Source organism: Pezoporus occidentalis, unplaced genomic scaffold (genome assembly GCF_034315485.1).
Source record: "Pezoporus occidentalis ecotype Australia unplaced genomic scaffold, CSIRO_AGI_Poc_V1 ctg190, whole genome shotgun sequence".
NCBI classification, from domain to species: domain Eukaryota; kingdom Metazoa; phylum Chordata; class Aves; order Psittaciformes; family Psittacidae; genus Pezoporus; species Pezoporus occidentalis.
Window position 1 is genome coordinate 144870 of NW_026913749.1, and position 61787 is coordinate 206656.

The window sequence follows — 61787 nt, forward strand, 5'->3', positions numbered from 1 at the left end:
CTTGCCGTACCTGTGCCGCACGTGCCGTACCCGCGCTGCTGCAGTGGCAGCACCCAGGCCCAAGGCGCATCCCCGCCGCCTGTTGAGCGCATTGCGATGGAGGAATTGATGCTGCCCCTTCATTTGTTAGCTGGTGTAATACCACCGAAACCACTTCCACAATATCCCAAACTAAATCATTTATTCCTGACAAAAATCCAATAAAGAGCTCAGTCCTTCTCCATAGGCAGATAAAGCCCAGATTAACGGGGCTGCCGAGATCAAAAAAGGAGGAAGAAAAAGGAGGAAATGCTGGGAAAATGAGCACGGGCTGTAGAGGAGACTCCTTCCACCTTCTTGCTTTCCCAAGGCTGCTGCGGCTCAGGGTTTTATTACAAAAAGCCACCTAAGTATTACAGGCTAATCCGTAAATCCCAGCCTAGTAAAATATGTGATGGATTTTGTAAATTGTGCCCTTTACAAATCTGATTGAACTTTTTTTTCCCTGCTGGGTTCCTTTTCTTCTCCTTCCCCCTCCTTTCCCGGGGGATTTCTTTTCTCCTTGGGGACCGTGATGTCTTTTGGTGTCCATGTCCTGCTCCTTCTCCACGCTGACCCCTAAGACCCTGTTTCCAGGCATCTGATGGTGGGACTGACATGGCAGCAGGAGCAGTGGAGACGTGGATGGGGATGGAGATAAGGATACAGAAAAGGATGGGGATAGGAATGGAGATGGGGCTTGGGATGGGGATGAGAATGGGGGGGAGGAAAGGAATAAGGGTGGGGATGGACATGGGGGTGAATATGAGAATGGGGATGGGGTTGGGAAAGGGGCTGAGATGGGAATGTGGAGCACACCTATACCCCAGGTTGGCTGCCTGCGTTATGAATTGCTCCTTTCCCCTGCTGTTTAGGGCTTTCTGCCTTCCCTGGGCTGTCTCAGGGTGTTCTGAGGCTGGCCGGGGACAGAGGGGCCCCATGGGGATGGGTGTCATCACTGTGATGGGGCCATCCTGAGCCAATGGGGCCGGGATCCAGGGTGTGTGGGAGGCTGCTGGGGGTCAGACAGGGACCGGGTTGTCTTTGCTCCTTGGAGGCTGTGGAGGGACTTGGCTGCCCGGCCGGGCTGTAAATCCAAGTGTCAGACATGGCACGGATCAGTCTGAAACCCCTCCATGGCCAACTGAGGAGCATCACCACCCTGCCCAGCGCCTGCCCGGACACCTCGGGGTGCCGGGGTCACCCCTGGGTCCAGGCCGGGCTGTGAAGCCTGGAAATGGGATTTGAACAGCAGCGCAGCCCAGGGACACATCCATCCCGTGCGCACAATGGGATCAACTCGGGCGCGTCTTTCCTTTCTCCAACATTGTTTCCTGTTCTTTATTAAAGCAAGATGTTGCTGGCGAATCTCGCCCTCCCTCTCCTGTTTTTCCATTCAGTGGCTCTGCAGAGGAACATCTGGCAGCAGCAAACGAATGGGCGATTCCTGCCTGTCGTGGAGGAGATGCTGCTCTGCCTGCAGCGGCGAGGGGCGGCTGGCAAACGCACTGTGGTGCTTGTCACCCGGTGACACGGGGTGACGTGGGCAGCAGAGAGGATGGGGACCCATTGGCAATCGCGCCCCACGCAGCAAACGGGGAGCTGGGAAGAGGAGAAGCATCTGCCACGTCTCTCATTTGACTTCATCCTTTGGTTTAAGGGTAACGCTGAGGCTGACGGAGAACTGGGATCGGATCCCAGCCTGGAGCCAGGATCCAGCCCACAGCACGAGGAGCTGAGTCCGGATCTCTGCTGGGGGCTCAGATCCTCCCGGGATAGTGGAGCAGAAGCGGGGCTTGGGGGGTGATGGGCACTGAAGCTCCAAGCCCCTGTGTCCAGCCTGGCCTTGAGCACTGCCAGGAATGGGGCAGCCACAGCTTCTCTGGGCACCCTGTGCCACAGGGAAGAGCTTCTGCCTAAGAGCTCAGCTCAGTCTCCCCTCGGGCAGGTTAAAGCCATTCCCCTTGGCCTGTCCCTGCATCCCTTTGTGCAATGAGGGGTGCCTGAGCTCCCGCCAGTGCCGACTGTGAGAACATCGGTGCAGAGCCATACTTCAGCTTCCCCAGCACTAACCAGTGCTGTGATTGAGGCCGGGAGCCATCCAGCCCTTCCTGTCCTCCTACAGCCCACCCCAGTGATTGAACACGGGCGTTAAACATGTTTGGAGCCAGCACTGGTGGATGCTAAGCGGTAACCATGGCAACTGCCAGGTTTCTGTTTCCTTGCCCTTGCCAATCACCTTGAGATGCCACCACGTCCCGGCCACCAGCCGGGCACCCCATGGCTCCTGCGGTCCCACCATCAATCCCAGCACTGCAGAGGCACGCAGCGGTGGCAGTGGCTGCAGAGCCGTGCTGGGGATCCCCTTCCCACCGGACACATCCCAGGCTGTGAAAGGGCTCCTGGGAGTCCCCTCACCCCAGGACCAGGAGCCAGCACCCCCTGACACCACATCCCTGGTGCTGGAGCATCCCTGCCCGGCACCACCGGCGGAAGGAGCACAAAGCAACATCTGCAAGTGTTTAACCATGCCGCTGGCCTGGCCCTTCCCAAAATAGCTCTCCGGGATGGGCTCCCATGCCAGCACTGATGTAATGTGCTTTTCTTTCCCTCCCGTCTGCTCCTTCCCTGCTGGAGCCACCATTCACTTGTCAGGCACGCTCCGCGCCGGGGGCTTTGCTGCCACAAGCCCGGCCTGTGCCGGCACAACCGCGGTGATGCTGAGTGATGGCTCGTGGTGCAGAGGCACTGGGTGGGTCCTGGCAATGCAATGCCATCGGTGCCTCCTCATGGAGCTGGGCTGAGCCCTTAATTCTCCATTAAATAAGTGGGGAAACTGGGGACATCGGGGCTGGTTTCTGCTGGCTGCCCTGGTGGGGTTGGTGTAAGTGGGGAGGGAGCAGCTTCCAAGTGGGATCCATTATCCCCATCCACCTCCGCTGTTCTGGTAGCCCTATGGAGAAGCGATGCCCTGGCTGTAATCCATGGCAGGGCAGGGCTTGCTGGCGCAGGTACCACCACGGGACGCCCCTCCATGTCCCCATGCATCTCGCAGGGGCTGCAGATGCCTTTGCAGCGCAGGCTGCAGCCAGCCCTGGCTCCTCTCCATGCACAGAGGGTTAACTTGGCCATGGCCGTGCAAGCAGAGACGGGCCGGCGCTGAGCCAGGCGCAGGCAGGAGCTGGGGCCAGCTGGCTGCGGCCCCTCGCCTGGCTCCCGCTCCAGCACATGCCTCCGGAGCAGCGCATCCGGCTCCATCCCTCTGCCGCCTCCCCGCCAGCACCGCAGGATCCCACTGCAGTGGTCCAGGGGTTCCCTCGGGTCCGGGACCACGGGGATGCCGGCATCAAGAAGCTCATGGAGGAAAGCAGCCTGTCCCCGCTCTGTGTGCGGGCACGGCACAGGGACCCGGCCGGGTCCATCCCAAGGACATTGCATCCATCCCATCTCAGCAACTATTCAGTGCTGTCAACCACTGCTGCTGCTCGGATATCCGTTGTCAGAGTGTGTGTGACCCTGGTGCCACCGGGGCCGTGGCACGGCAGAGCAAAGGGCAGGGGGCTGTGCTTGCCGGGTGGCTCGCAGCCTGTGTGCTGTGCTGCCAGCCCCAGCTGCTCCCGCTCCTGCCCGGCAATGAGGCTTCATTCCGAGATTTACTGCTGTCTCATGGAAAAGCGGCTGGAGTGGGAGGACGCCTCCGCGTACAGGCAGGGAGGAGCTGGGGGGGGGGGGCTCTCTCCTTCTCCCCGCTTCCCACTTCTGTGCCCCACAGCGACACAAGGGCCCCCCACATCCCCTTGGTCCCCTCAGGGATGTCTGGGCTGCGGTGATGCCCCTTGTCCCCTCCATCAGCCCACACTCCGTGCTGCTCGGAGACGTGCAAGTTGTGTCCCCTGTCCTCCTCCCCTGCAGGAACAAACAGCACCACGTGCTCCAATAATTACTTCATTATGGGCTAATTACTGCAATTAGCTGAGCAGTGCTCCTGCAAGTGCCTGCTGGCCTGGGCTCGCCTGTCACGTCCCCTCCATCCCTGCAGCCCATGGAGGTGGCACCAAGCACGGCCTGGATGGACCTGGGGATCCTCTGCTTAGCTTGGGGGGTTCAAGCTTGGCACCCTGGGGTGCTCAGTGCCTTGGGGATCCTGGGAGGAGCACAGGGCCGCACATGTGGGTTTGCTGGTCCCCCCCAGAGCTCCTTCTGTCATCCCCATCCCTATCCCAATCCTCTGAGAGAGGCAGCCAGCAGTTAGCCATGGGATGGGCATGTGCTGATGCCCTGCAGCACCACATGGCTCTTGTCCTTGTCTCTGCAGTGGGACTGGTGACATTCACCACCAAATTGGCGCTGGTCCCTGATGACCTTTTCCCATCCCCAATGACTCCCAGCACCTCGGCAGGAGCCCCTGCTGACCCATGGCTGTGCTGAGCAGGAGGTGCTGGTGTCTCCTGCCATTAACTTGTGTTTTATCTTTAATTCCTCCCCTGGGCATCACGAGAGCTGAGAAACAGACACTCCATCCCCAGGGGACCCCGGAGCCACGGTGATGGGCGCATTCACCTCCTGCCTTCGGGCTGCTCTGCTCAGAGGGGAGCCCGGTGCAGGCAGACACAGGATGTGTCCCGCGGGGCTGGCATGTTGCCGGAGGGGGGACAGGCTGAAGAGTGGCTGCTTTGGAGTCCCTTCACCTGCTGATGTGCACTGTCATGACAGAGCATGTAATGGGTCCCACTGGTTCTGCTCTGCTCACCCGGTGCGTGCTGCTGTGCTGGGATGCTGTCCCATAATGAGCTTATTGCTTTGCTTTGTCACAGGCTGCTCCGGACAGGAACATTCCCTACAGAAATGGGGCTCCCGCACCCTGCCGGCCCCTGGAGATGGGGTGCAGCGGGTACAGAGCAGACACATCCCCATCTGCCCCCCAACACAGGGAAGTGTGTGGTGAGTGGGGTGATCCTCCACTGCCACCTCGGTGCCACCCTGAGAGCCGGGAGCACTGGGGACACCCGTGTGCTGTGCTCCGCTGCCTGAGCCCTGAGCACGCCTATGGATAACTGAAGCAGGAGCAGAGCCCTGCCTCCAGGCTCCATGGCAAACGTGTCCCGAAGCCGGGGGGAAAGGCAGCGATTTGTGGGATTCAATTATTCAGCAGCAGCTTGTTCCTGCTGTGCACCGGGGAGGTGATGCCAGCGTGGGGAGGTGTGGGGTGTCCCGGGCTGCCCCGATGGGTAGGACCCCCCCCCAGGGGACAGGGATGTGCAGGGGGTGTGTGGGTGTGCGGAAGCTGGCGCATGGCTGGGAAGCGTGTTGGGATAAAGGGAAGGATTCATTCACACCTCGCTGGGCTGGCAGCGCCCTGCCAGGGAAGTGCAAATGGAATCAGCGGGAGCTCAGGCCCTGCAAAACCCCCTTGTCCTTGGCTGAACGCGGCGTGGGGCCTCATCCTGCTCCGCTGTGAGCCCTGGTGATGCTGGAGTTTAATGTCACCTGCGTCAGGAGCAGAGCTCATGGAGGTGGATGTGCATTCCAAATTGATTTCAGTCGGTCCCATGCCTCCAGCTCCCAGGGGTCTGTGTCCTCATGGCGTGGCCACAGTCACATCTGCATGGCACAGGGGACAAGGGCATCGCTGCTTGTCTTCACAGCCTCTGCTGGGTTCCTTTCTATGGGCAGCAGCACACTGGGGGTCAGAGGGGTGCGTTCCTTGCCTTGGGGGTCACAGTGGCTATGGGCACCTCCAGCTCCATCCATCCTGCACTACAAGCAGTGCTGCCTCCCCTGGGGCTGTGCCACATCCTTGTCCATGGATGCCAGGGACGAGCCCAGCACCACGGCTCAGTGCACATCACCCTGCATGGCAGTGATGGGACCCGGCAAGGGACCAGGGCGCGTCAGTGTGTGCAGGCGCTGGCAGGGCTAGGGGATGCAGCAGCCAGCTCTCGGTGCTGCTCGCAGCGCTGCCCAGGGACTGCTTGCTCTTCGCTTGCATATGCTGCGAGCCGAGAAGCTTCATCCCCTCCAGCCTCCCTTGGCTGCAGGCTGGGGAAGAGGCTTAGGGGGATGCTCGGGCCTGGCACAGCGCATGGACCATCCATCCATCCATCCATCCATCCATCCATCCATCCATCCATCCGTCCATCCATCCCTCCTTTCCTGTGCAGGAGCAGACCCCAGCTGAGCGCTGGTAGGATGTTGGCATCATCCCCTTAAACACTTCATCAGGAAAGCAACTATGAGTGTGGCACAGGCACGCTGAGCAGCGTCCACCACCACAGCTGGGTACCGCAGAGCATCCCTCCCTGGCCAGCCCCACTGTGAGAGCCACCGCCTGTCCCAGCTCGCAGAGGACCTTGCTGTGAGCTGGTTTGGGTCCCTTGTCCTAGAGCATCCTGTACCTCTCACGCAGCTCCCAGCGCCGCAGCCCTGCCAGCAGCCTGCTGCTCCCAGCAATTCCCAGCCCTCGGCCCTGATGGCAGCCAGAAGGAAGCAGCTGTTTGCCAGGGAGGCAGAGCCTGGCAGCGGGCAGCCGTGCTGCAGCCTGTGCCAAGCCGTGCTGAACAAGCTCCTGCTAATCCGCGTCACGGTGCCCGCTCTCAACAAGCACGATTAGCACCGGGGGGGGGGGAGAGGTTTTGGGGGCTCCTTTGTGGGTCCAAAGTGCCCCATGGATTAGGTGCCACCTTCCCCGGGGTCCCTGCAGAGCTGCGGCCAGGCAGCGGCTGTTTGGAGGGGAGAAGAATGACAGCATCAATCCGAGCGGGCAGCGGGAGCAGAGCGGGTGATTTAGGTGCGTGGTCACCGCTGTAACTGATGATGAGCTGCGAGCTGAGGAGGGAGAGGGAAGAAGAGGACGCAGGCTGGTGTCTGTGTGCACAAACTACCTTATCCACAGAGGGGATCCGGCACCCTGGGATGTGATAAATCCCTCTTGCCACAGCCGTGCGCTTGGATGTGATGGTTTCTGAAGGAAGGCAGTGGCTCGGATGTGAGTTACTTGTTGGGGAGCAGCATCCCCAGAGTGTGGCTTGCACAGGGCCTCAGGGATGCTGAGTCTCCAGTGTGGGACCCCAGGGATGCTGGGTTTCTCTCATGAACCATGATGGAGAGAATATCTACAGCCAAGGTCTGCAGGGGGCCTTCAGCTGCACCATGCCCTCCCCAACCCTTCCATGTTCTCTGGCTCATCTACAAACAAGGCTGCAGCCCAAGATGGGGAAGGAGGAGGAAGAGGAGGCACTGGAGCCGTGTGTTTCATCCCTGCACACCTCTTCCTGCGTGCCAGATGGGAAGAGGGAATCATCTCTAATGGTTGATCTATGATGTAATGCAGCAGTCACCTTCTCCCAATGGTCCCATCTCCATCCCCCTGCCCCAGAGCTGCAGCTATAGGTCAGCAATACTCCATCTCCACTCCCCTCTCTCCTGATGCTTCCGATGCTGCTCCTCATCCTCTTAACCGGCTCCATGGCCAAGGATGATGCACGACAACGTGATGGAGAGGCTGTGGTGCTTCAGGGACAATTAATCACCAGCACAATTAAAAGCAACACAAAGCCTGTGGGCAGGCTGGGGGCTGCGCGCTGCCTCAGGGCCAAGGCCAGGGCATCTCTTACCCCCATCGCTTGGGGTTTGCATTTCAGTGCTGTGGATTTCCCAGCGCGTTTGTTTCAGCACACAAACCACCCTCCATCCCCAGGCCCTGATGCTTACATCTCCGAGCCCAGCAAATGATTTATGTAGGGATGATGTACGACCTGCTTGCTCATCTAAGTTTGTGGCTAATCCTGTAGCTGAGATGCCTCTGCGGAACGCGATGCTGGCTGGGAAGAGGGATGCTCCTTGCATCTCACTCTTGGGTGCCGGAGGGGGGTCTCTGATTTTATCCATTTAAATGCTTTTTCCCCAAAACAGCCTCAGAAACCAGTCCCCCATCACCCACTCCTCGCTCCTTCCATGGGTGAAGGCAGGTAAATGGATCCCTGGATCCTGGGGGCTTTTCTATCTGCAACACGTGCGTCCGGAGCCCCTCTGTGCCTGCGTGCACGTGTGTCGAGCTCTGCTGTCCACGTGGCTGCGCCTCAATCTGCCTGAGCGCGTACACTCGCTCTCACTGTATATATGGGTGTGCACAGCTTTATGACAACTGAAATGGAAAAGACAATTGGATGTCAAAACCCATCCGAGGAGCCCATTTATACCCACCGGTCTTTATGGGATTCCCACTGATTGATTCAGGCCCCATAAAACTTCCTGCGGCAGCTCGCTCCCCTCCCGGCCGGCTCTGCCTCTGCTCAATAGGGATGTGATTGACTCCTCTGCCTGCAGCAGGATTGAATCCACATCCCTGCATGTGCAGCTCCTTCCCAGCTCCCTGCTGGAGCTGCTCCCGATAAGGGATGCAGCGCATGTGCTGCCGTGCCATCCATCAAGCTGTCAGGGCACCAGGCGGGCTGGGGGCTGTGGATGGATCCCGATGGAGCTTTCCCTTCCCAGTCACTTTCTTCTCTCCTTGTGGAGATGAACTTGGTGCCCCATCCCTGGCACTGTTCAAGGCCAGGTTGGACGGGGCTTGGAGCAACCTGTTCGAGTGGAAAGGAAGGGGTTGAAGCCCATTGCACCGCACAGGTCCATGTGTGTCTGTGTTTCCAAGGCGGGGTGTCTGTCCTGCAGGAAGGAGATGGGATGACCTTCCCCATCATCCCCACTGGCACTTGTTGAGCGACTCATCCAGCAGCTTCCCCCCAGCACTCTGCTCTCCATGGCTGAGCACACTGACCTTTCCCAGCGCTTCCCAGCTCGGCTCCCAGCCACTGCTCCTGATGGCTGCTTCCCCCTGCTCCAGTCCCCTCCCAGGCCTCTCCTCACCCAGCACCTATGAATATTTATACCACTGGGTGTGTGGTGAGAGCTTGGACACAATCAGGACATCGAATTCATTGCACGGGGACAGGCGGCGGGGGGCTGGAGGAGCGTTTTCAGCGCTGCGGTACCCATGACACCAGGGAGTGATGGTGGCAGATGAGGGTGACAGGCAGAGCCTGGTCCTCCCAGTCCTCCTGGTCCCTGGAGAGGATCAAGGGCACTCCCAGGACTTCCAAGATCTGGGCTGAAAAGGCATGGTGCAGCCTTCCTGCTATGCTGCTGGCTGTCAAGAGCAAGGCATGGTGGTTACCCACTACCTTGCATGGGAGCACGGTTGTGTTGCTGACGCATTGCTGTTGTGTTGCTGTTGCATTGCTGATGCATTGCTGTTGTGTTGCTGATGCATTGCTGTTGTGTTGCTGTTGCATTGCTGTTGTGTTGCTGTTGCATTGCTGTACCACCACTGGACCACTTGCATCACATTACCCCCTCACTGCCCTCCCATTGGCACTGAGCATCCCTGCATCCCGCACAGCCTCAGGAGCACCCTGCTGTGTTAGGATGTCTCCCCACCAGCCATCCTCCGAGGCTGAGGGCCGCAGACATCCCTTATCCTGGTGGCTTTTCCTTGCTGCAGCAAAGGCCGGTCAAGGAGAGGACTCAGTGCAGGGGCTTGGCTGCTCCACATCACTCTGTGAATTGAGTCAGAAAGCCAAGGACTGCCCAATATATTGCTCTGCTCCTGGTACACCGTGTCCTGGTGACGTGGGAAGGGCAGGCACACACCGGCTCCATCACAGCAGCACAGGGCAACGTGTTCCCACCCCCTTTTATAAAGGCAATGCTCCTGTAATAATGTAATAACCCGCTGTGCCTGTGTGGCTAGAAAACTCATTTGTTTAATAGGCAGCAGTTTGGCTTTGTCATGTTCATTTAGTTTTTAATGACGCACAGTTGTGCCAATATTGATTTTAGCTTATAGGGACTCAAAAAATTTACTATCTGGAATTATCTGAAATGTAGCTGCTCTATCCGGCCGGCAGGAATTCAGGCCTCTTCCTGCCTCACTCCACGCTGGTGGTGAATGGCACAACCCAGTTGCGATGAGCTGGTGCCCATCTCACCCATGGCATCACTGAGATGCTCACCCTGAGCTCCCCCAGCCTCTGGGCATGGGGAAACTGAGGCACAAGGGATGGGTCTCCCAAGTCACCCTTTGTAGCGAGGCTGGGGCCAGGTCTCTCTGCCTGTGCTCCCTGAGGGGGTTTGGTGTGGGATGAGAGGCGCTGGTGAGCAGCGCCGCAGCACAGACCTGCCCCATCGCCGCGCTCTCAATGGGCTCCGCTGATTTCTCATGACTCAGCAGCTCTCGGGCTCGGCACGGGGCGACAACTGACAGCAAATCCCATCGGCGGCCCCTGCTTCAGCGCCAGAACGCGGCAGGAACCAGCTGGAATCCATTTCCCGAGCGCCTCCGTGCTCCCTGGCTCTCGCTGGGATAGCACGGGGTGATGCTCGGGATGCAGGGCCCCCGGCGCTGTCCCCATCGCGCTGGAGCTCCGGTGGGGAATGGAGCAGATCCAGCTGGAGCAGTGAACACAGAGGGGCCTGGGCAGGGTCCCTCCCGCTGGGGTTCCCCACGATCCCATTCCTAACCTGTTTTGCCCTCAAGCACGGACTAATTCACTTTGAGGTTTTGCTGCTGTTGATGGGATTGATTGAGGAGCTGCAATCGCATCTCCCTGAAATGCCCCTGGGGCTCTGTGGGAGCACAAGCAAGGGAGTGAATGGCTGATGTCTGTGGGGGGACAAGCCCTGGCAGCCCCACCAAGCCGTGTATCCCCCTCCCTTGGTCACCATTGGCACCCACTGCCCTTTGCCAGTCCAGCAGCATCCAGCTCTGCCAGGCCATGCTCGGTGTTATTCATTATACAAGTCAGAAAATACATTATTTACTATTTCCCCTATTATTGCACATTATTTATCACCTAATCCTGCAGTGATGAAAAGCAGAGCAGCACCTGAAGCACCCTGTGATGGACAGCCCCTGCAGCGTGCCAGGATGGAGCAGAGACTGGGGCTGAGCACAGAGGGCACGGTGAGGTTGGGGTGTGTGGGGCCCATGGGGTGAGGACATGGGGGGGCTGCCTCTTGCCACCCTGCTGATGGTCCTGGGGAGCAGCCAGACATTTGGGGGGCTTCCTATTATAAGACATTGGGGCCAATGTGTGATGCAGCTCAGTGGGCACACAAGGATGGAGCCAGCAGCCCCCTGCCTCTGTTCCAGCCCCAGCATGGATCCAGGGATGGGGTTTCCCCCTTCCCTCAGTAACAATGAGGAAAACAAGGTTGCTCCCTGCATACACCTGGGGGGGGGTAACCTGCAGGTGAATTAAATCTGGTGGCTGAATGCAGAGGAGTTAAATGAGCCTGAGCAGGCAGAGCTAGGGGAAGGCAGTGGTTGGGGGTTTTGTGCCGGTGCTTTGTGATGCTGATGAGCTTGGGGGTGCGCAGCCCTGTGCTGGAGCCATCTGGGAAGTAGCAGGAGCGAGCTGGCCCTTTCCACGAGGGATGAGCCCCAGGCAGTGCCCATTGGCAACAGGTAAATGGACTTTGGGGCTTTGTTTGTGCTTCTGCTTGCTGGCGCCCTGAGTAATGGGGTGTGAGCAGTGCCTGGGGCTGCAGTGGGCACACATAGACCTGTCTGTGCTTCAGTGTGGTGATTGCAAAGGTTGGGGTGCATAAGTAGATGCCATGTGGTCTAAAAGAGTGAGCTGGTGTCTTCCAAAGTCCTTGGCTTTCTGGTCTGCAGCGCTCAGCCCTTCTCTGAGCATCGGATGCTGGGGTACGTGGGGAGCTGGGTGTCAGGAATGTGCTTGTTGCAGTTGTTCCGGCCAAGGGAAGTGGAGCTGGGGGGCTCCTGGCACCCCCAGCCTGGCCCTGGCTGCTGTGCGGGGTTCAGCAGCGAGTTCCTTTACAGCCTCAGCTCCTGGAAGCGTGTGATGAAGTGAGAGTCTTGGATCAGCCCTTAGCAAAGCTGGCTGCTCCCCAGCTGCTGCGCTGAGAAATGCTGGGGAAGGTGGCCTTTAAATGTTAAGAAATCACATTAAAGTGAGCCAGAACCTGCGCCTGAATTTTTAATCTGATTTAAAAGTCAGCCTTGAGGTCCGGGCTGGTGCTGCCGAGCTGATGCTTCCGTGCCGGTGGTCTTGGGCTGCAGAGCCAATGCTGAGCTCGCTGCCATGAAGCCCGCGGTTGCATCTTTACCCTGTCACATCACAGCAAACCCAGCCACCCCCGAGCCCCTTCCTGGGGGCTCCTGTTGGCTGCTCTCTCCGGCAGGAGAACAAGCAAGACTTGGCTTTGCAGGGAGGTGGGGGAGCTGCTGCGGGGCTCCCAGTCCTGTGCATGCAGCTTCGGGTTTGGTTTACATTTAGAGATGCTCCTGCTCTGGAATGCTGCATCCAGAAGCTGCTCTGGAAGGGGGGGTTGTGGCAACCCTGGGAAGTTTCCGACCTTTCTCGGCTTGTTCCTAAACCGCTGCTCTCCAAAAGGAGCCAGATCCCGCTCGGCAATGGGACTGCTGTGACCGTTACCGGGAGATGCCATTGCTCTGCTCTCTGCCAGCTCGGAGCCCCTCAGCTCTGCAGCCCCAGCACTGAGCATGATCTCGTTCTGGGCTTGGAGAAAGATCCTAATTGGGCAGAGAAGCCTCAAGCAGTTGATGCTGGGAGAGTGCTCGGGGCTGGGAAGAGGAGCAGGAGGAGAGGGCTCTCTCCTGTTGCTATTCCTTTTCTTGCTATTATTTTTGAAGACATCAAATATTTAAGATGCTTCTGTTCTGCGCTGGTTCGGAGGCTCCTTGTGCAGCATCCAAGGGCAGCGTGGAGCTGTTTGATGCCCTTCAAGGGGAGGCACCTTCAGTCCTGCTGGAAATGGAGCATTTGCCTGCTTGTGCCTCTGCCTGGGGCTGCAGAAGTGGCCTCGGGGCCCAGGGGTGTGCGATGGCTGCACCTGATCCCGCACCATGGCTCTGCTGGGGAGAAGGGACCTGTCCTAAGCCCAGGTTTAAAGAGAGGAGTTAACATCGCTCATGGCCTGCAGCATTACCCTGAATTAACTCTTCCAGGAGAGCAGATTCTTCTGGAGAGATTAAAAAGCCACTTCCAATCTTCATTACAAACAGAAGTCTTTGGGAGCTGGGCTGCAGCCAGTCAATTATCCTCACCATCAGACGTGTGCAGTTCATTGCAAATCTGGATAGGTCTGGCTTCAGCTTCTGCTTATGGGAGCTTGTTATACCCCTGTCTGAGGCTGCGGAGCCTCTATTATCCAGTTCCTTTTCCTTGTGCCGGTGCTGACAGCCTGTGGTTACCTCTGTCTCCCTTCCTTTTTGATAGCAGAGAAGGCCCGGGCTCCTGGAGTTTGTCTCTCACAGGCAATGCTTCCAACCTTGCTTCTCCTTGCACTTCCCAGAGCAGGGAGCTCGGAGGTGGCAGGATGCTCCCCATGGGATGCTGCTCTCGTGCTTAAAGCACAGCGATGCTAAGAGTCAGTGCCTCGTCCAAGGAAGATGAGGGATGCTGAGGCTGGATGAAGGAAGCTCTTGGCTGTTGTCCTGCAGCCTTTGGATAAGGCTGACGGTCCCTGAAGCGCCTGACATCCCAGCAGAGACTTTTCCATTTCAAACAAAGCCTTGATCTTTTTTTGGAGCTGGCCTTGGTTTCAGACAAGAGTTTTTAATTCGAGCCCAGCGCCGCGTTTTGGGTTTGACTTTGATGCGCCCTCTTCAAGCGGGAGGTAAAATCACAGCTTTCAACTCCACAAATAGCCCCGAGGCGGGTTCCTGCTGCCTGCGGGGCCTGCGGTGGCGGTGCCAGGCCAACCCCTCATTAGCTGAGGTCTCCAGCAGCAGCCCGTGGATGTGCTGCTGCTGGAATCAGGGGTTTCCAGAGAGGAGCTCAAAACCCCTATGAGCACTTGGAGACCTGCGCATCTTCACCCCCTCCAGAAGAGTCTTGGAGAGGCAAGAGTCGCACGACGTGGCTCTAAGCTGGTCCACGTGTCGTGATTCCCAGTGTAATTACAAGTGATGCTGCCCCAAATTGTGGCTTAGAAGTTGGGATTCTCAATAAGGATCAGGCCAAAACTCTTGGGCGATGGAGAGGTGCCCTGCATGGGGGTGACCCAGCAGCACAGCCTCCCACCCAGGCATTGCTGGCATGTCCTCAGTGTCACCAGAGCCCGCTGCCCTCTGTGTTCCCTGTGCCAGCTCTCTGCTTTTCCACCCACTCCTGGAAAGAGCTGGGCTGTTGCCTGCTGGAACTTGCTCCTGCTTGGATGGATTTGGGCCCATGAGCTGGTATGGAGCAGGCAGGGCTGTGCTGTTGGGGCTGGGAGGGAGGATGTGCTCTGGTGGGAGCACGGCTGCGAGATCAAAACTCAACCAGTCTGCCCGGGTGACTGTGGGGAGCCAGGTACCTGTGCAAGTGGGTAATAAATGGCTTGCACCTTGGCAAGATTAATTGCAATAACCATAAATCAGTGCAGGCACCAGGGGCAGACACGATTTATGGGCCCCGAGACAGGAATTCCTGTTCTTTATGGAACAAAGCCCTGATCCCGCAGGGGCCCTGGAGCCTGCTGAGCATTATTGTGGCTGCAGCACGTGTTGGTGCCTGGGGAGCAGGGTCGGAGCCCACCACAGTGGGGTGAAGCAGCCCCTCTCCCTGCTTGTTCCAGCCCACACTGGGGAACACCTCCTGGAGAGGCAAGGCAGGATTGCAGCCTCCCACAGCACATCGATCCCCGTCAGCTCGGTTGCGATGCCAGCCACGGAGCTGAGTAATGCTGGGGTGGGCAAGCTCTGGGTTATTGTTCGGTCTCTCTTCAAGAGGTCCATGGGAAATTTGGCAGTAGCTCTCCAAATAAGCAACGTGCACATGAGCATTGTCCCCCACCAAGGACTGCGCACGGTTTACACACGGGTGCCTCTAATGCGATGGAAATGCACACCGGGGCTGGGGCACTAACATGCACAGTGGTATCGATGCTGGTGGGGAGTGCTCCCTCCTCTCTGCCCTGATTTGACCTGGCGGTGCTGGGCCTGGCTTCAGGCTAATCTGCTCATGCTTTTATTTCACCCTGATCCTTGTAGGTGCCTTGGCTCAGCAGTATGTGTGCTCAGAGGCTGATCCAGCACTCAGGATAGCTATTTCCTTCTGTGCAGATGGTGTAGGTCCTTGGGTGTTAATGCTCAGTAGCAGCCGTGGCTGAGCCACTCTTCCCTACAGTACAGCAAGGTACTGTAATAGCATAAAACACAGACATCTTCAAAAGATGTGCATTTAAGGCCTGATCCTGTTGGGAGATTTGGGCTTGAGGAATTGCAGGATTGGGCCTGGGAGGTGGTATGTTATCTGTGAGGTGTTGCTGGCTCCTCTCTAGGGGTAGAGCTTATATTTTTCGAGACCCCGAAAATACTTGCTTTGATGATCTTGTGTCGAGTTTGCTCGTCACCTCGGGGCCAAGCTGTGTCCCCTTCGCAAGGACCCGGTGATGATGCTCTGGGTGCTGTCAGAGGGGCTGGGACGTTGGGAGAGGAGAAAGCTGCGGGGAGGGGGAGCTGCTGCTCACACTACCGGGGAGGGGGGGACGGGGGGACACGACCCGACCCTCCCGCTCCGCACGAACCGGGGGTGGGGAGACGCGCCCGCCGCTCCCGCTCCCCCCGCACCTCCGTGCGCGCCCGGCCGCTGCCGCTGGGTAGCGCTCGGAGCCGCGCCGTCTCCCCGCCTCCCCGGCTCGGGCTGCCCCCGGCTCCGCCGAGCCCCGCCGCCGTCGCTCACTCCGCCGCCGCACCGGAGCAGCAGCAGCAGCAGCCGGGGCCGGAGCGCCGAGAGGGGTCGGCGCGGCGCCGCCAGGCCGCCCTCCGAGCACCGCCGGCGGCTCCGAGCGGGTCCCCGCGCCGCTGCCCAGCGCAGCCGCACTTTCCCCGGGGGGATCCGCTGGTGCCGGGGCGCAACGAGGGGAGACCTCCCCCAGCTCCCTCATCCGTCGGCCGGAGCCGCCGAGGCGGGGATGTCCCCAGACAGGAGCTGAGCGCTGGGGAGGGGCCGCCCCCCCCGGACCCCAAACTTTTCGGCCCCTGCGGTTTGCTCGGCTCCGGGAGCAGCCGCGGTGCCCGCAGGGGCCGGGGGCTCGGAGCCCTGCGCTTCCCGGCCCCTTCCCTGACGCGGGGCGTAGCGCTCAGGGAGGAGCTCGGCCGCCGGCCCCGCTCCAGATCTGGGGGTCCCGGCTGCGCGCGTCCCCCAGGGACGTTGCACACGGTGGGGAGCTGCCTGCGGAGCCCCGCTGCGCCCCGCCTGGAGCCTTTCACCCCGCCGTGCTCCCCCCCGCCCCGGGCAGCTCTGCTGCGGGGGTCCCTGCGCCGGAGCCCGGAGGACGCCCCAGTGCCCGGCCCGCAGCGGGGCTGGAGCCGCCGCCGCCGCCGCCCCCCCGGATTATAAAGTCGGGGAAGTTCCCCCCCGCCCCGGCTCGGTGGAGCCATGGCCCGGCTCGGGAGCTGGGAGCTGCTGTGCTTCGTGGTGCTCGCCCTGCCCGGACCCCCGGGAGCCTTCGCCCAAGGTAAGGGGATACTGGGGGAAAGCGGGGGGGGGGAATCCTCCAGCCCCGGCTTTGGGCGCTGGAGATGGAACGCGGAGGATTGCGGGGGTCCCAGCGCCGCTCCCGCCCTGCCGGGTCTGGGAATCTTTGTGCCAGCCGGCGGACGTGTGCGTGGAGTGGGGCAGCCCCTGAGCTCCTGCTGTTGTGGGGGGGCAGCATCCGTGGTGTTGGAGAAGCGCCCCCGGTGCCAAGCGCAGCCCCATGTCCGGGAGGGCTCGGCGGGGATGAGCAGCGCGGTTCTGCCTCCTCATCTCCTCCCGTGCCCCAAAACTGCCCCCGGACTGGAGATGGGGGCTGAATGCTGCTCGGAGCATGGGGTAGAGACCGCCCTGGACCGCTTTCGGGAGGCTGAGCATTCCCGGGGGATGGCGAGGGGTGAAGGCACACATCTCACCCCCTCCGGGAGAACCCCCGTTACACCGCAAGACGTGGGGTGCAAGTCTGGGGAGCTCCCGAGGAGCAGCTCTTGTCCTGGTGTTGTTCCCATCGACCTTCAGCTGCCTGCTCAGACCGGGCTGGGGCTGCAGGGGTCTGAGCCCTGAGCCCCCGGGGTGCCTGGGGGTCCCTGAGCACCCAACTGCCCTTTAGTGAGGCGGTACCGCCGGGCAGGGTGAGCCCTCGCTGCTCCCCACTCCAGGGCTCTGCCGCGGTTCAGCCTGGTTTTAGCTGCTCCTCTACCCGAGGGGGATGTAGAAACACTTTGTGGCCCTTTGGGGTGTAGCCGGGGTTCCAAGGTGCTGGGAGGACCCTGGGGTCCCGTCCCCTCCCCAGCAGCGAGGCTCCCCTTGGGGCTGCAGCGCGGCTGCCTCCATCCCTGCCGCTCGGACCAGGCGGATCCAGGCTGTGAAATGTGGGGGGCAGCGCCGGGGGTCCTCACCCACGACATTTCTTGCCCTTGTTTGCGGCAGCGAGCGGAGCCAGGAGTCCCCGTGCGCTCCCGTCCTCCCGCTCCCCCTGAGCCTCCCCCAGCACTGCTATAATTTCTCAGTAATTAAGTTCAGAACATAACATCTAAAGCGGCAGTACATTATCCGGGCAGGCCCTGTGTGGGGAGCTCTGAAGGTCTCTTTGATTGATTCACTCCCTTGCTGAGTTTCTCTTCTCCCGGCTGGCGTCTCCGGCTGGCGGGTCCTCTGTGGTCCGTTTGTTCCCTGCCAGCGGGACGGGCTCCTGCTGGGGACCAATCTCCTTGCCCTTCTCTATGGGGCGGATGCCGTGGGGCTGTGCGTGCTGCAGCCCTTTGGAGAGGTGGCGATGGGGTTTTGCTCTGCTCTCCTGGCGCAGGAGCCCGGCTTTGCCGCGTGTGTCACGTCCTGGCGGGCGGTGTGACATTGCTCGGTGCCCGTCACCGTGGCGGGTGGCAGCCACGGGCACAGGGAGCGTTGCCAAAGCCTGGCACGTGCCCGCCTTCCCTGCCCGCATTCAGGGTCACCTCCCTGGCTGTGCTCCCCGTGAGGTGCTGCTGGAGCGCTGGGATGAGGCAGACGGAGCAGGCAGGATGCTCGGGTTCGGGCTCAGCCCCATTGCTGTGGGGCAGGCAGGGCAGCCCCACACGGGCATCCCTGTAGGGCTGGCGGCGAGGGGCGGACGCAGGCAGCGCTTTGTGCCGGTGGGATCGATTCAGGCAGCCAAAGAAAATGGGATCGATAGGGAAGGGGAGGAGGAGGAGATGGCGGGAGACCTCTGCGGCCTGGGCGCAGGATGAGACACTTTAATACCTGCAGTTGGTAAAACAAAGGCCTCTCGTCGCCTGGGAATGAGGGGATGGAGGTTTAATTACAGCCCGTCTGCGCTGTGTAATTATTAATTACCCCCGGCAAAAAATAACTTATTGATTAGGGGCCTCCCGCTAATTGCTCGGAGCCAAACGCGGGGCTCATCAGTGAGCGGGAGCTGTGTCGCAGTGCGACCTATGCCAGTGCCACAGACCCCACCACTGGGGTCCCAGGCCCCTTTCTCCCCACTTCTGGCAGGCTTTGTGCCCTCCGCGGATGTGGTTCTCACCCCCTCAGTGTTAGGGGCGCAGCCTGGGAGCCCCCTTTGCTGTCACAGCACCTCTAATGGGATTGAGGAGCCTGTAGCCAGTCCCAGGAGGGATTTGGGAGGCTTAAGGTTCCAGGAGGGATTTGGGGCAGGGGCCTGAGATGGGCAGCTTCCACCAAAGAGGCTTATTAGAGGCTGGAGCGGGGGAGTGCCATCATCTCCTGGTACCCACATTGTGCACGGAGGGAGCTGAGCCCCTGCCCGCTCCCGAGGATGGGATGCCGGTGTCAGGCTCATGCCAGGCTGTCATTGAAGGATGCTGCCAGTGCCCTCTGTGCCGGCGGCAGCAGGGAAGGGCAGAGCATGGGTTTCTCCTGGCCTGGCCCCCCTCTTCCCCACAAGCGCAGCCATCACGTTAGGCCTGGTGCAAAGCTCCGGCTCAGGAAGCAAAGTGGCTTTTAGGGGAGAGGAAGGGAAGATTAAAATTTGATGCTGCTTTGGAAGCCATTAGTGACCAGGCTCAGCCGTGCGATGTTGATGACTTGATAACCGCCAGGGGAGGGGGATCCAGTCCGTGTCCCCCTGCCCCATCGCTGCGCGGGTCCCCAAAGGTTTGGGGTGCCAGCGATCCAAGCCACGGCAGTGCTTGTGTATGGCACCGTGCCCATGGGCTGGGAGCTGGCTCCATGGGGCAGAGCAGACAGGATGAGGGGTGCCAGGAGGGGCTATGGGCTCCTACCCACCTCCGGTGCCCAGAGTGCTGGCCAGGGGGGCAATGTCAAATGATGCCCATCCTTTAGCGATGGGGAATGGGCTGCGGAGGCATTTCTGCTCATGGCAGCAAATGAAGGAGAGGAAAAGGAGGAGGCAGGTTTGAGAACCTGGAGAGACACTGATAATTAAAGCTGGGAGGAGGAGGGGTGCATCACGGCTTGATGAGGGGTGACCCTGCCTTTACCTTGGCAGGACATCATGGACCATGTCCTTGTTGCCAGCCGGTGCCTGGAGCTGATCCCTCGTGTGGCTGGTTCCTGCCTGGGGATGAGCTCCGGGCACAGCACACATTACTGTAGGCCCTACACAAACTGGCTGGAGGTGCATTGTTAGTGGGTTGTGTGTCGCAGGGTGACAAATGGCCAGTGCCAGGCCAGTGATAAATCTGGTGCTGTCAGAGGTGATGTGATCGTGCTAACGAAGGAAGGGCGAGCGGAGCCCCTGGGCTGTGCCGGGGCGGGTGGCTGTGGGGCTGTGCTGGTGCCATGCATCCCTTGTTCCCTTGGGTCTTGCAAAGCTCCCGCAGGGATCCAGTGCCATATGGGGCTGGGATGGCTCAGGTGTAGGTGCTGGGAGCTAAGGGGTGTCCTGGGAGCTGCCTCAAATGCAGGGAGCCTTGCATGGAGCTGCTGGAGAGGATGCAGGACCAGGGTCACTCGGAGATGTGGTGGTGACACTGGGACCTACCCCATTCTCATTGCTTCTACTGTGCTTTGGGGTTCCCCCCTCTCTGAATCCCCATGGAGGTGGGTCTGGACTCGGGGTGTGTTCCTGCCATCCTGTTCCAGCAGGCAGGAATGTGCTGGCAGCAGCTCCCTGCCTTGCTGGTCCCCCTTGGCATCCCTCACACCCCGGGCACGCTGGCAATGCTGCCGGCATGGGCACTGCCCCAAGCACCCCTCTGTGGGGCTGGGCACCGGCTGTCGAGGTTGTGTCCCCTTGGCTCTCAGGGATGCTTTAGGGGATTCCATCCCCTTGGCTCCCAGAGATGCTTTTTGGGGGATTCCATCCCCTTGGCTTCCAGGGATGCCTTAGGGGGATTCCATCCCCTTGTTCTCAGGGATGCTTTAGGGGGATTCCATCCCCTTGGCTCCCAAAGATGCTTTGAGGGGTCCATCCCCTGGTTCCCAGGGACGCTTTGGGGGTGCATCCCACACTCTGCTCCCCGTGATTCCTCATCTTCCCATCATCTCCTCTGCCTGACGCCGACCACCTGCCTGTGCTGGGGGGAGGCAGCGGCCCCCCCTTGCCCCAGCCCTGCAGGGTGCAGGAATGCCTGGCCTGGAAAGCCATACCGGGCTCGGGTTGCCTGGGAACTGGGAAACCTGATCCCTGGGAACGGGGCGGAGGGCAGGGGACATTCCTGGGCTGCAGCTGGTCCCCAGCCCCCTTTGTCTCCCCGCAGCCCTCGGCCCCCTCAGGAATGGGGTCTTGGGGTGCGGGGGGCTCTGGGCCTCATGCAAGGAGCATCCCTGGGGATGCTGTGACCGGCAGCTGCTGCCTGCTCTGTGCTGTCACCTCCCTGCATGGATCAGTGTCACCTCGTGGGCTGGAGAAGGCCTTGGGCACTGGGACCAGCTGCCACGGATGCCAGCAGCTGGGCATCCCGTCCGGCATTAGGGACCAGGGATGGCACGGTGGCAATTCCAGGAATGCTGGGTCCCCCCATGCCGAACCCACCCTCCCTCCTACCAACATCCCTTGTCCCCATCATCCACCTCAGTGGCAGCTCCTCAGCATTCCAAGAACTCTCTCTTTTATCCATAGGAAGCCAAGGGGGAAACTGAGGCACGGGCGGAGGTGGCAGTGGGTGCAGTGAGACGGGGACCATGGCACGGTGCTGCTTGCATCCTGCTGCCATAGGGCGGCTCTATCGGCTCCCATCCATCGCTGCCGGCCCCCCGGATGTGCCGAGGCCCCTGGTGAAGGGGAACCTTGATGGCTTTGACCATTAGCAGCAAGGAGCCGCGGAGCTAATTTTAGCTGCAATCATTAATTGCTTTTGCACCGCTGGGTGAGGCGACAGCCTCGAGTCCTCGCCGGTAACCTTGAGCCCTCCTGGCTGCCCGCAGCGGCAGCGTCGGGGCCAGGGTGGGTTTATCCATGGGAATGCTGGGCTCTGGAGGGCTTTACCCAGGATACCGGGGTCTGTGCGTGAGGCCGGCAGGGACTGGGGTGCCTGGAAGGGTTCTGCTACCCCTGGCTTGCAAGGAGGGGTGTCCCTTGTGCCCCCAGGGCCCGTGTCCGCAGGGCTGGGGTGCATTTGCCAGGATGCTGGAGGAGCTTGGCCCTCTGTCCCTATTCCATGGGGCCATCTCTTCCCAGCACTTCCCGGTTCACTGGCTGTGAGCCGCAGCTGGGTGAGGACATGGAGCTGAATCTAGGGCATGGACTGGGCATTAACTGGGGTTTTATTGGGTCATTTCTGCTCCTTATCGCTGCCAGGAGCCTGTGTCTCCCCATGGGGAGCAATCGAGTGCGGGGCTGTGCTGTGGCTGAACCCGGGGCTCAGCGTGGTGGGATGCTCAGTGCTTCCTCTCCTCCTCTTCCTCCTTCTGGGCTTGGAGCACAAAGTCAGGCTGAGCATGGGGGAAGTTTGCATGGATCCAGCATCCCTATTTCCAAGCATCCCACGATGGTCCGGCTGGAGATGTGCCGGGGCGGGAGCTGGATCCTGCTGCCGGATCCTGCTGCCGGATCCTGGCCCGGCGTGGTGCCGGGATAGATGGATGGATGGATGGAGGGGGCTGGGGTGCGGCGGACACAATAGCTCTGGTTTCAGCAACCCGCCTCCTGCATGCCTGAAAAACAGCTGATGGCCATGAAGGGGGATGAAATGGGATTAGCTGCTGTTTCCAATGGGAGCGTGTCCTGCTGAGCCGGACAATGTGCCCGCTATGCCCCTGCTTCATGCCTTGGCCCTGGCTCCCTGGGTCTGTCAGGTCCCCGGTGCTTCAGGTTTGGGTGCACAGGCTCCTCAGGGTGCTTGCAGGAGGCTGGAGACCATGGGGCAGGATGGGGACTTCTCACCCCACAACAGCATCGAATGTGTCCCAGGGGACCTCGCACATCCCATGCTGGGGTGGCAGCAGTCTGGAGCTGTGCTGGGTGCCCGGTTTGAAGCAACACATCTGAACCAGAGGTGTGAGGAGCTCTGTGGGGTGGGTGCCGGGGTTTGGGGCACGATGGAGCCCATCACCGTGCGTCGGGGCGGGTGCCACGTGCGGCCCCAGCTGCAGCGCTGCGGCTCCAGTGAGCTGGAGTGAGCGGATGTTGGTTTTGATAATGAGTTCTCGATGCATTCACAAACTAATAAAATCAGCTCATTAGGGTGGGCTGGTTAATTCAGAGCTGTGCCCTTGGGAGAAGCCTCCGCGCCGGGAAGCGCCCTGCCTGTGCGCATGGGGTACGTGGGGAGGAAGGTGATGGGTGCCTTCATCTCGTCGTGTCCCTTGCTTGCAGGGTGGGATGCAGGGTTGGAAGGGCAGCGGCAGGGAGCTGAGCTGTGCAGTGGAGGGTGGAAACAAGGCATGTGCTGGGAGCAGGGCAATGAGCTGGGGAGCGCTTCACCTGCGGCGCTGGCGGAGTCACGCTCGCTTGGCTTCTCCCCATCAGCTTCACATCAGGCTGGGCAGCAGCGCTGGCTTTCCCGCTGGAATCGCTGGCCCGGAGTCACGGCATCGGCTGGAAAAGCCCCTCTGGCTGGGACAGCCACAAGTGTGGAAACAAGCAGTGATGAGTTCGCTTCCTTGCCCTGGAAAATCAGTGCATGGCTTGGGGGAGGGGGGGGGGATTGGCAGGCTGTGAGTTATTCCTGTCCCCCATCTGCAAAACGGAGTGTCTGGGAAGGAAAAGCTTTGGAAAAGCCTATTTCCAAGGAAAACTCATGTTCGCCGTCATGCTGCAGCTATTTATGTTCCAAGTGAGCAATGCAATGACTAATTAATCCTTAGGAAAGAGGATGTCTGGGCTCCTCCCCAGTACATCAGTGGGTGCGCGGTGCCTACAGGCTCGGGAGGATGGGGGGAAACCAGCGCTGCCATCCCGCTGGGCACGGGGCCGGGGGGACCTGGCAAAGGGTTTTCCATCCCGCGGGGCTGGAGGCTCCGTTGCGTCAGCGCCATGGGAAAGGCTCAGTGGGGTTTGTCTGTGGTTTCTGCCTCCTGTTTTTCTTTCCCCACTGCCTTGCTGAGATTCCTGCGGTGAGGATGGAAAGCGGCTGCTTTGTGTGTGTGTGTGTGTCTGTATGTGCTGAGCACCCTGTGAGGGTGGAGGATGCAGAAGGGACGGATGCCCCTTGCAGAACTGACACCCCAGGCCCTGTTGAGGCTCCCTTAGAGCAGGTCTGGTGCTGGCTTTGCTTTCCCACCCCTCCTCAGCCTCAGTGGCCGCAGTAGTCCAGGGCTGTGATTTCCTTCCAGGAACACCTGGAGGATACACTCAATGTGCTCCATGGGGCTAAATCCAGCCCAGAACCGTGTTGTGCCGCACTGGGCTCATGTGGCATCCATCCCACCCACCACTGTGGTGACACTGGGTGGGGGTCCCGGGCTGTGGGGGACCCTCACTTTGCTTGGCTGCTGGCATGGAGCCTGTTGCTGCCAAATCCTCATGTAGAAGCTCCATTCCTGGCTGCAAAGCCTTTGGGAATGGGACTGGGAAAGGCCCTTCCACCCCTCCAAGGCTCTGGGGAAGGGGATGTGTGTTCCTCCTCTCTCCTGCCTGGAATGCTGGTGGCTGTGGTGGGTCTGGAGACGGTGTCTGCGCCTCCATCCCCTCCTCACTGTTTTGGAGTCTCCTGGGGAAGCCAGCAGCAGGATCTGGCCCCTCTAATGGTGTTGTGTCACTCGCTGGGTGCCCATGACTCACAGCACTGACCCAGATAACGGCAGAGCTGTGGAATCGAGGGGTCAGGAGGATTTGTGGCATCATCACAAGGAGTTTGCTGGGGAAGGAGTTTTGCCTGGAGCCTGTTAAACATTCCCAGCTTGAGATAGGGCTGTGCCCTGCATGGGGACGTGCTCAGCATCACGGGGCTGGACTGGGAGGGCTCCTGTCCCCCCCCAGGGAGCATCCCTGCATGGCTCCTTTGCTGTGGGTCCCTTGCAGCTCCGTGCTGGGGTCTGTGCCTTCAGGACCAGCTTTGGGGATGCTTATGGGCCGCATGGTCCTTCAGAGCACAAAGCTCTGCCTGTGGCCCATGGGCTGGGAGCACAGAACGCTGCTCTGTGTGTGTGTGTGTGTGTCTGCGCCCGTGCCGGGCTTCCCGGGATGGGAATGTTGTTCTTTCCAGGCAGGATGTGCGCGGTGCTGGGTGTGCAGGGCAGGCAGGGACGCGCAGGCACACAGCCCCGCTCTGTTCACAGCCGCCCGGCTCAATGAGACGCTGTTCCCTGGCCAGGGCTGGGGCCTCTCCCTTGGCTCCGGGACCATCTCAAGCTGTACCTGGCCCATGGCAGCACCGTGGTGCACCCAGGATAGGTCCCCAGTGCTGCAGGGGCTGAGGGCTGAGGTCCTTGAGGTGTGGGTGATGCTGGCACTGCTCTGGCTCTGGTGCACTGGGGCATTCCCCAGGTTCGGGATGCTCTGACGGCTGGGGACATGAGTGATGTTTAGTGAAGGGATTCAGGATGTGACCATGATGGGAAGTGGGATCATCTCTGCTGGGAAAAGGGAGGTCCTGAGCATGCACCATGGTGCTGAGCTCCATATCCCTATTGCACCCCCCTTGTCCTGGGGGAGCCGTGCTCATCCCTACATGTGCCCCATCCCTGGGGGGGTTCAGCCGGGCCTGGCGAGGCCCCCGGCTCAGCCAACAGCCCACTGAGCCCTGGGAGAGCCCCCGCTGCTGAAGAGGAGCTTGTTATGGAGCCATCCTGCTTTTAATTAACAAATTAAAATCCTAGTTAACAATCCAGCCCCAGGGCTGTTGGAGGCTGGGAGAAGCCAGAGAGGAGCGTTTGTTATGGAAACAGCAGTTAATTAACAAATAAATAACTGGGGGCCTGGAGACAGATGTGGGAGGAGGAAGGGGAGATGGCAGCGCGGTCCCACTGGCGGGAAGCAGTGCTGGAGAAAGGTGTCCATCCATCCCTCCATCCATCCCTCCCTCCCTCCATCCATCCATCCATCCCTCCATCCCTCCATCCATCCATCCATCCATCCATCCATCCATCCATCCATCCATCCCTCCATCCATCCATCCATCCATCCCTCCATCCATCACTCCCTCCCTCCATCCATCCATTGATCCATCCATCCCTCCCTCCATCTGCCCGTCCTGCGGGATGCCATGGCCCTGGTGGGGTAGTGATAATCCTGATGGGTGCAAGGGGCTGTGCCATAGATCTGGCCATGTGTTGTGCTAGATGCACCTTGGTTTTGGGGCTCCTGGGCTCTGCCTATCACTGTTGGCTCCGGAAATCACACCCACTGCCTGTTCCTAGACCCCGAGGCTGGGAAGCACCGAGATGGATGAAGTGTGACACTGACAAAGCTGCTGTGCAGTCTGCAGGTGACACCAATGCTGCACTGGGGACCGTGTGGGGAAGGTGGGGGCATCAACTGCTGGATCCCCTGCGTCCTGTGATTGCTGCTGTCCCCATTGGAGTCTCTTTTACCCTGGGCTGGGTCTGTGCAGGGGATTTAGGTGCTGTGACCATGGCTGTGGTCAGTTTGTATTAACCACAGGGCTGTCACAGAGAGCCCCGAGCTGGTGCTGCTGCGGTGGGGGTTGCCTATGGTGGGGCCGTGCAGGGGTTTGGGGTCACCGTGCTGCTCCCCAGTGCAGTGTCCCCCCGTCACTGCCAGCACTGAGGGCAGGGGTGGCTGCAGGGACAAACACAGGGACATGACCCCTGCAGGGGTCTGGAGGGGTGAGGAGGTGGCAGAGCCCCCGTCCCTCCCACAGCTTCCCCTTCCCAAAGGCTCCCCTTGAGAAGCCAGAGCTGCCGGCATCACAGGGCAGGAGCCGGGCTCTGCTGAGCAGCTCCTCCAGCGCCGCATCCCGCTCAGCCTCCCCCCTAATCCGGTGAACGCACCCCTGCAACCCGATTAGGGCAAGTAGGGAACCCCACATCGCCTACGAGGGAGGCCGCTCCTCCTCCAGAGCCGTGCCGGGTCCAGCCTGGCTCCGGCTCCCCTCCTGTGCCAGATCCCTCCATCGCCCGCATTAGGATGTCCCCTCCAGGCACCCTAATGTGGGTGATGTGCTCCCTTGCTGGGAGCTGGCCCCATGTCCCAAGGGCTCCCCACCCACCACAATGACCTTTTTCCTGCGCAAGGGAATCGCTAAAGCAATGGCGCAGAGATGCTGATGGAGATAAGGTGCCCGGTTCCACCTTGTGTCTGTGGCTGGGCAGGAGCTGTTGCCTGAGCTGAAGGACCGGGGTGCCCTTGTCTGGCTGCTCATGCCCCTTCTCCGTGGCAGAGCTGCAGCTCCTCATGCTGTGAGCAGTCTGTGGGCTCAGCGTGAGGCATCGGAGCAGACAAGAATGCGTCTCAGCAGCAAGGTCGTGCAGGGTATGTGCTGGTGGCAGATGCTGGAGGGAGCCTCTCGCTGCTCCATCCTGATCCTGCTTTCCCTCTCCAAGGGCTGCACTGGTGCCCAGTTCAAGAATGGACGGAGGGATGCAGCCTCTGTGAGATGCTCCTGCACCCTCCGAGCGCAGCAGCGCAGCCCTGCTCCAACCTGCTGATGGCTCGGGGTTGCGGCCCCTCTTCAGTGCAACAAAGCTGGTTTTATTCCTGTGATCTCAGTGGGAGTGGGGCCGAGCGAGGGAGGCTCTTCAGGCTGCTCTGCCTCCCTTAAAACCCCTCTTAGCTCTGCTCTGCGATTGCTTTACGAGAAGCAGCTGCTTTTGGGCATCGCTTCTTGCTGCAGCTCCCATCATCTCCCCACTGCTCAGGGCTTGGGCTGTGGTGCTGCTGGAGGGATGGAGCTGAAGCCCCTCGTGCCTTTCTTGGACTATTTTGGAAGGCAAGAAAATCAAAGCTAACACAGGGCTTTTCCAAGCAGCAAAGGAGAGGGCTTCAATTATCAGCCCCAGTGTGGAGAAGCAGCACCTCTGGGGCACTGTTTTTGGGCCCCCCTCTGTCCCAGCTCACGTTTGCTGCCTGGGAACACCATGGGAATGGGGAACTGCTGCAGTTAGGGCTGGAGGGGATGTTTTGGGTTCAGGTCTGCTGCAGCCCAGTCAGGCTCTTGGGGATTAAGCAGGGCTGTAACCAGACAAATGGGGATGTGCTTTGGGGTGGAATTGCCCTGGATATGTGGGTCCTCATCATCATCCTGGTGCGGCTCCTGCCCTTGGGAAAGGGCACTGCTCGGGGTGGGTGGGAAGGTACTGTGTGGATGGAAAGAAGGAAAACCTGGTGGGACAGGGATGGGGAGCCAGGCTGGGGCCCACGCTACAGGGACCAGAGGGAGGATGCTCTCCAGAGTGCACCATGAGCTTACCGGTCCAAGAGCATCACTTTCAGCTGCTCCCCCGCCCCGAGCTGTGCCATGGCCTGCTGCCTCCCCATGGCAAAAGCATTTCCCACATTGCTCTCACTCACATCCTTGTGCCACCGGCGAGCACCGAACCCCCTCTGCATAATGCAGGAGGCGAGAGCCCTCCGTGGGGGCTGCAGATAAACGTGGTAAATGGCTGAGAAATGGAGCGTGTCTGTTGGGAGCCACCTCGGCCGTTGTCAGCGCCGGTTCCTCTGCTTCCCATAGCCCCGGCTGCTGCCGGCCCGGCACCGGCACCCGTGTGGATGGGAGCAGGAGCCCATCGGAGCATTGGAAATTGCATTTCACGGCCGGGCGGGCTGGGATACCAACCCCAGCGCCGGGCGCTCCGAGAGGAGATAAGATTTGATTAAGGAGCCCGCTATTAATTTATGGCGAGTACACTCTGGATAGTGGAGAGGTTGCTTTTAATTAATAGCCAGGAGGAGAGTTTGAAAGCTCTCTTGGTCTCAGTGGGGGGAGAAGGGGAGGGAGGGGAAAGGCAGGGGAGGAAGGGAACAAAGTAAGTTGTGAGGATTAATGGACACAGCTGCAATTATAAGTCTTGTTCTTAGTGGAATGAAAAATAACTGCATCAGAAGATGCACCATGGGAGGGGGGGGGTGTGTGTGTGTGCAGGGAGGCCTGGCTGAGCCACAGGGCTGAGATGGGCAGGATGGTGCTGGGTGCCTTTGGAACTGCTCTGCGTGCCTGTGAGGGGGGCACCCCATAGCCACCAGGCCAGCTTGGGGGGGGGAGTGGGGGTACAAGGAATGGCTGGGATGTCCCTGTACTCCTGGGCCTGCCCTTTCCACTGGGATCAGGACCGAGGGCTGATGCTAGGATGGATATTGACGGGTTCAGTGATATTGATGGGCTGGGGAGGATGGAGCCATCCTGTCCCACTGCTGGTGCTGTGTGAGCCCCAGAGGCTGCAGTGTGTGGCTGGGGCTGAAGCTCCCCCGCCTGCCCCTTCCCCATGGCACTGCCTGCTCAGGTGTTAGGAGGGTGAATGGGGCTCGCTAAGGATGCTCGCCCCATCTCATCCCTGTGCCTTGTCACCCCCAGACACCCGGTCCCCCCTCGGCAGCACGCTGTGCTCCACAGCTCCCAGGTGCCGGGAGCATTCGGCGTTTCAATCCCGTGTTTGCTGTTGGTTAAGGGGATGAAGCCTCGTCTCAGGGATGCTGATGGCTCTGGCACTGAGCACTGCTAATCCCCAGCTCCGGCGGGGACCGTGGTGGGGACACCAGGAGCACCAGGACCTCGGTGCCCGCCCGGTGACTTTACCAACAGCCACTGAAATATTGATGCCTCCCAACCACACGCTTGCATCCGGCCAGCAGGAAACGTAACTTAGCCAAGGGATGGCTCCTGGGGCAGCAGCGCAGCCCTTGGCCTTTACCTGTCCCTGCCCAGGTCCGTGGCCATGGAGGGGCCAGGGGTTGCCCCCAGGGCCAGGATCTCTCATTGCACCCCCCTGGCTGTGACCCCACTGGGGTGCTCAGGGACATCTCGATCCCCCATAGGTGCTGTGGTGATTGTTAACCCCTGCCATGCCAGGACAGGTCCCCGGGATGGGCAGCGGGTGCCGGGGAACGGCGCCGCGAGCCTGTTACACAGATGGATAATAAAACCGGGGGAAAATTACCCTCTTATTGAAACGTGTTTTCGGAATCAAACAATTATTCTGGTAATTGAAAAAATGTGTCCTTAAATTAAATGCACTGGCTCCTATTAAAATTTTAGTGGATTTCTTCTCTTATTCTCCCCCCCCCCACCTCCCCTCCCTCCCTGCCTGCGCTGGCGGCTCCAGGCTGGTAATTATAGCGCGGGTTTCGCTTTCTCTTTATTGTTTTTTAATCTCCTCGTGCTGCGCGGCGCCCGCGATCGTCTGATGCAGCAGAGATTTCACTTCATCGCCCCACGCTGGGGGGGGCCAGGGCGCTCAGTGGGGAGGGGAGCGGTGGATGTCAGCCCCTGTCCATAAGGGGCATAGAACCATGGAATGGTTTGGGTTGGAAGCGAGCTTACAGCTCCTCCTGCCAAGGGCAGGGACCCCTTCCATAGAGCAGCTTGCTCCAAGCCCCTGTGTCCAACCTGGCCTTGAGCACTGCCAGGGATGGGGCAGCCACAGCTTCTCTGGGCACCCTGTGCCAGCGCCTCAGCACCCTCACAGGGAAGAGCTTCTGCCTCAGAGCTCATCTCAGTCTCCCCTCTGGCAGGTTAAAGCCATTCCCCTTGGCCTGGCCCTGCAGGCCCTTGTCCAAAGCCCCTCTCCAGCCTTCCTGGAGCCCCTTCAGGTGCTGGAAGACTTTTATAAGAACCTGGGTGTCCCATGAGCTGCTGGTCCCTTGTGGCCGGCTGGGGGGACCCGTCTCATGCCCCATCCCCACCTTCTCTTTGCTCACTGGGGTTTGCTGAGCACAAGGAGGGGGGGGTCTCACCCTCCTTCTCCCCACCAGCAGCTGCACGGAGCACCCTGCCCTGGGCAGGCATTCCAGGATTCCTCTGGGCTTAAACCGTCCCGTCCCTTCCCATCAAGAGGGATTTGAAGCCTGGAGAGGGGGGCTTAGCTCCTGGCTCGCCCATTACTCCCAGGCATTAGGATCCATTACTGCTCTTTAGGTACAGCCAGGGCCCCTGCTCTAAATCCACATCCCCTCCCCTCACTAATGCTCCGGGCTCAGACCCAGCTCTATGTAAATAAAATGCAGGGACAAAGATTGTGATCCCATTAGGCAGGATTAGTGCCTTGGGAGGGCCTGGCATTAAAATGTCACCGGTGGTGGAGGGAGAGAGCCGGGGTCATCCCCGTTCCCGTCCCCCTTCCCTAGTGCCAGCTTTTGGCATCCTATGGCTCCCATCCATCCCTGCCTGCAGCTCAGCTCCGGGGGCCGGCAGGATGGGGAGGGAGTGGTTTGGTGGCACCTATTCCATGGAGGGGGCTGTGCCGGGCTGGCATGGCATGGCATGGCATGGCACAGCACCCGACCCATGGCCTCGGGAGCTCAGCACCATCCCGTGCCAGCGGCAGATGTGCGGATGTTCCCGGGGCCGCCCCTCGCTGCTGCCTTTGCGAAGTGATGAATTCCTGCACCAACTAATTAGCCTCTAATGAGCCAGTGGAGAGTAAACAGGCACAGCAGATGGGGGAGAGGAGGAATTAGCAGTAATGACCCTTGGGTTCTGGGGGGGGGAAGCGGTGTCACACAAGGGGAGAGCTCCCACTGCCCCCAGGACCTGTGGGATCGTGGCCTCTGTCCATGCTGGCTCTGCAGTGGGCAGTGAGGTGATGGGCGATGAGGTGATGGGCACCCCTGCGCACCCTGGATTCGCTGGTGCCGTGCCCCATGTTGCTACGGGGATGATGGCACAGAAAAGTCCCCCTGGCATACTGGGAGCAGAGCTGAGATGCTGCATGGCATCAAATAGAGGGAAACTGAGGCACGGAAGGCTGGAGCTCAGTGCCACCTTCACCCTCCCAAGGGACACCTGGTGCACCCGGGACCCCCTGCCCTGCCTGGGGTGGTTTTGGCTTTCCCAAGGGATCGGAGGAGCCGGTTGTGGGGGGAAGGAGGAGGCTGCAGTGCTCTTCACGATCAATGGTGGAATTAGGAGCTGCCTCTCCTGCTTGGTGCCGTTCTTCACCCCTTAATGCAGAACAGATGGCTCGGGTGCTTCAAAGCGAGATGAGCCTGAGCTGCTTACCGTCAAATTAGGATGTGTGCAAACAGCCTGCGGCCCGGGGAAGGTGCGCCAGGAGCACCCTGCATCCCAAATCCATCCCAAATGCATCCCAAATGCATCCCTAAGCGCTCGGAGCTGGGATCAGTGGGGGGAAGCCACTGGAGCACTCGGCCCAGGATGCTGAGCCCTGTGGTTTGTGGTGGGGCTCACGCAGAGGTGACCATCACCAGAGCCTGGGCATCAGCCTGTTTTTGCTGCATGGATGCATTGCCTGCATCTCGCCCTGCCTGGTCCATGCCTCATCTACTGGTTTCATGCCTGAGGTGTTGCCTTGGAGCTGATGTTCGGCTTTGCCATGGCCTCAACCGGGTGCTGCAATAATCCCACATCTCCAGGCTGGCGTGGGTGAAGCTCTGGCATTGCAGGTCAAGCTCCTGCCACGGCGTGGTAGGGACACGTGTCCACACATGTAGAGGTTGACACACACCATGCACGGGCACTGAGCCCCTTGACTGCATTGAGAGGTGCCTCAGTGCCTCAGGCCAGCCTGGATCCAGTGCAGGGGCAATGGGATAAGGGCTGCCTGCACCAGCCGGTGCTGCTGAAGGTCAGAGAGGAGCATTCATTTAAGGAGCTCTCTGCTGCTCCTTCCCTGCCTCATGACTCGCCTGGCATTTACCATCCCCATGCCCACCCTGGGGACACGCAGCAGGGTGGATGTGAATCAAACGGGCATCTCCACATGGATGCAGCCATTGGCACCCCAGGGTGGGCAATAGGAGAGGACAGGGACCCGCAGGGCAGCTCTGGTGCTGTCTCTGAGCCCCCGTGGCAGTGGGACACCAGCACAGGCTGAGCCCATGGGCACTGCTTTGCTGGGAGCTCAGGGTGTGGAGAGCTGCGGCAGGAATTCAGCTCGCACACAAGAGAGCAAAGCCCTGCCCCAAAGAAAAAACCCAAAGCCGTGATTGAAAGCACACTTGAAAGCTGCTGGGGAATATGAATGTGTCTTTGAAGTAAAAGGGCTTCCATTTGTTAAGCAGAAAATGGAGCTGTGTGTTTCGATTTATAGTTTTACTTAGCAAATAAAGCAGGAGAGGAGTAAGTGTTTATGTGCCGCTCCGCTCCCAGCACCTCCACCCTCTTCACCCCCCAAGTTAAAAGCTCTTTGCTTCTGAAGCACTACAAAGGCAGCCGGGAATAAAGCAAAGCAAGCGGCTTAGATAAACCCTAGATGGGCTTAAGCCCTTGTTGACAGGCTTGGGAAATGGCTCAGGGCAGGCAAGTGGCCAGTGGGGAGGCCTGGCTGGGACAGAGGGATGGGGATGGGGCCACCAGCATCCCCCTGCCTGCGTGCCCGTGTGCTGCTGGGTTATGGTTATGATGAAGTGAATGGGGCTGGCAGGTTGTGGGGCTGGCAGGTTGTGGGTCCTCACCCATGTCTCTCACCCCCCTCCCTCCTCTCTCTGCAGATGATGTCTCCCCATACTTTAAGACGGAGCCGGTGCGGAGCCAGGTCCATCTGGAGGGGAACCGCCTGGTCCTGACCTGCATGGCCGAGGGCAGTTGGCCCCTCGAGTTCAAGTGGCTGCACAACAGCCAGGAGCTGACCAAGTTCTCCTTGGAGTACCGGTGAGTCCCATCACAGCCTGAGCATCCGGGACCCATCCTGCCCGGTGCACCGCTCCCTGCTGGTGGACACTGTGGGCATCACCGGTCCCCCCTGCGAGGGGATGCTGTGCTGGGGATACAGCCGTTAGCATTGCCAGGAGCTGCCTCCTCTGTTTGCAGAGCAAACAAGTGGATTTAAGCAGGTCAACATCGGGGAGGAGGCGTTTGAACAAGGGGATTAACACCGGGCTGCAGCTCACTGCTGGCTCCTGGCTCCCCGAGCTCACTCCAGCCCAGGGATGGAGCAGGAAAGGGCAGCACATGAGATCACCCTGGTCTGGGACATCCAGCCCCATGTGGTGACTGATCCTGATGGCCCCACATCACAGCCTGCTAGGAGCTTGCTTCTAAGTGAAGCCAGGTACCTCTGGTCATCTCCTGTGCCTGTGTGTGTCATCCTCTGTTTTAATCAATAATTCAGCCCGAGACAAGCAGTTCCCCATTTAAAGGCATTGAATCCAAAGGCTTCGTGTTGCTGTAGCAACGCGGGGCTGCTCCGGGATGCCGGGAATGCAGACAATGTGGCTGGTGATATTCCCTCCCCATCACCCTGCGCAGTGCTGGGTGCTGGGCGCCCTCCCCAGCGCGGTGCTGTGCTGGGTGCTGCAGCATCCTTGGGGACCATGGGGCTGTTCCTCACTCAGCCGTGGCGGCTGCAGCTCTGTGGGGTCCCCAGGCTTGGTGCTGGGTGCCCCATGGCACGGGTCCCTTGTCCCTAACCCCAACGTTGAAGATCAGAGACCTGTTGAGCCCCACGGTTCCCACAGCTCACGCCTGTCAGGAGCCGCGTTGGCTGCAGTGGGAACAATGCAACGTGTCAGCTCTTGAAGGGGGTTGTGGGGACAGTGGTGACATTGGGGGGACACAGAGGCCATGCAGGGCCTCCCACAGGCAGCTGCACAGTGCTGGGGCTGAGCCACACACTCCAAGCAGGATTAGGGTGTCAGGACCCTGACCCTGGGCTCTGCCCCACCTTGGAGCAGGTTGGGGTGCTTGGGGGGCACCTCCAAACACAGAACTGGTTTGGACCCCCCAGAACTGGGGACTCCTGGGTCTGCTCCGTGCCTCGGTTTACCCTTCTGTAGGAAAGGTGACTGCTCAGGGATGCGCAGCAGCCCTGGAGCCCCGCATCCCCGCATCCCTGCATCCCTGCATCCCGGCGCCAAGGTGACTCCCTGCCCAATGAGCCCCCGGCCCCCCGCCTCCAGCTCCCGCATCCAGCCAGAAAGGATTAAGGATGGAAAGGAGCAAACAAACAAACACATGAGGAGAACCCAAACAAACCCAGGCGCAGCTAATGAAGCAAACAGCCTGGATGCAAATCGCTGCCTGCCTTCAACCCGTCCTCGCCGTGCCGAGGACACAACCTGCCAGCAGCAGCTCCCCTCTGCCTGTCCCCTCGTCTCCGCAGGGATTTCGTGTGTCGAGATGAGGGTTGGGATGTCGGGCTCGGGATTGAGGGTGAAGCACCGAAGTGAGTGATGCTGGGCAGGAGTGGAATTTGAATAGAGCTGTCGGTGGCGCGGAGCCAGCCCGCTCACGCGCGGGGAGGAGTAATTAAAACTTAACGGGTTTAGAAACGGAGTGATCCTGGGAGAGGGGAGGGATGCTGCCGATGGACGGAGAGGCTCAGGGATGCGGCTGTCCGCGCAGGGGCCGGGGATGCCTGCGGCTGCGGCTGCATCAGTAGTGTGGGTGAGCCCGTGTTGGGGATGGATTGTACCCCCCGGCATCTCCCCATGCCAGGGGCAGGAGGGACCTTCCCTGTATCCTGGCTGTGCCCATGACAGGATGCATTGTCCTCTGCAGCACGGCCCCGTGCTGCAGGGGGGACGTGTCCCAGGCTTAGAGTCACAGAATCACGGATAGAATCAACCAGGTTGGAAATGACCTTTAAGATCAAATCCAACCCAGGGCTGCCGTGATCACTCTCATCTACATGTTTTGTGGCATCAAGCGTGCCACCAAGCATTTCCACCCTCAGCATCCTCACTGCTCCTCCCCAGATCTCTCCCATAGCCGGGAATCCCCCCGGCGCCACCAGCTGCCCTCACCCTTGTGCATTGCACCCCTTTTCTAGGGGCTGCGGCTCCCCATGAGCCACCCCGGTTCCTCCCGGTCCGATGTTCCTGGAGCTCGTGGTGTGTTTTAAGGGAAGGAGCCACTCTCCCAGTTTGGCAGCGCGTTTCCATGGTGACCAGCCTTCCCTTCCCTTCCCGCAGCCGCCAGCTTGCCACCGAGCGACTTGTTGGCGGGCAGGTGGGGAACGGGAATGGGAATGGGAACGGGAATGAGCTCAGCAGGTCCCTGGCCCCCAGCCAGTGCAGAGCATCCCTGAGGACTGCGGAGGGAGGAATGCATGAGAGCCATTGGAGCATCCCTGGGGATCGAGTGTGATCAGGGACCACAGAGGGATCAGGGACCAGACCGGCTCTGTGTGTGCTTTCCCCTGGGAGCATCCCTGGGGACCATGGGAGATTAGGGACCAGCCTTCACTCGCTTGCTGCCTGCCGCTGGCATGGGGTGCATGGAGACAGCTCTCCCATGGGATCCCTGCTTCCTCCCACACTCAGGGACCCCAAAGCAAAACCCCATCCCCTCCTCTGCCTGTTGTGACCTTTGTTAGGGTGATGGCAGGGTTTTGGGGGGTGGAAACGTGCTGCACGCTGCATTCCCATGCCCGGGCACTGCGTTCCCCAGGGCCTGCTCCAGTTTTCCCTATGCTCTCCAGGGCCTGCTCCGGTTTTCCCTGCATAATCTCTCCGGCGCGCTCTCCAGAGCCTGACTTCTCCTCGTACGAGGAGTCATAACATGCAAATCAGGCAGCTTGATGCCTTTAATGAAATCCTCGGAAGGAAAGTGCTTCTCTGGTGGATTGAGGATATTTATTTCTCATACAAGAAATTTAACATGCAGATTAGTTGGGTCTGGTAATTCATCACATGAGATTGTCCTATTAAGGGTTGCATCGAGTCCTGCTGCCTGGAGAAATTACCTTGCACATAGATTACCTCTGGACAGACACCCATCCGTACAGATGCATCTCCCGTGCACTAAATCAGCCTCTTGCCTCTCCCCACGTCCCTCCACAGCTAGTGCAGGAGCTACTAAAGGGTCCCGCTCCTCTTCCAAGAGCCCAAATCCCCTTTTCCGGGAGCTCAGAGCCTGGGAAAGTGTAATTACATCCCTGACACTGGCTGCCTTTGCTGCTGCAGTGCTCCCTGTGTCCCCTCCCAGCTAAACAGGGTTTGCAGGATGGAGCTTCCTGGTGCTCCTTTGGGTTCCTCCGGTGCCATGCAGCCCCATGGCCAGATCTGGGGCTGTTTTGTCTTCCCCCTCCCTCCTTCATGGGATGTTTTGGGATGTGTGTACCCCAGGGATGCTGCACACACAGCATCCCACCAAGCCTTTATGGCCTTTGGAGGACCCCAGTTGTTTGATGCCTGTACTTTGCCCCCAAATTATGTCAGAGCCATGACCCTCTCAAAAACACAGACCTGGGGGAAAAGGGGGGAGGCACATCCCTGCCCCAGCTGGACCAGCTCTTCACCAGCCCAGCTGCGGAGCACAGCCCTTCCCTGGGGAGCTGATTGCCATCCAATGGGATCGTTAATGGGAGCTGATAAAGCAGAGGGGCTGCAATGGGAGCTCAGTAGTGAGCTGCTGCTTGTGCCTTCAGGTTTGGCATTGCCAAAGCTCCCAGGAGTGCCAGTGAGGCAACACCAAACTGGTAATGGGCAGCATGGGGTGGGCTTTGGTGGTGATGGTTATGCTGTGGAGGTTCCTGCCTTGCTCTGTGCCTTGTCTGGCTTTGAGGGTGGCACAAGCAATAGTGCGGAGCAGCAGTGCCCATGAGCAGCGTGGATTGGGGCTGGCAGGACAGGGGAAGGTGATGGAGGGGATCTCTGTGCTGGGACCTTGTGCAGGCTCAAGCAGCCATGGGAAGGGGACCAGCAGAAGGTTCTCAGACTCAGAGTTACCACCTGAGCTGGTGAGGGCCATGCTGGAGCCTTCCAGATGCTTCACGTGGCTTGAGGCTTGTGCCCCTGCTCTGCAGGCAGGGGGCAGATTAATCCATGGACGTTAATTATTAACTGGTTCCTTGTTCTGACCTGGCCAAGGGCGGCAATGACCGAGCTCCCATTCCCTCTGGGAAGCAGCAGGGCTCCAGCCACGTGTGTCACAACGGAGCCCTTTCCAATCGGGAGCTAATTGAGATCCAATAACGCAGTTAACGGGGGCTGATGGAATAGCAGGGCGGGTGTTTAAAAGCATATTGAGCGGCAGCCGGGCGGGTGGAGGTGCCGGGGCGCGCTGCTGGGATGCTGGGAGTCGTTAAACCTTTGCTAAATGTGTTTTAATGCTCACTTGGCATTTCATTATCACGCGGCGACTATTCAGATGCATGTCCCCTCTGGAATTAATTAGTTGTTATACGGGATATTAATCAGAGGGGACCGTGGCAATGTGCTGCCATCCAAAATCCCATCCAGCTGTTGCTGTTACTGGGCGGCTTTGGAAGAGCCACGCGGATTCCTGCACTCGTCTGCCTTTCCCATCTGATGGATCAAATCCTTTGGCTGATGCTTTTCCCGGCCCCTCTCCACCCCCTCAATCTAATAATAATTCGGCACCGTCAGCCCCATGCTTCTCGGCAGCCCTGCAATAACAGAGCCAAAGGGGTTGGGGCCTCATGGCCCCAACCAGCCCCACCACCACGAGGAAGCGCATCCAGCCCGGTGATGCCAATACCTTGCCGGGGCTGTGTGGCTAAGGGGGGTTATGGTTGATGGCGGCGCTGTGCCCTGTCCTGCCCCACCGATGGGATGGATGGGAAGTCGTCGTTCCCAATGTGCGGCTCACCCATCTGTCACGATCCGATGCCAAAGCCTTCCAACTGCTTCTGCAAACCCACCGCTCCCCTGGCACAGGGCTTGTGGCTCCGGATCCCCCCCCCTCCTGACCCCGGGGCCGTGCTGGTCTCCATCAGTGCTGCCTCTTGCAGCAGGGGTCATTCCTCGCTTCCGAAGTGCTTTTCCCTGCAGACGGTGCCCTGTCAACCTCTGTCTTCACAAACCAGCCCCTGGAACAGCCGAGTCAGCAGCAAGGGCTGCACTGGGAGCTCGGCCAGACCTCTGTCCTGGCTGGAGCACTGTGACTGCGGCCCCTGGGCTGGTGCTGGGTGAAGAGACCTGGCTGGGGCCGTGCTGAGGACTGGATCCAGGGAAGGAGCTGTTTGCTTGGCACAGTGGGACCAGGGGAGCAGCGTGGCCATGGCTTGCTCAGACGCGGGGGCTTCATCCCTCCTCCTGCCCGCAGCACAGGGGTGAAATCCGTTACCCCCCCCCCAAACCCTTCCTGATGGGGGAAGGAAATCAAAGCAAAGTGGTCTCGGATAAAAGCCTCTGTGGAAGCCGAGAACAAAGTCCCTGCTCGTGCCTGGTTAATGACTGCGGGCCAGGCTGCGCCCGGTAATTGATTTCCTTTCTTCGGGCTATTTTCAGCCGCTTTAGGTGTGTGCAGGAGCTCAGCTCCTTAATAGCTCCTCCAGCTCCGGTGGAGCAGGCGCTGTGAGCTGGATCTGCGGGGGGGTGAATGCTGCCGGTGCCCATGGAGGTGTCCTGGCTCCCGGGGTGCGGGGACAAGGTGGGGCTGTGCCTCGGTGGGTGCTCCATGCATGGGCCCTAAGGATGAGGGTGGTTTGGGTCCTATAGGGCAGCTTGTGGGCTGGGATGGGGGGGTTGGGACCAGCCCCCTCCCAGGATGAGGGTTTGGAGGGGATGCGGAGGGGGTCCCTGTGCTGCTGAGCCGGCATTGAGCATCAGCGTCCGTCTGTCCATCCGTGTGCGTGTGTGTGTTTAGGAGTCACGGTGTGTGATTTATTCACGAGGACACCACAAGGAGAGCGGGCCCATTATTCCTGGTGTCTGCATCCGTGCCTGACAGCTCCCTGGAATTGAAATCTCTTACTTAAAGCCTCTGGGGATCATTTTTAAATATCAGCCGTGACACTCAAGGGCTCGCTCCCAAATGGCATCCTCCCTTCTCCCACGGGGATGGGTGAACCCGGAATGCCGTGTACGTGGACGTGTGTTGGCAGTGGCTCTGATGCCAGCCCTGCTGTGGTCACCCCAGCTCGGTGGTGCCTCTGGGTGAGGTGGGAGCCTCGAGTCTCCAGCACCATCTCCGTGCAGGGAGGTGGGCACAAGGTCCCGTTGTGCTTCCCTGCACAGGGGACACGCTCCTTGTGTCCTCCCAAAGTTTCATTTATGCTGTTATCGAAAGAACAAAGCTCTGTCGAAGCAGCCCGCGGCGTGTTTTAATGCAAGATTAGATTTGGGTGAGGGAGGGTTGAGCTTGCTTATTTATTGCCTTTCCGCTTTGTCTTTGAGCACTCCCCATCAGGGAAGGTGATGCGGCAGCACCCACCCATCCCCGTGAGAGGTTCACCCATCTGTGAGGCCAGCGGGGTCCAGCCTGGTTTAGGAGTGATGGAGCAGGCACCCCTGCATCCCTCCTGGGGTGGGGATGGTTCAGGGAGGTCTGGTGGCTCTGGGTCCAGTGTGGGGACCAGGGTGATGCTGGGGAATTGAGACATGGTTGTTCCCTTTATCTGCTTATCGGCTGCTGGCGCTTGGTGGCTGATAAGAGCCGGCGCTGGTGGTGATAAGGCAGCTCAGCCTCTGCTCACTGCGTGCGGGTCCCAGGCGGAGGGGCACCAGCACACCCTGGTGTGTCTCTGTCACTCAGCACCGAGGCTCAGTGCGAGTCCCGGGTCCTCGTGTCCCCAGCAGCCACCTCCGCTTCTGACAGCTCAAAGCCACTTGTCCAGAGCCTCCCACTCACAGCCATGAGTCACTGATGGCCACCAGCTCACCCTGTGTGTGTGATGCAGCAAAAGCACCTCCTACGTGCACGGCCACCAGTCACTGTGGGCCAGCAAGGGACGCGGTGCTGCTCCCCAGCATGGACGTGGTGTGTGTGTGTGCACATACACGCATGGAAATGGGGCTTTGTGTAGGACCCGCAGCCTGGATGTCCCCAGCACCGCTGAGGTGGCTCCTGTCTCCCGCAGGTACGTGATCACATCACTGGACCGCACTCATGCCGGCTTCTACCGCTGCATCGTCCGCAACCGGATGGGAGCCCTGCTGCAGCGCCAGACCGAGGTGCAGGTGGCATGTAAGTGACAGTCCCATGCGGGGACACCCGGCTGCAGGGCAGCTCTGGTGTTAGTGCAGCCCATGGCCAGCGCATGGGATCAGGAGCATCCCTGGGGTGATGCCAGCAGGGATGGGGATGATGCTGCCTCTGCTGCTCCTGCTGCGTGGTCGCTGCAGTGGTTGGGGGGCACCCCTCCGGCAATGCGGGCTGGGAAACCCTCAGCACCACATCTGAGGAAGCAGTTTTGGCTCCCTGGAGGGGAGAAGCACTTGATGGTGTGAAGCAGCCCCGCTCCTCCCGGCTGCTCTGTGAGCAAACACCGTTTATAATCGTTACTGAAGGCGAACAGGAGCGTGAGGCTGGCGGCTGCATCCGGCAGTGCAGGAGCAGGGGTGGGTGGCTCAGTCCTGGATGCTCCTTCCATGGCTCCACATGGATCCTGGGGACAAATGGACCTGAGCAGGATGGGCCAGGCTTTGGGGTCTGCCCTGGGGGGTGATGCAAAGGCACCACGGGGAGGTTAAGCAGGATACTGAGATGATGAGGGCCGTGATGCTGGCTCTGTACCTTGGGGACTTGCCCCTTTCTGTCCCTCCTTCCGTCTGCTCTGGGATACCCCCAATCCCAACCCCTTCAACACCTTCCTCAGGAGCAATGAGAAATCAGGAAGCTAATGAGAAATTAATAAGGCAGCTGTGCTAACAACTGATGATAATGGCAAAGTCGTTAAAAAAAAAGATTCTTTACATGTTTTTAATTACAGCAATTAGGGAAGTCAATAAAAATCCCTTGCCCCCCCCCCCCCTTTTCCATGCCCCCTGCTTCACTCTGCTTTCGGTGTGCTTCCAGCCTGCAGTGTCAGGGCAGGATGGAGGCGGCAGGTTCCCGATCCAAGGTCATGCCAGGATGATCCCTGTGCTGGGACATGGGTTGTGCAGGGTGTGCAGGAGTAGCCCATGGGGTCTGAGCTACCCACCCCATCCCATAGCATGTACCAGCCAAGGAGGGGAGCAGAGAGCAGACCCCAGCACAGCCCCTCTTCATCCCCTGGTGGAACCCATCCCCGTGGCCTCCAGCCGGACCCTGCTGGGTCCCTGGCTGCGTTTCCAGCCCCTGAGCCGTTTCTCCCACCCCTTCTGCAGACATGGGGAGCTTCGAGGACCGCGAGACGCAGCAGAGCGTGTCACACGGGGAGGCGGCCGTCATCCGCGCGCCCCACATCGCCAGCTTCCCCCAGCCCCAGGTCACCTGGTTCCGTGACGGCCGCAAGATCTCCCCCAGCAGCCGCATGTGAGTACCCCTGGTACCCCCCTGCATCCTTGCAGCATCCCCCCCCTGCATCCTTGCAGCATCCCCCCCCGCATCCTTGCAGCATCCCCCCCTGCATCCTTGCAGCATCCCCCCCTGCATCCTTGCAGCATCCCCCCAGCATCCCCCTGCACCCCTCCAGCATCCCCCCTGCATCCTTCCCTGCATCCCAGGGGGCTACGTTTCCCTTGGCTGCCCTTGTCCTTGCGATAGGGCTGTTTAACAGATGCCTCGAGCGCATCGTGCAAACACCCACAGGCATTCGGCGACTAATGGCTCTGTTTGTCACGGGGGAAATGAATTTAGTACAGAAATGAAAATAAGAGGGAGGAAGGTGGGTGAACGGTGGGCATTAGGGATGGAGCTGGGCACAGCACGCGTGTCCCTAAGGAGCTGCATCAGGCCCCGGTGCTGTTGGAGCTGCAAACCCGGTGCTGGCAGATGCAGCGTGCAGGAATTGAATTTGTAACCTGCATTATGCAGGAATTGAACTGGTCTCCTTTCTATTTGCAAGGCAGGATTGAAGAGATAAAACTCCTTTATCTCATATTTAATGGTAGAAAAAATATATTCCCCAAACCATTTTATGTTTCCTGCAGATTAGATCGTTCCATTAAGAGAAGGTCCTATTAATCTGCATTGTCCGATGTGCTCTGCTGGGTGTGTGTGGGGGGGACGTGGGGCTCAGCGTGGTCCTGGGAAGCTGAACCCCTCTTGGTGCTGGTGGGAGGGAAGCTGAGGGTTGTGCCCATCCCACGTGGGTGCTGCGTTGCGAACGAGGGTCCCATCTCTCCGCATCGGTATCCCCGTTTTGCCCCCATCCCCACAGAGCCATCACGCTGGAGAACACCCTCGTCATCCTCTCCACGGTGGCCCCGGACGCGGGACGTTACTACGTGCAGGCGGTGAACGACAAGAACGGGGACAACAAGACGAGCCAGCCCATCACGCTGAGCGTGGCCAGTGAGTGCTGGGGGCCGTGCCCCCCTCCTGGCCCCGCTCTCCCCACTTTAATTTGCAGTAAATCTCATCGGAGGCCCCGGCTTTGCTGACTGCACACTTCAGCGGCATCACAATTTATTTAGGAGGTTCGGGCTCTGCTGCAGGCACCGATTGTGTCTTGGGCAGAGCCTCCCGCTCCATCCCGGCTGCGGGATGGGATGGTGCAGTGCATCCCCATGGGGCACGCTGCCCTGCTCCTGCTCATGTTCCCCTCGCAGCACACGGTGCTCCCATCAGCTCAACACCCTCATGCTCGAGCCCTCTGGTCCATTTGGGTGAGGGTCCCCAGCCCCTCTTCAGATGGTGACAGCCCAATGGGGAAGATGCCCCAGAGTGGCATCAATCCTGGTACTCCCATCCCGCTGCCCCATGGAGGGTTTTTTTTCCCCTCTCCATAGAGGACTCTCCCCATTTCCCCTCCCCTTCTGCCCCATTAATCTGTTTTCCTGTACCTTGGCGCCCTGGGGGGCCATAAACAACCTGAGCCCATGTTTATGGATTCAGCCGTATCAGCAGCTTTCAAGCCCATCGCGTTTTTACAGCGCCTACATGAGGGTTTTTTATTGTTGCAATCATTTTGCTTTATATACTCCCCTTCTCCCTCCTCCCTGGCACACAGGCTGGGGCTGGGCTGGTGCTGTGGGAGGAGAGGGCGATGAAGGCACCCTGACACCAAGGTGATGGGTGCCCCATTGGCCTCGCTGGGTGCTCGGGCACCCCAGGGGTGAGCAGAGGGTGCTGATGCTCTTTCCTCTCTCTTCCTTCTCCCAGATGTGGGTGGCCCAGCTGATCCCATCGCACCCACCATCATTGTCCCACCCAGGAACACCAGCGTGGTGGCTGGCACCTCGGAGGTGACCATGGAGTGCGTGGCCAACGCCAGGCGAGTAACAGGATGGGGATGGGGATATCCCAGGGCTGGGTACCCCCAGCTCCCTTCCCACCACGGTTCCTGCAGGATGGAGTGATGTGGGGGGGCTCCATGGGGGTTATGGCTGGTTCTTGACCTGCTCCAGGCCGCTGATGAAGCTGCACATCATCTGGAAGAAGGATGGGGTGCCCCTCTCCAGCGGCATCAGCGACTACAGCCGCCGGCTCACCATCCTCAGCCCCGTGCTCAGCGACAGTGGCTACTACGAGTGCGAGGCCGTGCTGCGCAGCAGCAGCGTGCCCGCCGTGGCCGAGGGAGCCTTCCTCTCCGTCATGGGTAAGGACCCGGCCGTGGGCAGCCCAAGCCACGCGTGCAATGAGTTGAGGGCTGAGGTGGGAGTCACTGGGGGTGTTTTGAGCCCGGCTGTAGCACAAACCCTTCCCCGTTGCTGGGTTTCCCTTTGCAGAGCCGCCGCAGTTCATCAAGGAGCCCGAGAGGCACATCACAGCCGAGATGGAGAAGGTGGTGGCCATTCCCTGCCAAGCCAAAGGTGAGCTGCTCCCCAGCCGCTTGCCGCATGCCACCACGTCCCCGTGCCTGACGTGACCCTGTCCTTGCAGGCGTGCCCCCCCCGGAGATGGCCTGGTACAAGGATGCTGCCCTCATCCGCCTGGAGAAGCTGTCCCGTTTCCAGCTCCTGGCGGACGGCAGCCTGCAGATCAGCGGGCTGCTCCCCGACGACACCGGCATGTTCCAGTGCTTCGCCCGCAACGCGGCCGGCGAGGTGCAGACCACCACGTACCTGGCCGTGACCAGTAGGTGACAGCCCCCCCTCCTCCCCTCCACCCGGACCCCCTGGCTGGGCTCGGGGACCCCAGGGAAACCAGGCTGAGATGCTCCAGGAGTGGGTCAGCTCCTGGATGAGCACCAGGAAAGGCTTCAGGATGGGTTGTGCATCTCTCTGCCTCCCTCAGGCATCGCCCCCAACATCACCAGGGGTCCCCAGGACAGCACAGTCATTGATGGCATGTCCGTGATCCTCAACTGCGAGACCTCCGGGGCTCCACGTCCGGCCATCACGTGGCAGAAAGGTAAAAGAGGATGGGGATGCAGGGAAGCCTGCATCCGAGCCCTGCCCCATCCCTGCCCGTCCCCAGGGGCCCTGCTGGAGCTGACGGGCTCCCTGTGCCGCAGGGGAGCGGGTCCTGGCCAGTGGCTCGGTGCAGCTCCCGCGCTTCACGCTGCTGGAGTCGGGCAGCCTGCTCGTGAGCCCCGCGCACCTCGCCGACGCCGGCACCTACGTGTGCCTGGCCACCAACTCCCGCGGCGTGGACGAGGCCTCCGCTGACCTGGTGGTGTGGGGTAAGGGACCTGCCATGGACCTGCCTCACCCCGCTCTGCGCGCACAGGGCGGGATGGACACAGCTCCATGGGCAACTGGGCAAGGTCCAAGGGCAGGCTGGACACAGGGGCTTGGAGCAAGCTGCTCTATGGAAGGGGTCCCTGCCCGTGGCAGGGGTTGGAGCTGGAGGAGCTTTAAGATCCCTTCAACACAAACCAGGCTGGGGTTCTGTATATTGGGGAAGATTTCTTCAGGAAAAGCATAGTCAAGCATTGGAACAGGCTTCCCAGGGAAGTGATGGAGTCGCCATTCCTAGAAGTGTTCACAAACCATGTAGACAAAGCCCTTAGTGACATGGTTTGGTGGTGGGTTTGGTAGTGATGATCTTAAAGGTGTTTTCCAATCTGGTCGATTCCATCCCCGCTGGATGGGGAGGTACAGAGGTCTGCAGGGATGGGCTTTAGCGGGTGGCTGGTTGATTGCCTGGACGCACACATCCTTACTGATGCCAAACCTCCGAGCAGTGCTGGTGGCTCATTCTGTCCCCCCACAGCAAGGACTCGTATCACCGACCCGCCGCAGGACCAGAGTGTCATCAAGGGGACCAAGGCTGTCATGAGCTGTGGGGTCACCCACGACCCCAGCGTGGATGTGAGGTGCGTGTGATGGGGATGGGAGGGCTGGGGGGCCCAGGCACCCCTATGCTGCAGGCGGGTGGTGGGTACCATCTCCATCCCTGTGCTGGTGATCCTGCAGTGCCACCTGGTGCCCTGTGCATGGTGCTGGCCCCCTCCCCGGTCCCCAACACCCCTGGTGTCCCCCCTTCCGGCACAGGTACCTCTGGGAGAAGGACGGGGCACCGCTGAGCACGGAGAGCGGCCCCAGGGTGCGCCTGGACGAGATGGGCACCCTCCACATCTCCCAGACCTGGTCGGGTGACATCGGCACTTACACGTGCAAGGTGGTGTCAGCCGGGGGCAACGACTCACGCAGCGCCCACCTCCGTGTCCGGTGAGACCCCCCCTCATCCCCTCAGCATCCCACACCCCAGTCTATGCCCCCTCCATCACCACCCCATCCCTCACCCCCTGTCCAGGCAGCTCCCCCACGCCCCCGAGAGCCCTGTGGCCATGCTCAGCCCCCTGGAGAAACGAGCCATCAACCTCACCTGGGCCAAGCCCTTCGATGGCAACAGCCCCCTGCTCCGCTACATCGTGGAGGTCTCTGAGAACAGTAAGAGGCTGCTCCCACCTCCCTGGCTAGGCTGGCACCGGGCGAAGCCTGAGCTCCAGCATCACCTGGGGATGGCGGGCAAGGGATGCTGCGTGGAGCTTGGGGACCCCAGCATCCTGCATCCTCCACCCTGCTTCCCCTTTCCCACCCCACAGATGCCCCCTGGACCGTGCTGCTGGCCAGTGTGGACCCCGAGGTGACATCGGTGGCCGTGCGGGGCTTGGTCCCCGCTCGCTCCTATCAGTTCCGCCTCTGTGCTGTGAATGATGTGGGCAGGGGCCAGTTCAGCAAGGACACAGAGAGGTGAGTGGTGCCTGGGGGTCTTGAGGGGTGGGGGAGCTGGTGCAATGGGTGCTCACCCCTGGCTTGACCCCCATAGGGTGTCCCTGCCCGAGGAGCCCCCCTCTGCACCCCCCCAGAATGTCATTGCCAGCGGCCGCACCAACCAGTCCATCATGATCCAGTGGCAGCCACCCCCTGAGAGCCACCAGAACGGTGTCCTCAAGGGCTACGTCATCCGGTGAGGGGTGGCATCCCATCCCTGGCATCCCAAGGTGCCGGTGGGGCCACGGGCAGCTCTGACAGCCCCTGGTCCCCAGGTACTGCCTGGCCGGGCTGCCCGTGGGCTACCAGTTCAAGAACATCACCAACGCCGAGGTCAACAACCTGCTCCTGGAGGACCTCATCATCTGGACCAACTACGAGATCGAGGTGGCGGCGTACAACAGCGCCGGCCTGGGGGTCTACAGCATGAAGGTGACCGAGTGGACGCTGCAGGGAGGTAGGCAGGGCCTCGGCGTTCACCCCGTCGGCAGCGGGATGTGCCATGGGGGTGATGGACGCTGCGAACCCTGCCTCCATCCCGGCAGTGCCCACGGTGCCCCCGGGGAACGTGCAGACCGAGGCCACCAACTCCACCACCATCCGCTTCACCTGGAACCCCCCCAGCCCCCAGTTCATCAACGGCATCAACCAGGGGTACAAGGTGAGGGGCGATTCCTGAGGGTATCCCTAAAACCAGGGAGGGCTGGGAATTCCCCTTCCAGCCTTCACAAACTGGCTCAGCTCCTCCTTAACCCCCCTGACTTCAATTGGTTCCAGCCTGACAGTTAAAATAGTATTTACTGATGATATTTAACACTTGCTTGGGCTCAGAGGCTCCCCTGCTCTTTAATTAATTCCAAATTTGCAATTAATTCAAATTTACATTCATGAAATTGAATTAAAAACATTAAAATTGTTTCTTAATCCACTCAAAAGAAGTTCAGGAATTTAATTGCCGCTGGATGCGATAACCGGAGCAAGGCAGATATTTAACATTCTTATTAAATGCCACTTAGTATTTTTGATTAGTATTTTTTAGGGCCTAATTAGTATTTAATTAAGTAGCTATAGGCCATCTCGCACAATGGCAATTAAATGCCCAAACATCCCTCCTAAACACAGGCGATTACACTGTGTTATCAATGGGAGTTAATCACAGCACACGCTCCGCATCGGCTCAGAGGGGTAAACACGCACCATTAACAGCATCAAGTGTTCCCTGCACCCTTAATTGATATTTAATCAACTCTGAGTAAATAAGAGGAGGCCGGAGATGCGCAGAGGACGGTGTTTGTGGTGCTGATGTGTGTGGTGGGGATGCTGGTACCTGGCATCATCATCCCAACTGGCGGTACCCGCATCATCGTCCCAACTGGCGGTACCTGCATCATCGTCCCAACTGGCGGTACCCGCATCATCCCAACTGGCGGTACCCGCATCATCGTCCCAACTGGTGGTACCCAGCATCATCGTCCCAACTGGCGGTACCCGCATCATCGTCCCAACTGGCGGTACCTGCATCATTGTCCCAATTCCCTCTTCCTGCAGCTCATCGCCTGGGAGCCGGAGCACGAGGAGGAGGCGACGGTGGTGACGGTGCGGCCCAACTTCCAGGACAGCATCCATGTGGGATACGTGTCGGGGCTGCGGAAGTTTGCCGAGTACTTCACCTCGGTGCTGTGCTTCACCACGCCAGGGGATGGCCCGCGCAGCCCCCCGCAGCTGGTGCGCACCCACGAGGACGGTACGGGGAGGCTCCGTGTGCCCATGGGATGCATCTGGGGAGGGGGGGGGATGTAGCCTCACTGGGGATGCCCATGGGGGTGTGGAATGGGATGCTGTTGAGTCCCAGGAAGCCCTGTTCAAGGGGAGAAGGGGAGACCCCTCCATGCGTGCTCCTTGTGGGCGTCCTGTGGGTGCTGTGTGCTGAGCCTGGGTGTCTTTGGGCAGTGCCTGGGCCCGTGGGACATCTCAGCTTCAGCGACATCCTGGACACGTCCCTGAAGGTCAGCTGGCAGGAGCCACTGGAGAAGAACGGCATCCTGACAGGTAAGGGAGCATCAGCGGGAACCCAGCTCCTGCATCGGTCCCCTTCCTGCTCCACAGCATCATCCCCTGGTCCCCTTCCCACCCTGTAGCATCTCGCCCTGGTCCCACTCAGCTCCGTGGGGTGGGCAGTGATGGGGGCTGACAGCACAGGGTGCATTCCAGGCTACCGGATCTCCTGGGAGGAATACAACCGCACCAACACGCGGGTGACCCATTACCTGCCCAACGTCACCCTGGAGTACCGTGTCACCGGCCTCACAGCCCTCACCACCTACACCATCGAGGTGGCTGCCATGACCTCCAAGGGCCAGGGCCAGCTCTCCTCCTCCACCATCTCCTCAGGGGTGCCTCCAGGTGAGTGTGGCACCGCAGGGATGCCAATGGGCCGGGGGCAAGCGGCCGGTGCCACCCACCCTGCCCTGTCCCTGCAGAGCTCCCCGGTGCCCCCACCAACCTGGGCATCTCCAACATCGGGCCCCGCTCCGTCACCCTCCAGTTTCGCCCAGGCTATGATGGCAAAACCTCCATCTCCCGCTGGCAGGTGGAGGCACAGGTATGGGGCAGCTCAAGGGGGGATAATGGGGCTTTGGGGGGCAGCTCACCCCATTCCCATCCCATAGGCAGGCCAGAGCGGTGAGGCTGAAGAGTGGGGGCTCGTCCACCAGCTGGCAAATGAGCCCGATGCCCGCTCCATGGAGGTGCCCAACCTGAAGCCCTACACCTACTACAGGCGAGTGGCCAGGGCGATGCTGCGGTGTCCTCCCAAGGGACCGGAGCCCCCTTTGTCCCCTTCCATGACCCCCCCCTTTCTCCTTCCTCAGTTTCCGCATGCGGCAGGTGAACATTGTGGGCACCAGCCCCCCCAGCCTGCCCTCCCGGAGGATCCAGACCCTGCAGGCTCCCCCGGACATGGCACCCGCCAACGTCACCCTGAGGACAGCCAGCGAGACCAGCCTGTGGCTGCGCTGGATGGTGAGGGGGGACCATGGCTCATGTCCATGGGCGAGGGGCTCATAGGGGCTGTGGGACACCGTGACTGATGGGGCCATCTCTGCCGGATGGCTCCAGCCTCTCCTGGAGCAGGAGTACAACGGGAATCCCGACTCGGTGGGCTACAGGATCCGGTACACGCGCTTGGACGGGAGAGGGCAGCCAGCGTTGCACATCATCCATGACCGTGTGGAGCGGGAATACACCATTGAGGACCTGGAGGAGTGGACCGAGTACCGGGTACAGGTCCAAGCGTTCAATGCCATTGGATCGGGGCCATGGAGCCATGCGGTGGTGGGACGCACCCGGGAGTCAGGTACCACTGCCCACCCCGTGGCACCGGGCACCCACCCCAGTTAGATCTACCACTGACTTTTACCACCTCTGCAGTGCCCTCCTCTGGCCCCAGCAACGTGTCCGTGGTGGCCACCTCCTCCAGCAGCATGCTGGTCCGATGGAGCGACATCCCTGAGGCAGATTGCAATGGCCACATCCTCGGCTACAAGGTGAGCTGCTACCGTTGTGCCACCTCCAGGCGATGATGCCAGCTCCATCCCGGCGCTGGCCGTGTCACACGGGTCTGTTGCAGGTGATGTACAAGGAGAAGGACTCGGATGCACGTGCCCGGTTCTGGCTGGCAGAGGGCAATGCCTCCCGCAGTGCCCAGCTGACCGGGCTGGGCAAGTACAGGCTGTATGAGATCCGTGTGCTGGCCTTCACCAGGATCGGTGATGGAGCCCCGAGCCGGCCCCCTGTCCTTGAGCGGACACTGGATGATGGTGGGTGGCAGCATCGTGGTGGGCAGAGACCCCCAAAGGGGGTGCTGGGGTGCCTAAGACCTTCCCATCCCATTCCTGGTGTGGTCCCCCTATTCCTCTCTACTCACTTGTGCACTCCCTGGTGAGCCCCATCTCTCTCCTCCAGTGCCCGGGCCCCCCGTGGGGATCCTCTTCCCCGAAGTGAGGACCACCTTGGTGCGGCTCATCTGGCAGCCTCCTGCGGAGCCCAACGGCATCATCCTGGGTAGGTGGGGAGCCGTGCGGCTGTGCCGCGCTGGGATGGGGTGCCAGGGATCCGCGTGGGGAGGCAGAGCCCAGCTCCCTGTCATCCCCGGAGCATCGCAGACCCCAGGGCTGGTGTTTGCATGTGAGCTGCCCGGCGCAGGGAGCCGAACCCCTCACTGCTGGGCAGCGCATGGGCAGGGATGGAGGAGGGAGCCGTGCACGGGGGGACCCCAGGTCGGTGTCCCCTCCACCAGCCCCAACCCGTGCCGCTCCCTGCCCGCAGCGTACCAGGTCTCCCATAGCCTCAACACCACCGCGGCCAGCGCTGCCGCCGTGGAGGTGCTGGAGCCCAGCGCCCGGCAGTACACGGCCACCGGCCTCCAGCCCGAGGCCACCTACTTGTTCCGCATCGCGGCGCAGACCCGCAAGGGCTGGGGTGAGGCGGCCGAAGCCCTCGTGGTGACCACGGAGAAGAGAGGTAAGGGGGGCAGGGGGGGTCCAGCCTATGGGGCTGTGCCCACTGGGTGCCCGCAGCGCTTCCAGCCCCTCGCCTCCCGCAGCCCGGCCGCAGCCCCCCGGGAAGCCGCTGGCGCAGCAGGAGGAGGTGCGTGCCCGCAGCGTGCTGCTGTCCTGGCAGCCGGGCAGCGACGGGCTCTCCCCTGTCCGGTTCTACACGGTGCAGAGCCGCGAGCTGCCCGACGGCGACTGGGCTCTGCACCCTGCCCCTGCCAGCCGCAACGCCACCGCCTTCGTCGTGGATAGGTGAGATGGGGAGGTGGGGGTGATGGGGAAATAGGGATGATAGAGGGTGATGGGGGATGATGGAGGGTGATGGAGGGTGATGGGGAGGTGGGGGTGATGAAGGGTGATGGGGTGATGGGGAGGTGGGGGTGATGGAGGGTGATGGGGTGATGGAGGGTGATGGGGAGGTGGGGGTGATGAAGGGTGATGGGGAGATGGAGGGTGATGGGGAAATAGGGATGATGAGAGGGTGATGGGGGATGATGGGGTGATGGGGTGATGGGGATGGAGGAGGTGGGGGTGATGGGGGGAGGGGATGGAGGATGGGGGATGGAGGGTGATGGAGGGTGATGGAGAGGGATGGGGAGGGGGAGGGGGAGGGGATGGAGGGTGATGATGGGGGGAGGTGATGGGGAGGGGTGATGGAGAGGTGGGGGTGATGGGGAGGTGGGGGTGATGGAGGGTGATGGGGAGGTGGGGGTGATGAAGGGTGATGGGGAGATGGAGGGTGATGGGGAGGTGGGGGAGATGGAGGGTGATGGGGAGGTGGTGTATCTGGGTGATCTGAAGGCCCTTTCCAACCCAAACCCTTCTGTGATCCTATGAAGGGTGGTTTATGGGGTCGCCCACTGGCTTCACTGTCCCCACACAGGCTGAAGCCCTTCACCTCCTACAAGTTCCGTGTGAAGGCAACAAATGACATCGGGGACAGCGAGTACAGCGAGGAGTCGGAGTCGCTCACCACTCTGCAGGCGGGTCAGCACCTCCTGGGGCAGGGCGAGAGGGGGTTCCCCCCTTTCCCTGGGCATCCCTGGAGCCTCATCACCCACTTCTCCTGCACAGCCCCCGAGGAAGCCCCCACCATCCTCTCTGTCACCCCGCACACCACCACATCCGTGCTCATCCGCTGGCAGGTACTGCCCTGTCCCCTCTGCCCTGCGCGGTGCCACAGGACGGGCCACCGGGCCCCATGGGAGCAGCCCCTCATTGTCCTCCCCACTCAGCCCCCGGCCGAGGACAAGATCAACGGGATCCTGCTGGGTTTCCGCCTGCGGTACCGCGAGCTGGTGCCCGACAGCCTGCGCGGAGGCTCCCTGCGTGGTATCGGCAGCCCCGGCGCCACATGGGCACAGCTCACCCGTGAGTGCTGCTGGCCCCAGCGGGCCTGGGGATGCGGGGCTGGGGGTGACCCAGTGGTGGCGGGTGCAGGATGGAGCATCCCGTGCTCCGTGGTCTCTCCTGGGTACCAGCCTGGAGATGTCGGGTTGGGTAGCGGCTGCTCATGCCCCCAGGTCTGTGGTCACTGATGTGCCTGTCAGCAGCTCAGTCCTGCTGTGCTCAGCTCCAAGTCCCTGTAGTGCAGGTGTCCATGTGTCCACCTAACATGGGTGTGATGTCCTGTTGTGTGTGTCGGGGGGCGCTGCTGTCCTCAGACCCCAACGGGAACAGGGTCCACTCCAGGGGCAGCAGGGACATGAGTGACAAGGGCACCATGTCCCCTCCATTGCTCCCCATGGAGACCTTGATGCCCAGACCCAGCTTGTGCCACTCAGGGGCTCCTTGGTGCTGTGACAGCCCTGTTGGCACCTGAGGGTGCCAGCGCCCTGTCAGGGGTGGGCAGCCATGCAGGGGTGGGTGCTCGGAGGTGGGATCCCACCCGTGCCATGGCACTAACCGGCTGCTGCTCTCCCTGCCCCATGGCTCCCAGCCGTCTACGCCGTGCACAACCTCAGCGAGGTGTCCCTCACCCAGTACGAGCTGGACAGTAAGTCACTGCTCCCCCTGCCCCTCCGTGCCATCCCCTGCATGCCCCCCACTGCCACCCTCTGTGTGTGTGTGTGTCCCCTCTGCCTGCCTGTGCTTCAGAGTGAGCCCAGGGACACCTCTGCCTTCCTCTCGTGCTGTTCCTTGGAGACACCCCCTTTCTACCCAGCAATGGGAGGAGCTGCTCAGTCTCCTGGGGGTCTCAGGACCTCCCCACAGCAGCGGGGACCCCGCTCACCCCTTTCCCCCACAGACCTGAGCAAGCACCGGCGCTACGAGATCCGCATGAGCGTGTACAACGCCGTGGGCGAGGGCCCCCCCAGTCCCCCCCAGGAGGTGTTTGTGGGTGAAGCGGGTGAGTACACAGTGGGTGCCCCATGCTCCCGCGTGTGTGCCAGGCCAAGGGATGCCCCCAGCGTCAAGGAGGGGCTTTCCCGTCCCCGGTCCTGCAGGGATGTGACGCTGTCCCCTCCCTCGGCACAGTGCCCACCGCTCCACCGCGGAACGTGGCGGTGCAGGCGGCCACGGCCACGCAGCTGGATGTGACCTGGGAGCCGCCACCCGTGGAGAGCCAGAACGGGGACATCCAAGGGTACAAGGTACCGCTGCTGAGCCGGGACCGGCGGGGGGGCTGGATCCTGCGGGATGCTGGGTGTCATCGGTGGGTGCTGAGCTCCCCTGAGTGATGCTGTGTGTGTGGGTGCATCTGGGCCGGTTTTGGGTGCTCTGGGAGATGCTGTGCGTGCTGTTGGCAGTGCGGGGAGACACCGGGAGCCCCATGCCGGTGCCAGGCGGTCGCAGGGCGGCAGGTGGCGCCCTCGGTCCTGGGATGCCTGTGGGATGCAGCCGGGATGCTCAGCTCCATCCTTTAGGAGCCTCCACTGGAGCAGCTTCTCCAAGCCCCTGCGTCCAACCTGGCCTTGAGCACTGCCAGGGATGGGGCAGCCACAGCTTCTCTGGGCACCCTGTGCCAGCGCCTCAGCACCCTCACGGCGCGGGGAGGGTGAGAGGGGGCTGGATCCCTGCATCCCCCCGCTCCCCTCCTCCCTCCTCGCAGATCCACTTCTGGGAGGCGCAGCGCCAGAACGGGAGCGAGCGGGTGAAGACGCTTTTCCTGCCGGAGCGCGGCGTGAAGCTGAAGAACCTGACGGGGTTCACCTCGTACTGGGTCAGCGTCGCCGCCTTCAACGCCGCGGGAGACGGGCCCCGCAGCGCCCCGGTGAAGGGGCGCACGCAGCAGGCAGGTGGGGCCCGCGGCACGGCTCCCTCCGGCCCCTCGCGGTCACACCAGCACCTTCCTACCCCTTATCTCCATGGGGAGGCGTCTCCGTGGGTCCAGCTTCTAGGGGTGCTCAGTTGATGCCTTCATCCCGGCTCCTGCTCCCAGGCAGACATCAGATACCCCAGAGGGTTTGTGTACTGGGGACACATGGAGAGGAAGGTCTCGGCTGAGATTTGAGAAGGATGAAGGTCTCAGAAGGATGAATGGACTCATCCCCTGAGCCACGCATGGTAGCCTGGCAGGGTCTTTGACTCCATCCCCACCACAACGCAGGGGAGAGGCATTGGGGTGGGGTGAGATGGTTTATCACCATCACCAACAAATGTCCCAGCCCCATTAAGGTGGAGACAGGGAAAGGGGCTGGATTCATGCTGGGAATGTCCGACGGAAGCACTGAGCTGGCCCCATCCACTCTCCTCCTATAGCCCCCAGCGCCCCAGGATCCATCCGGTTCAGTGAGCTGACCACCACATCGGTGAACGTGTCCTGGGAGCCACCACCGCTGCCCAACGGCATCCTTGAGGGCTACCGGCTGGTCTATGAGCCCTGCATGCCCGTGGATGGTGAGGGCATGGCCGGGGTGCCGGGGGGAGCCGGGTGGGCTCTGGGAAGGACCCGGCTCAGCCTCCATCCCTGCAGGCATCAGTAAGATCGTGACGGTGGACGTGAAGGGGAACAGCCCTCTGTGGATGAAGGTGAAGGACCTGGCCGAGGGCGTCACGTACCAGTTCCGAATCCGGGCCAAAACCTTTGCCTATGGGCCAGATGTTGAAGCAAACATCACCACGGGGCCTGGGGAAGGTATGGGGGGGATGCTGTGTCGGGGTGAGGGAGGGGATGCGATGGGGACCAGCCCCACCGGGGCTGGCTTGGTGTGTGCAGTTTGTACCCGCATGCCTCCAGCTCTGCTCTGGTCCCCAGGTGCCCCTGGTCCCCCCGGCGAGCCCTTCATCTCCCGTTATGGCTCAGCTATCACCATCCACTGGTCCAGCGGGGACCCCGGCCAAGGGCCCATCACCAGATACGTCATCGAAGCCCGTCCTTCAGGTACTGCAGCTCCGCTCTGCTTTCTATCCCCACCTTGGATGGGTTCAGGGGAAAGGGAAACTGAGGTAGGGAGCGCTGAGCTCTCCCAGGCCACGCAACAGGATGGGTTGGGATTAGGACATGGATGTCTGGGGAGTCAGCTGTGTGCTGGTCCATGAGGACCATGCTGCTGGGGCTGATGGAAAGGAGCTGGTGAGTGGTGGAGCAGCACTCATTGATGCTGCTGCTCTTATGGGTACAGAGGTCCTGCTGCTCCCCCAGCCTCACCTCTCCTAAGCTCCCTCTCTTTTCCAGACGAGGGGCTCTGGGACATCCTCATCAAAGACATCCCCAAGGAGGTGACCTCCTACACCTTCAGCATGGACATCCTCAAGCAGGGGGTCAGCTACGACTTCCGTGTCATCGCTGTGAACGACTATGGCTACGGGACCCCCAGCACACCTTCCCCCTCCGTGTCAGGTAGCCAGTGGCCAGTATGGGGGTGACCCCATCCATTCCCCCCCCCCCGCCAGTGCTCATCCCCCTCTGATCCTCCCTGCTGTGCCCCAGCCCAGAAAACCAACCCGTTCTATGAGGAGTGGTGGTTCCTGGTGGTCATCGCCCTCGTGGGGCTCATCTTCATCCTCCTGCTTGTCTTCGTGCTCATCATCCGCGGGCAGAGCAAGAAGTACTCCAAGAAGTCAGACTCAGGTTGAGCACTGGAGGGTGGTGAATGGGACCCTCAAGGGGTGCAGAGCTCTGACCCAAGGCCAGGTTGGGCACAGGGGCTTGGAGCATCTTGCTTTAGTGGAAGGGGTCCCTGCCTGTGGCAGGGGTTGGAACTGGATGAGCTTTAAGGTCCCATCCAACACAAACCATATTGTGTTTCTGTGACCCCATCGAAGCCTCCCCGCCTGCCTTTGGGGTGAGTGGGACAGTGGGATCCTGCCTCAGGGCTCAGCTCCTCCTATGACATCCGATAAAGATGCTTTGGGCTTCCTGGAGGGAGCCGGGAGCTCCAGATGAAATAGTGGCTTGTCCTGCTGCGGCTCCGGAGGCAGGGCAGCCTCCAGTGAGGGCTCGCCAGAGGTCACTGGGATTACTCAAACACGGCTCTGTTTTCTTAGCTGTCAAGGCTCAAATTGTGGGGAAAATCCAGACCTCCCATTAAGCAAACAGAGCCGGGAGCTGGAGGCGATGGGGCCGGTCGGGCGAGAGCCAAAGCAGGCTCAGCACGGCCGCAGCGCTGGCACGAGGCTGATGCTTGGCTGTGGTCTGTCCCCACCGGAGCTGGCACAACCCTACCAGGGCCATTCCAGGTCCAGGTGTGTCCCCACACACACACACACGCACACATTCTGGGGAGGGTTCTGGGGGAGCCTGAGCATCCTTTTCCTCAGGGAACAGCTCCAAGGCGACGGCCCTGAACCATGGCGAGATGGTGAGCCTGGATGAGGGCAGCTTCCCAGCCCTGGAGCTCAACAACCGGCGCCTCTCCATCAAGAATTCCTTCTGCCGCAAGAACGGCATCTACACCCGGTAGGAACCCGCTGGGCAGGGGGGACCTTTCATCCCTGCTCCATTGTGGGGTGGCAATGGGGCTGGGGAGGGCTGGCGTCCCACAGGATTGACCTCATTCTGCCCAATGCCGTTTGCTGAAGCCGCTGCACCAGCCTGCTGTGCCAGGATGCGGAGCAGCCTGAAAAGCTGGGAATCCCTAAGAGCCCACGGACAGGCTCTTTGGAGGGCCTGGATGTGGCTTTAAGGATGCTCCCCGAGCCTGTCCCGTGGATTGGCTGGGCTCATCCCTGTGTGGCAGAGCCCCAAGCGGGGACCTGCACTGAGCATCCCTCTGCTCCCAAGGTCCCCACCACGGCCCAGCCCCGGCAGCCTCCACTACTCGGATGAGGATGTGACCAAGTACAATGACCTGATCCCTGCCGAGAGCAGCAGCCTGACCGAGAAACCCTCTGAGGTGTCCGACTCTCAGGTGCCCACCCAGGAGATGGGGATGTGGGACACAGGGACACAAGGAAAGGATGGACAGTGCTGGGAGCCCTCCCTGAGCACCAACCCCGCTCTCTGCCCACCACCACGCACATCCTGCTGTGCGCTTGGGAAAGGCAATGCTGGTCCTGCTCTCCTGCGTTTTTTGGGAGCAGCATCCCCTGTGGCTTCGTGACACGGAGCCAAAGCAAAGCTGGCACAGCCCCTGGCTTGTGCGCTGGGGATGTGGCACCGTGGGGTGCACCCAGGGCTGCTGAGGACAGGGGATGGGAAGGCAGCGGGGTTGGGGCCCGTCCTGCTGCCCGGTTACTGGTGGCAACCCTGGAAAATGGCATTTTGTCTCATCCTGGAGCAAGGGGCATCTGTGGCCATGGGCAGCTCCCACGGGAGCATCATCCCGCATGGATGCTGGCTGCTGAGTCCCAAGACCAGGCTGAACCCAAGGGCCACTCCTTGGGGCGCTGTCCCCAAGCATATGGAGGTGCCCAGCCCGAGCGGTTCCCCCCTCGCTGCCTGCCCTGGCCGTGGCTTTGCAGATGCCGGCCCCGCTCCCCGCTGCCGGCTCGGGGCTCGAGTGGCTCTTTGAGGAGCTGTGAAGAGCGGCGGGAGCTGGCGCTGGCCCGGGGCAGCTTCCCCACGGCCCTCAATGGGCCCTTTGTGCGCATGGAGGAGGCTGAATCCAATTACAGCCAGCGGGAAGGCAGCGCCTCCCCAAAACACCTCCCGCCTCCGGGAGGGGGGGGGGGGGGAGCACGGCCCCAGGGACCCCCCGAGGGGCCCCATTGCCCTTTTGTGTGCGCTCTGTTTAGCTTTAGAAAGCAGCAGAAACAACCCCAGCGGTGCCGCAGCCCCGCAAGGCTTTTGGGATGCGCTCCCCAGCATCCCTCAAGGAGCCGGTTTGGGGCCGGCGGGGTGGGGTGATGCCCCTCACTCTGCCCTCATTCTCTTATCCCCTTCTTTAGGGCAGTGACAGCGAGTACGAGGTGGACCCCAGCCACCAGAAAGCGCACTCCTTTGTGAACCACTACATCAGCGACCCCACGTACTACAACTCGTGGCGGCGGCAGCAGAAGGGCATCTCTCGGGCGCAGGCTTACAGCTACACCGAGAGCGACTCCGGCGAGCCCGACCCCGCCGCCCTGCCCAACAGCACCTCCACGCAGCAGGGCAGCCTCTTCCGGCCCAAAGCCAGCAGGACTCCCACCCCCCAGACCCCCGGTAACCCCCCCAGCCAGCCCGGGACCCTGTACCGCCCGCCCAGCAGCCTGGCCCCTGGCTCCAGAGCTCCCATCGCCGGGTTTTCTTCTTTCGTTTGATGTTGAAACAGAAGCGGAACACGGGAGAGAGGAAAATATATCTAAAAAAAAAGGGAAAAAATAAAGGAAAAGCCCCCGAAATTAAGGAATAAAGCAGCGAGGAGGAGGAAGAGGCCGAAGGGCTTGGTGCCATGGGGGATGTTTGCTTCCCTGCGGAGCCGAGCCCAGCTCTTCGTCTGTGTTATGGATTGCTCAGCCAAGGAGGGCTGGGAATGTTCACAGGATCGCATCGGACTTCGCCCTCGGGACCTGCAGTGCTGGGGTCCCTATGGGGTGCTGGGGATCTCACCGTGCCAAACCCTGGCCCCTCCGCTTGTGGTCCCCCCAGGACGTGGGGACAAGCGGGGGTGACACAGAGACCCCAACTCAAAGCCTCTGGATATGGAACCCCAACCCAGGACCCCCAAGCCTTTGGTAAAAGGGGCACCCACATGTGAGGAACCCAGGGGACAACTGATTCCTCCTTCCCTTGGTGCCCAGGACTTGAACCCCAGGAGCACCCTGCCGGGGTGCACATGGTGCTGATGACCCCCCCCGATTTTGCACCCCGGATGAGGCTCAGATGGGGCGATGCAGCAGCCAGACACCCCCCCCCTCTGCATTGCTGGTGGTTTGGGGTCTCTTTCAATGGGGTTTTGTTCAAGGGAGCACAAGGGACATGTGATGGGTGGTGATGCCCAGGGGGGGTCTGGGGCTGTTTTGGTGCATAGCAAACCCTCTCAGTGCCTACTGCTGAGCCGAGGGAGATGCCAATAAACAGCCTGAGGATCAGCGGCTCTCACTTCTCTGTCACCCTGCTGGGATGTGTCAGTCTGTCCTGCTCTCCTACCTGGGCTTGTGTCAGCCCTACGGCACCATGGAAGGAGCCAGGCAGAGGTGCGGGGCCAGGATGTGGCTCAGAATGGCACGGGGAGCAGTGATGGACGTATCCCTGCAGGTTTCCATCCCACTGGCGTCTGTAGCTGGAGGGGAAAGGGTGACCCAATGGTGGGATGGGGAAGGAGGGAGGTGGATGGATGCACCGAGTGCTTTTGACATCACCAGCACTGGAAGCTTCTCCTGGGGTGGTTTCCACCCTCGCTGCCTGCTCTGCCCTTCAGGTCTGGCAGGAAAATCCGGGTGATGGGGTTGGGTTCCATCACCCGTCACCCCTCCAGCAGCAAACAGTGTGGGGATGATGGAGGGGAGGGGGATGTGGAGCTAAGGGAGGGGGGCTCAGCCTGGTGCCAGCTCTGGCTTCCTTGCTTGGGGGCTAGAGGACCAGGGGCTTGAGCCCCTTGTAGGCACATGCCTGGACCCTCACCCTGGTGTGAGCAAGGGTCTGGGCAGAAATGAGGGATGCTGGTGTCATCGCTGCCAACAAGCTACTGCCCCATGGCACATGGTGGTGGCCATGGAGCCACATCCGGTGGGTGACTCATCTGACCTACTTGGAAGCTGGTGCTATAGGGTGCACAGCACCCAGGGGTGCCCGTCCACAATCTGGGCAGCAAAGGGAGCCCCAGCCACCCCACTTGGGTGGAGGTGTTTGCATGGGAGCAGAGCATGGGCAAACCCTGCCCCTTGTTTGCAGCCTGGCTCCAGCCCCAGGCATCCTGATCGGTGCAAGAGAGACCTTCCTGCCACGGGCTGGGACATGGGGCAGAGCAGGTCTGGGGAGTTGAGTGGCACAGGCGAGTTCCCCATGTGAGGGATGCTCCTTGTGCAAGAGATAATCCCCATGCAAGGGATGCTTGAGGTGCCCGTGTGGGGTCTGCATGTGTTCCCCAGCAGCCAGGGCAGAGCAGAACCCAAGCCCTGCTGCCTACCCCAGTCCAGTTCATCTCCGGCTATGAGGAGGAGAAGCCAGAGGGTGCAGCAGCATCCGCAGCAGGTTTGGAGCTGCCACTGGGCCGGGTGATGAAGCCACCAGTGTGGCTGTGGCCGGAGCACTGGGGCCCTGAGGCAGTGATGGTGGCAAACGCAGAAGGAGCACTTTCTATTGTGGGTTCCCACAGCGCAAGGATGCAGCACCCGAGGAAGTGGCACATCCCACATCCCACATCCCACATCCCACCGTGGCTCTGCTCCGCGAGGAGCCTCCCTGGCTTGGTCCAGGAGCCAGCCGGGGCACAAAGCCCAGTGTGGGCACAGCAGAGATGGGCTGAGTGCCACTGGCACCACTGGGAGCTCTTGTTCACTTGCGCTGCCTCAGTTTCCCCACAGCACAGATACAACCGGCCTGGCTGGGCTTGCGGGGGAAGATGCTGTGTTCCCTGCCAAGCACAGCCACCTCTTTCCCCACTCTGCTGCCACAACCAGCTCTTCCCTAAAGTCCCTCCAGGCAGCACTGTGCTGCCTGCACCCTGCCTGCACTGCCAGGTCTCTGAGCAGGGCGAGCTGTCGGCAGCAATCAGTCCCTGAGGACCGAACTGGCCTTGACACATCCCCTGACTGCTGCTCGGCGGAGCCCTGCGGTTCAGCCAAGGGCAGAGCTCCGCTTGCTTATCAGGACTGGGCGAGCCAAGCAGGACAGAGCGGAGAAGCTGCATCCCAGACCTTGCCCTGTGGATGGGCAGCCCTGGAGCGGTACCCGCTCGCTGCCCCTGCTGTGATGGGGAGATATGTGCCGGGGATGAGGGTGGTGACCTCTGGGCTGAATCCCATGAGTTATCGTGATGTATCCCGGCTGCAGCCTGTTGGTGTTGGAGGAGCCAGGTACTAACAGTTTGTTCGCCAGGTTGAGATTGGATCAAGCGTGGAGTAAAGAGAATACACTCGGTGTGGGCAGTGGAGGAGCAGCAGCCCGGCAGCCTGGGCTCTCCTTTCCCTCCAATTCCCCCCCGAGCACAGCCGAGTGTCCCCACCTTTCCCTTGCCATGGGGACAGGAACAGCCCCTCCTGCCGTGACTGGGACTCAGCGCATCCTCAGAGCCCCACATGCCCCAGGCCTTGCCACCTCCCATGCCGTGCCAAGGCTGCAGGGCTCCCGGAGGCAGGATGAATCCTTCTGGGACAGCAGGAAGAGGAGAAGGATAGAGAAGATGGATCCAGGTCTCTACACCCTTTCCTGCACGTGTGGGTGCCCGCTATGACCAAAGGGGTCCCTGTGCCAAAGCTGTGCCAGGGCAGGTGCTTTCCATGGGCGCTGCTGATGCCCCAGCACAAGCCAGGGTGGCTGCAGCAGGGCCAGGTGATGGGTTCCCAGGCAGATAATGGGTTGTGTGA

At 60.8% G+C, this 61787-nt stretch overlaps 1 protein-coding gene across 3 annotated transcripts; it reads left to right on the forward strand.

Moving 5' to 3' along the window:
• Positions 1-15852: 15852 nt before the first annotated feature.
• On the forward strand, positions 15853-59276 carry SDK2 (sidekick cell adhesion molecule 2). 3 transcript variants are annotated; one of them, XM_062616896.1, is made up of 45 exons: positions 15853-16506; positions 32959-33118; positions 40233-40339; positions 41464-41611; positions 42459-42592; positions 43403-43514; positions 43648-43838; positions 43969-44052; positions 44123-44317; positions 44477-44593; positions 44697-44864; positions 45398-45500; positions 45679-45855; positions 45941-46077; positions 46233-46380; positions 46457-46597; positions 46677-46858; positions 46947-47062; positions 47950-48145; positions 48352-48450; positions 48613-48804; positions 48882-49003; positions 49071-49180; positions 49272-49422; positions 49519-49756; positions 49831-49946; positions 50030-50219; positions 50365-50463; positions 50728-50922; positions 51005-51206; positions 51838-51941; positions 52029-52099; positions 52190-52325; positions 52894-52950; positions 53203-53304; positions 53433-53548; positions 54007-54193; positions 54657-54794; positions 54871-55032; positions 55153-55278; positions 55573-55737; positions 55828-55968; positions 56658-56796; positions 57121-57247; positions 58227-59276. In XM_062616896.1, exons 1-45 carry the CDS (start codon positions 16428-16430, stop codon positions 58578-58580), a joined length of 6534 nt encoding a protein of 2177 aa, XP_062472880.1. In that variant the 5' UTR covers positions 15853-16427; the 3' UTR covers positions 58581-59276. The 3 variants fall into 3 exon arrangements, with proteins under 3 accessions (XP_062472880.1, XP_062472881.1, XP_062472882.1); XM_062616897.1 differs by lacking the exons at positions 15853-16506; positions 32959-33118 and adding an exon at positions 38782-38803; XM_062616898.1 differs by lacking the exons at positions 15853-16506; positions 32959-33118; positions 40233-40339; ... (7 more) ...; positions 44697-44864; positions 45398-45500 and having other exon boundaries at positions 45735-45855; positions 45945-46077.
• The last annotated feature ends 2511 nt before the right edge of the window (positions 59277-61787 follow it).

Bases quoted from the DNA above. Each gene is read 5' to 3' on its own strand.
- SDK2 (XM_062616896.1), top strand. From the start codon at position 16,428: ATGGCCCGGCTCGGGAGCTGGGAGCTGCTGTGCTTCGTGGTGCTCGCC. The intron at 50,464-50,727 runs GTAGGTGGGGAG...CCCTGCCCGCAG, and splicing joins GCCCAACGGCATCATCCTGG to CGTACCAGGTCTCCCATAGC. The intron at 55,279-55,572 runs GTACTGCAGCTC...TCTCTTTTCCAG, and splicing joins CATCGAAGCCCGTCCTTCAG to ACGAGGGGCTCTGGGACATC.